Below are 72089 nucleotides of genomic sequence, written 5' to 3'. Positions count from 1 at the left end.
ATATGCATGACAAGCTAACTATAAAGCTAAATCAATATTTTATTTGGCTAATTATATATAGTGCCCTAAATAAATTGATTGATTCCACTACACACTTTAGGGTCAAACTAAGTTCATGAACCTAATTTCGATTAGTTAAAGCAGATTCCTAATAATGCCAAGTTGCTTAAACTGCCATGAATCAGCCTAGACTACGATAATAAAGACCCGGTTGTCCTCCTCACATGGGCAATACCAACCACTAGCAAGATGGATAGTAACTAAACATTTATATGCCATTATCTTGTATAAATTGACCTTTCCTCACATGGGGCAAGGCCAAATCTATTTCATTATTTTTATCTTGTATTAATTATCAAAAAGAATTTCATTTTTTATCAATTTAATTTTGATCTTGTAGGCTTCATTTGGGATAGCTTTCATGATCAATATATTTTTTGTGCTAGAAAACTACCATACAAAATATAAAAAAATTGGTCCCAAATGATCGAAATCTCAAAGTACTCTTAGCATATGAGATTTTGTCTCAATATTTTGACAGATGTTGATAGATATTTATAATGGGTTGTGCAAGCTAGCCAGTAGTTTTGGCGTATGTAATAAACTCTTAGCTGCAAGGCACCATAAATCAAACGACAATTATCTCTTCTACCTCTACTGAAACGTTGGTGCTATGCTTTCCAAGAATAAGAAGTGTGAAAACTCCAAGCAAAGCTTGATATATACTCAAAAATTAATCATGATTGACTCGAATCTCGAAACAAAATCAAGTTGAAAACTTCCAAAATTAAACCTGGGACCATCGAAACTCTGACTTCAGCATACTTATAGTCAAACTGAATGTCTTGAAAAGATGAACCCAACGACACCAAATTCGACTCAATCCGAGCCTGAATGGGTCCGAATCGAAGACCCGATAGAAGTGCCTATAGAAGGTTCAAACTATAAATTTGATAACCAAGCTGTTTTCAAATGTGACATGATTATAGTAGAATTGAACGGATTGAAGAGACAAATCCAACGATCCCAAGATAATTGATTTCTAACATCATTAAGGCATTCAAATGCTCAATAAATGGTCAATAATCAAGGGGATCAACATTGCAAGTTCATTTAAATCACTCCCAACTTACTCTTGATCTCCCTCCTATTTAATGGTCATGCCACTCTCGAAAAATTATAAATAGACCCTTCATACTTCATTGAATTCAATGATCTTGGACTCGTTGGATTCATTTCGTCGTGCCACTCGATTCGACTATAAGCATGTAGCATTTGGAAATCATTTGGTCATCCAATTTATGAGTTGAACATTCTAAATGCATTTTGGGTCTTCCATGTGGACTAAAATTTTGTTCTAACTGCTGTTGTATTATAGTAATGTAGCGGTTTTAATCGCTACGAAATTCAAAAAGTGCAGCGGCTAAAACCGCTGCTAAGATTCATATCTGAATTGGTTTATAAACTGCTGTAGAAGTTCCTCATAATGAATATAAACACAGTGGATTACTTCACAGCAATTATTAAACGGTTACAATGAATTTTGTAGAGTTTTAAACCGTTAGAGTTGGTAAAAAATAGCGCTGATAAAACCCTATTTATTAATAGTGATGAAAAGAGCAGCAAAAAAACTATATAATGAATGACCAAAAATAGGATAGCTGTAGCTTTATCCTCACCATTTGATTTGAAGAACATTAATATGTAATAATTTTGATTCTCAAGACATTGAATCCTTTATTCCTCAAGACCAACATATTTAACACACATTTACTTTGCATTACAAGAACAAATTAGAAAATATTATTCTTCTATATCAACATATTTAATGCATAACATCTACTTAGCATAAAAGAAATTTAGAAAATATTAGCTTTTTTTGGGGTATTTAGATCAATTAGCGCAAATCCGCACGCACAACACATATCTGAACTCAAAATTTCTTGATTAGTAGTCGAACCTCCCAACCAATAGATCAAAGTGAGCTGCACATAGGGGTGTCAATATTTGACACGACACGAAAACCCGACCCGGACCCGACCTGAAAAATCCGGATTGGACCCGAACCGATTTCAAAACGGGTTGGGTTCGTGTTCCAGAAATCGACACGTTTGAAAAATGGATCGGGTTCGGGTTGAACCGACGGGTTGCCAGCTCAACTCACGAACTCGTTTAAAATCAACTGCCCGCACTGCCCCTGCTGCTCGCGACGCTTGTCCGCCTGCCCACGATGCTGCCCCGCTCGCCCGCGCGCACTCGAGCTGGCCCGCGCACTCGCCTGCACCCGCCTTCCCGCGACGCTGTGCCTCTCGCCCTGTTGCCCCGCGCCTGCACCCGCTGCCTGCTTGCGCTCTTACGCGTGCCCGCTGGCACTCGCCTACGCGTCCGCTCGCGCTCCCCCGCGCGACAACTATTGCGCAACCCGTTTCGGGTCAACCCGTGTCGGGTCGGGTCACCCGCAACCCACCTGGTCGGGTCCGGGTTCGGATATCCGACACGTTTACCTACCCGAGTCGGGTTAGGGTTGACCCATTTGAACCCGTGTCAATTCCAGGTTTAACCCGAACCCGACCACCCGTGACCCGAAATTGACACCCCTAGTTGCACATAAAAATAAAAAATATATATTAACTTCCTCATTCAAAGTGGGGTATCATGGGCACGTGCCCTCACTTACTTGGGCCTATCTCATTTATTCGCTTAATTGAAGAACTAGCACTCGGTCTACATCTCTATCTTCTTTTTACTTATCCTTACAATCAAAATATTTTTAAGAAATAGAAATAATTGATCTTTTATTTAGATTAAAAATATATATATATATAAACACATATGTGTCACAATCACAATCTTAAAGAGGACATAAAAAACATTATTAACTCATCGTCTATCTTATACAATAAGCTTAAATAATAAAACTTTCATAAGACGCAACTGCAAAACCAAAAATAAAAAAAGGAAAAATCTTGGATTAAACGGGCCAGATTTCTCCAACAGACATTTTAGATAAAAGGCAGCTATCAATAATAAGAATAGAAAAGCCAGAAAACTAACGAATAGTCAAAAAGCAGCCCTTTCAGAGGATGTTTTTTTTTTTTTTTTTATTGGCATTATTTTGGTTAAACTGAACAAAATGTTTTTATTTTATTTTCTTTTATTTTATAATAAGCTTTCAAAAATCTAAATTTTAACTGATTTGACCTAAATCATGGATTGATTGAATTCTACCTATAGATTGAATTCTACCAATAGATCTAGACTTTAAATATTTGGTAAAAAAATAAAACTTATTAAGGGTTTTTTTGGGCTTTGAGAAAATATTTTGTGCGGACGCCGAACGTAGTTTACCGTCTCGAGACCAATCAAAATGTGTCACATCAATAGTATCGAGCCGGATACCGAGTGGTACCGAGCAGGGCACCGAACAAGGGGTGACGTGGCGCATTCTGGTTGGTCTTTGGACAACGTTCGACGTCCTCACAGAATAATTTCTACATTTTTAGACCCCCAATCATAATTTTATTTGGCTATTGCTCTCACTGCTTTCTGGTTGCTTCTAAGAAAATTTTGTAATACAAAGTTGCTTTTTATAGCAGCTTTTAAGAAAATTAATTTCTTCAAAACATTTCTCGTTTGCCAAAAGCTGTAGGTCTTCCCAAATACATCCTAAATTATTCACCCTTAAATCCTATTCGATACCAAATAGCCACATAGGGTGAGTTGAGATTCTTGAGATGCCAGCTAAATTATTTAAGAACCTTGAGCCTGAAGGTTCAATTTAATCTCAAAGGATTTCGCCATGAGCAGGAGGATTATTGTGTGGACATTTAACTAGGAGGGAGTCTCTTTTGGAGTTAGTGCGCTCTTTTATTCTAGCTTATGTAAGAAACAAAAGTTAAAAGGATAATGAAAAAAAATGTGTTATGTGGAGAGCTTTAGAGTTTTCTGTCTTCATCCGTGTTTCGTGGCCGTCATATGAGTAATCTCTTCGTAGTTTCACTCGGTTTTCTTGCATTTTTTCTTCCTCGTTCATTTTTTTGGTGGTTATGGATGTTAATCGGTTCATTGATCCCAATTTTCTGGATATCTGATGACGAGATTTTGGCCTTGGTTGCTCCGTTTGAGTTTGCATTGATTGGGAAATTTTTTTATCGACGTCCGGAGCTAGATTCAATTCGTAAATTTTTTTTCCAACTTAAGTTGAACGGAGATTTTTCTGTTACGGTTCTTAACTCGAAGAATATTTTGATTAAGCTCATGAACGACCTAAATTATTGTCGCATTTTTTCGCACCAATCTTACTTCGTTAACAATTGTTATATAAAATTGTTTAAGTGGTCTCCCCATTTTGATATCAATGTCGAATCCCCAGTTATCACTATCTGGGTCTCTTTCCCTAACTTGCGTTCGCACCTTTTATCCTCTCGTGTGCTTATGGTCTCGATACCTTGTTCGGTCGGCCTCTGCATACTGATAATTTCACATCAACTGGGACAAGGCCTTCGGTCGCCCACATTCTGGTGGAGTTAGATGTTACCATGTGTTATTCAGACCATGTGTGGCTTGGTTCTGAGAAAATGGGATATATTCAACAGGTGGTTATGGAAGATTTTCCATTTTATTGTTCTGGTTATGGAAGATTTTCCATTTTATTGATCCATTGCTAAGCTTTGGGTCACTCTAATGCTGGTTGCCTGATTTTACATCCCCATTTAGCTGTTAATCATGCGGTTACTATAGATGTCTTTGGTTGTTTCTATAGGTAATTTGTCTATTCCTGAGGTTAATTTGCCTGAGAATGTTCCTCCTGTTTGTGATGCATTGTTGCCTGTTGAGCCGGTTGCCCTGTCTCCTGATGTGGTTGTCCCTTTGATCGGTAATGATGTTTCTAACTTAGTTTGTTTGGGTGCTCCTAAGGCCTTAAATGAGGGTGGTTTTCGTACCATTCGTTCCCCTACGTTTGTTTTAACCCCTTTGGTCGTGGCCAGTTCGAAGGGAGAGGATTTTGTTGCATGTGAGTTAAATCGAGTTGTTGCCCAGGAGTCTTCTGGCTCGGATCATTCTGTCTCTCACTGAAACTCTGATGGTTTGGTTGTGTCTGTTCACCCTACCGATGAGGTTTCTGCTCGTGTTGTAGTTCCTTCAGTTCTTACCCCGGTGACGCCTATTGTTCAATTATATGGCCGTCTTGTTGAGGTTCTTGTTAATGTAATTTCACCTGAGGCTTTGGTTTCACATGTGGGTGTCAGCTCGGGGGAGAGTGTTAGGATGCAAATAGATTGACTCGAATGCTCGTCCGCTTCCTTTTCGGAGGTTGATGAAATTGAATGTTTTTTATTAGCAGGATGTGCGATTTGGAAATGGGTTTGGTGAACATAGAAAGCAGAAATCCAAGAAATAGCTTGTTTGTTGTTTTTGTTTTTCTGTGTGTCTCTTGTTGGCTTATTATCTGTTGTTGGCTCGATTTTATATGTTCTATTTGGGCGATGATGTGGCTGGGGCTCACCACTCTGGATTCGTGGTTCGTTGGCAACATTTGGTGGTGTTTTTTGGATCTCTTCATGCTGGTGGTGATTTGGCTTGTTGACGGTGTTATGCTCTTTCCCTCCTCTGGATGGTCCGTACCTGGTTTTGGAGTGGTTGGAAGTTTTTGCCAATTATTGAGCATGTTGGCCTTTGCTGCATGGTTTAGCCTTTTGTCCTTTTTAATTGTTATCTCTCACTGTATCGAGCTTTTATTTCTCTCTGTCAATGATTGTAATCGTCCTTTTTTGTTGGAATAAAAGTTTATTTTCAAAAAAAAAAAAAAGTTAAAATGATGATTTTAAATTAAAAAATGCTCATCTTAGAGTTATATATATTTATATTTGATCTCAACCACTTAGCCAATTAAGTGTAATTTAGCTTTCATGATCAACATCTTATATCATCTCCAAACAAACTGTATACGATGGTATGTCGTCTGTCATTTGTTATATTTGAACGCTAAGTTGCAAGTCAAAATTCGGTAGGTGAACAGTGTGACACCAACTGTTCACCTACGCCAATTTTTTATGTTACGGTATTTGTCGAAGAAACGCGCAAAAAAGGAGGAAGATAGTTACCTTCGCAGCGAGATGAAGAAGCACGCAAAAGTGGAGAAAAAAAATGGAATTTGATTGAAGATTAATTACTACATTTTTGGAATGGAAAACGAGTTTTTCGGTTGGAGATGCCCTTAGAGGAGCTATATCTCTTTAGGCCTTTTAGATGTTGCAAGCCCCACGATCATTTTATCAATTAATTGTATATATTTTAGGAAATAGAATAAGCCCTACAATATGATAGCATTACAATGCGTCATCATTATCTCAAGAAACTTAATTGTGATTTAAATCAATGACTCATGAGCCCCACATTTGATTGAGAATCCTGATGCACTATCTGGTTGTACCTCATAAGATTCATTTCATGTTGAGTTAACACTCAAAGTGGTCTTTAATGACTAATTATTTTTTCAACGTTAAAAGAATCAATCCACACTCTTTCTCAATGCCATCAATAAAGCATTTTGATACACCCACCGAGGCTTAGGGTGGTTAGTAGGCGAGCATGGTTGGAAACCTCCCATCCTTGGTTCGAATCCTCTCTACTACTGTCTCGTCTTTTCAGTGTGGCAAAGCAAGTGTTAGCCCGATATCGGTGAGTGGCCTTGCTATGTTCCACTGATGAATTAGTTACACTATCACGTACTACGTTTGAAATAACAGTGGATAGATACCGCGTTTTGAAAGAGAAAAAAAAAAAAACATTTTGATACAAAGACTCAAATTTTATTGCGTCTCAATCATCTTTGTGTGTCCCCCTGTCCTCAAAAAAGATATGGTGTCATATCAAGAATGATATCAAACAAATTAAATATCTCTCTTTTACACCTACCATTTAAGATTACTCTAGAAAAGAGTTGATGGTCATCCATATCTATGTATAATATATTTTTCTATGCTTAAGCATTCCTTGAAGTAAACGGCGGTGGAAATTTAATATCTAATATATGAAATAATTCTAAAATTTCAATTATTTTAATCTATTCAATGCATAAATAAATTATAATAAAAATTGTTTTAAATCTTATAATTATTCAAAATAATTGAATGAACTTTAGTAAAGTTAATCTCACACGATATATCGATAGGTCGATTATTTGGTCAATTACGAGTGTTAATATTTGACACAATCCGAAAATTCGACTCGAACTCGTCACAAAAATTTCTGATTTGGATGGACCCGGATCCGAAACCGGTCGAGTTAGGGTTCAACAAACTAACATGTTTTAAAAATTGGGCCAGGTTCGAATTGACCGGGAAATCCAAGAATGACCGGGAAAAATGTGTTTGCCCACTATGATCGCCCCTGTCAGCGTCTGCCTGCATCGTTGCACAAGTCGCCTGCTCACTGTCGTGTCTGCCGGTCTGCTTGATGCCGCGTCGTCGCCTGCCTGCTACCGCTGCCATGCCAGCTGCCGCTGCTGGACGATCAGACAGGTGAAGCTATTGGATTTTGCTCAATAATTGTCTGAGTTACGGGAATGAGGTTTAAGATGTACAGGTCAAGTTGGGTTGATCCGAACCCGAAGTGTGTCAGGTTCGGGTAGAAAAAATTGACCCGTTTTCATATACGGGTCGGGTTAGAAAAATTGACCCGTTTTCATATACGGGTCGGGTTAGAGTTGACCCGAATATTGTCGGTCATTTTCGAGTCTGATCTGAACTCATCTCGTGTCTCGATTTTGACAGCCCTAGTTATAATCAGCTAAATAAAATCAAATTATGAATATGTAAGTATACTTGCGAGCTTAGCTTTTTCTTAGATTTTTTTTTTTTTCATCTCATGTAAATCAAAAAGCTATCAACTACATAACATTACAATACGTTCAACGCATTATATAACATCAATTCGAATGCATTCAAACATATACAAAATTATAAACACATAATCATAACATAATTTTGAATTATCAAATTAAATGTAATCCAAAATTCCAAAAATATATATAATTTTTTACTTAAAAAGGTGTCCCCATCAAAAGGGTCATATTATGATTATTATCAAATATAATTGTCCCCTTCGCCTTCTAAATTATTGAATGAGTTCCGTGATCAGATAAATGTTCATGGGCATTTTAAATCATATCACCCACTCCACCTGCATTAATTATCATCGTGGTATTGGTGGGTGGTGGAATTGAGATTACTCTCATTCTCATACTTTTCAATGCTGAGCGACATAATAATTCACTTGTACCTGATGGAAGATTAATGTTTTATTTAAGATAATTTTTTTAATATTTTAAAAGCATTTTTCAAACAAAACCTAAGCTCGTTTGGGATGACTTTCTTACTACTGTTTAAATCAATTTTTTAGTACACAAATTTAAATTTTTATACAAAAAAGTTGTATTAAAAAATAATAAGAAAGACGTCCCGAACAAAACCTAAATCTATATTTATACTATTTTTATCTGCAGTACAGTAGAATCAGATTGGCTAGTCATAACATATCAACAAGTGATGAAAAAGAAGGATTTACTGTCACGCCTCTCTCATCCCATCAAGCAATTCTTGTAAGACGGTGGCTCTAGCTAGGCCGGTATGATTCATCAAGCTATCATCATGATCGAGATTCAGGGTGTCAATATTTGACACGACTCGAAAATCCGACCTAAAAATTTCGTATTATGGTGAATGCATTTGAGAAACGGGTCGAGGTCGAGTTCAGGATTCCGACTTGTTTGTAAAATCAGGCCGGTTTCGAGTTTCGAGTGACCTGAAAATCCGAAACTAACTCGGTTGACTCGGGAACTTCACGTGTGACTTTGTCTCTTTGGCGTCATCGCGTGAGTGTGTGATCGTGTATGACGCCTCGTCGACGTCGAACTCGCCAAGTTGACCTCATCTCATCGCGTGTGACCATCTGCGCTGGCCTGCCAATGTCGCCATGCCATCGACGTCTCCCAACTCCTGCCAGGGATGGCGAGGTCAGTGGCGGGAACGTCGTCCCGTGCAGTCGTTCGTCCACGCTGGCAGACCCGTCTCGTGCCGTCGCCCGTCAACATCGTCCCGTCCCATTGGACCTGTCTATCTGTCCGGTGGTGCGTGCGAATGTGCGTGATCCTAACCAGTGCGGGTCCAATCAGGTCAACCCGGTAACCCGCACAAGTCGGGTCCGGGTTGACAATCCTAACATGTTTGTAAAACCGGGTTGAGTTAGGGTCAACTCGTTTGGACTCGGGTCAACTCGGTTTGGTCCCGAATTTGACCAGTCGACTCTTTTTACCCCTTATTGAGATGCAAGTGGCCATATATTTATGATCATGCTCGATGCAAGCACCTAAGATTGCCTTTGTTGCTCATTTGATGCATGATAGTATACTCATCTGATTTAAAATCTGTACGTGTAATGTTATAGCATTCTGTTTCACTGCATCTAACCCATCGGTCTCATCGGATCGAACTAGATATGATGTCAATGCAATTTTAAATTTAAAAAAACTAATAATTTGATTACAGAATATATAACTAATACCATTATGAAAACTATCACACTCACCGCACCCTAATGTACTCTCCTATTCTCTTCTTCTCATCTAATGAATCTCCCTCCATGCGTCCATTAAGCCAACTGATCTGCAAGCCATTCTTTCATATGCAGAACCTGCTCCAGCACCTCTTCACCACACCACCTCACCCTGACCCGACAGGCGACAACAATTCCATTCTTTCATATGCAAATATATCTCTTGCTGAAATCAGTCTGTAGTATTCTACCTTCTCTTCTAGTCATTATTCTGTTGCAATGGCATTGTCTTCATCCTAACCATGAACGCTAATTCTTTTTTTTTTTTTTTTTTTGAAAACGGGGTACCGACCCGCCACCACCACCTCAACTTGTAAGACACTTGGCGGCATCACTAGTCCCTGGGCTGACCTAGAGATGGTACCCACACCCATGAACCACCTGACCCAGTGACCAGCGCTTAAGAGGTCCACACCTAATGGGCGCTGCCGGCTACCGCCCGAGGGAATCGAGCATGGGGTAGCTAGGAAGCTCCCAACCTCACTCGCCTACCAACCGAGCTAAACATTGATAGAATTTTTTTTTTCTTTTCTTATAATATACTTCAACATTGGTGTGGGTGGCAGTTGACATTTGTATTTCACTCTTTATGAGACTCAGAAGAATTTCATGTGAATAGGTATAGTACATAGTAATCATCACAATATAAATCTTAAAAAAAAAAATTGAAGTTAGTGCATGCATACAATAACATTTTTTTATGAGAATAAAAAATTATTTCAGATATTTTAATTAACAAGAAAACAAGTAGAAAAGTCAATTACAATTTTGTTCCATGTGATCAGAAATATATTTCATTAAAAAAAAACGTTTTATTTCACAACTGTGCTCAGATCTCAAATAAAAATATTTGCCATAATCTTAGCCAAAAATTCTCCAATAAGATATGCAGTACCATATAATCATATTATTTTGACTCGTTTTGTCTGTAGAGTTCCTCCATAAAAATACACGTTTAATATAATTAATGCATCCGACAAGTAGTTGGGAATGTACATGCGAAAATTTAAGGCACCTCTCTCCCATTTCGTCAGGTTTGAGAGCTTGAATTTTCATTATCTTCCATCTCGATCAGATTGAAATATTTAATTATTAATTGGCGATGTAGTTATGATTGTTGAAAAATTTAAGATCAGATCCAGTAAAACTCCTCAATTTATGGAAGCCCATAACATCATCTCATGTGATGTTGAAGAGGAGGAGGTGTCTTACTTTAAATTTTATCAAACTTTTAGGTTGTTAGATGTTATGGCACAAGTGTCAAGAGGAGATGTGCCTTGTCATGCATTCATTAATTTCTTCATCTTCGTAAAATAGAGAATCACTTATGTATTAGAAATAGGGGTGTAAATTTGATGAAATTATTTTATGCGGAGTCCGGACGGAAATAACTGTCTGAATTATGAATGTACACACCGTGTACAAAAAGTTAATACACACTGTATACAAATTTGTACACAATGTGTACACTTACATGTCCGAACAGTTCTTCTCCTCCGGATTGGACTCCACACGGAAAAATTTCTCGTAAATTTGAGATGAGAAAAATTAAGTAGAAGAAGAGCTTTTTTGCTTAAGAATTTTAGTGATAATTTTAGGCTTCATTTGAGATGATTTTCTTATTGATTTTTAGTATTTTTTTTTTAAATAGAAAAAAAAAAAACACAGTGGCCAAACGCTATCCAAAATGAAGTCTTAATCATTGTAGATAAAGATTTTTAAATCAATTAATGCTATCTTCTAGAAAGCCTTTTGCAATTATTTTCCAACCGTTAGTGAAATTATTTGAAAGCATTTTCTTTGTTATAAGGGTGTTGTTTATACAATCCATTAAAACACCTTTTTATAATGGTTTTTTTACAACTAGTAAAGAGAGTTCATAGCATATTTTTGCAGCGGTTCAAATTGTTGCGATAAGTACCAGTAGTTCAAACTATTGCAAATGCAAAGCTCATTTAATTCATTAATTCGAATGAGATTCAAACTTCATTTAAGCATGGTTTGATCCTCATTCTTGGCATTCAAACTTTATTCAAACATTGCTCGAAACCTACTTACACATCTAATGATTGATTCTTAAGTTTTAAATAGGTGTTTAATCTTTATTAGAACAAGAGTCGAATATTGAATATAGTATTCAAATCTTATTTGTTTTTTAACCTAAGATTCTCCAACTATATCCTTCATATTATAAATTGTCTGACAACAGGCTTTCCGATCTTCATTGACCACCGACTACGATCCTTCTGACCTATATCGCCATATAACAGTCTTTACGACCTCTGTCGCCCGCCGACTATAGTCCTTCCGACCTCCATTGCATAACATCGGTCTTTCTGAACTCCATCGCCCGTCGACTATTGTACGTCCTTCTGACCACCGTCATCCAAATACGATCCTTCCGACCACCGTCGCCAGCAGAATATGATCCTATCAACCAAACGAACTTATTATTTTAAATTCTTCCCATTTCAACCATTTTTTTTTCTTCCCATTTCAATCATGTAATGCATCATGTATGGTGTATATATGTTACATCAAATCAAGGTCTTCCCCCATGTAAGGGCCTCATTTGTAATCAATAACAAATATTAGTATATTCATTCAAATTGGACCAGGTCACGTAGTTTTTCCACTTTTCAAGGTTTTCCATATAAAAATTATGATATCTTATAAATGTTGCACCCTCTACTTATTTGATTGTGTTCTAGTAGTTCGTACAAAACTAAAACGTTAAATTATATATTTCTCTATTGCTGCAAATATTTCAAGAAGCAACACATTATTTCTCCAATCAATTAAATATAAAAGTTCTTATTTGACCAAATTACATAAATTATAAGGCTTCTAAAGACAAATTTCTCATATAAAATCACTTGAAATTTGTAACTTTTCTTTTATTTTTTTTAATATAAATAAGAGAATATTTTTTTTTAGAATTTTGCGCTCTCTCTCTCTCTCTTTACTATTTTTAGTACTATTGTATAGTAATTTTATTCTTTATTCTTCATTGGCAAGTAAATGCTAACTCCCTTCAACAGTTTCAAAAAAAATTGCTGGCCCAACCAACTCAGGAGGTTGTAGTATGCTGCCGACGGGACTGTAAGATTCCCCCGACCTCTGTTCCTCTATTAACTAGGGGTGAATTTTCTAAAGAGTCATCCTTTATACTTAAATTAGAAAAAAGATCATAAAAAAATAAAATTTTAAAAGGATCATACATGCAATCAGAAATTACGTTTTTATATGAGACTCAATTATTAATTGCTTTTTCTGTTAACATCCATTTTGTTATTGCGTTTTTCATTAAAACACATTTCAAAATTGCGCTTTATATGCAAAGGAATTTTTTTTGTTTTATTATCGACGATAAAGAGAGAGACGGGAAGATAAGGTGAATATGAAAGTGAGAGATAAAGAGATAAAAGAGAGAAAAGATGGAATAGAGAGGCGGGAAAGAGAGAAGAGGGGAGAGATGTGAAATTATTATGTGCGAACGTTGTCCGGAGATCAACCAAAATGTGCTATGTCACCCTCAACTTGGTACCTGGCTCAATATAGCTGGGGTAACGTATTTTGGTTAGTCTCCAGACAGTGAATTGCGTTCGGCATCCGCATAGAATAATCTCTCACGAGAGACCATAGGGAGAGAAAAATTGGAGAGAGATGGGAATCAATCATTTAAATTTAAATACTATAAAATTATATTTTTATATTTAATCTAATTTTCATTAATTTTAAATTTTTTAAATAACTTTTAAATTATATTTTAAATTTTTAATTAAATTAATTTGAAATATTATAACTATTATATTTATTTTAAGACATAATTCTAGTGAACTTAAATATAAATATAATTTAAAATAAATTTATTAATTAAATATTTAAATTAATAGTATAATATAAAAATTTCAAAATTTAAAGTATAAAAAATACATATTAAACATTTTTCATTATAAATTATAATTATTAAATTAAAAATTTGATATTATAATTAATAATTATAATTATTAAATTTATTATTTATTTATAACTTTAAAAGTTGAAAAAAACTGAATATATATATATATTTTTGTAATTTCAAAATTTTGAAAATTTAAAAGTCAAATGTTATAATTATTAAATTTAAATATTATTATTTGATTAATAAACTAATTTTAAATTATATTTTGTTTAAGTTAACTAAAATTAAAATAAATTCATAGTTATAATATTTCAATCAATTTATCAAATATTTAAAATATAATTAAAAAGTTACTTAAACTTTTAAAATAATTAATAATTAAAATTAGATTAAATATAAAATAATTAATTAATTATACAGATATCTAAAGTTAAATGATTGAATTAATTCCCCTTGCTCTCCCGTCTCTCTTTCGGTCTTTCCCATCTCTCTCTACTACCTTTTATCTCTCTCTTATTTCTCTTTCTCCACTTTCTATTTTCACTTCTCTCAGGTAATAAAAAAAAAAATCATTTGCATATAAGACGCAATTTTGAAATACGTTTTGATGAAAAAATAATCTTAATTGCGTTTTATATAAAAACGTAATTTCTTATTGCATGTTATAATCCTTTTTAAATTTGATCCTTCTCGAAAAATTTCATATATGATCATTTTTAAATTTTATTTTAGATGATGATTCTCCTTTTAAAAATTTGTCTATTAACTACTGTGCAACAAAATAATCAGTAGTGCCGAAATCTAAGCCCATTATCAGTTTATCACTGACCCCTCATAAATATTCTTTTTCAAATGATAGGACACAAAGGACAAATAAGTTTTTTTTTTTTAGAGCGGGTATCGGCCCGTTGCCACGTCAGCTTTGACGCACTTGGCATGTCAACTAATCCCTCTGTGAGTCTACCAGCAACCAACCCACAGGTGCAGGACCGACAGTTATTTTCTCCCCACTTAAGGGGTCGTGTCGTATGAGAAGGGATTCGAACTTGGATGGGGTTCCCAACCAAGCACTCGCACCAACCCACCTAAGCCGGTGGGTACAAATAAGTTTCAAGTAATCAAATCTCAAAAAGTTTTTGGTGTTGTTTTATAATTAACTAAATTTGCCCTATTAACAAATAATTATTTATAACTGTTTTTGTTTTCTTAGAAAAATAATTATTATAACTGTTTTTTTTTTGTTTAAAAATATTTAGATTTCTTTACAAACGAAATAATGCATTCCTATCTTCTGAACATATAGAAATTTAAATTGAAAAAGAATCCAATGAAAAACAGAACGGTCAAATTTTTCTATTTATTTAATAATATTCAAATATCTTTTACAAAATATGATTAGTTTATTTAAAATAAACTATAATGTTTTTCATGTAAATTAGATGCTAAAAGATAGTATATAATATATATATATATAATATATATATATATATATATATATATATATATATATTATAATATATATATATATATAATTGTTGCGTCCTGGTGTATTCGCGGCGGTAGAGAAATATATAGTTTAACATCTTAGCATTGTACGAAGATCCAACACACAATCAGATAAGTGAGAGGGTGTAGCATTCATAAGAGATACCAGAGTTTTTACATGGAAACCTCTGAAAAGGAAAATAAACCACGGGGCCTAGCCCAGTTTGAATGAATCCACTAGTATTTGTAGCCGATTACAAATGAGGCCCTTCCTTGGGAGAAGGCCTTGGCTTGATGTCATCAATGTACATCATATAGAGTGCATTACATAGTGAGAGTTACAATAATCAACATAGATGTGTTTGTTTTGTCGGCACGACCATAGTCGATAGGATGAAGGTCAGAAAGACCGTTGTCCAGTGATGGAGGTCGGAAGGATCATAGTAGGCGACTAAGTTCAGAAGGATCGTAGTCGGCATGAGACCGGGGTCAGAAAGACCGTTGTCTGTTGATGGAGGTCGGAAGGACCATAGTAGGCGACAAAGGTTTGAAGGACCGTAGTCGGCAGGAGACTGAGGTCTGAAAGACCGCTATCTGGTGATGGAGGTTGGAAGGACCATAGTAGACGACGATGGTCTGAAGGACCTTAGTCGACATGAGACTGTGGTCAGAAAGACCGTTGTTTGTTGATGGAGGTCGGAAGAACCATAGTAGGCGACGAAGGTCTGAAGGATCGTAGTCGGCAAGAGATTGAGGTCTGAAAGATCGTTGTCTTATGATGAAGGTCAGCAGTATTCTGAGAGAACTATGGGCATCAAGTGGTGGCCTGGTGGAGCTCAATGCCTCAAGTAGTGGTCCGGCGGAAGTCTGGGCCTCAAGTGATGTTCTGGTGGAGCACACGGCCTCAAGTGGTAGTCCGACGGAGGTGATGGCATCAAGTGGTGGTCCGGCGGAGCAATGACGTCAAGCGGTGGTCCGGTGGAGGTGAGGGCCTCAAGTGGTGGTCCCACGGAGCAACGGCGTCAGGCGGTGGTCCGGGGGAGGTAAGGGCCTCTGACGAAGGTGAGGGCCTCTGGCGAAGGTGAGGGCCTCTAGCGAAGGTGAGGGCCTCTAACGAAGGTGAGGGCCTCTAGCGAAGGTGAGAGCCTTTAACGAATGTGAGGGCCTCTAGCGAAGGTGAAGGCCTCTAGCGAAGGTGAGGGCCTCTGGTGAAGGTGAGGGCCTCTAGCGAAGGTGAGGGCCTCTGACGAAGGTGAGGGCCTCTGGCGAAGGTGAGGGCCTCTGGCGAAGGTGAGGGCCTCTAATGAAGGTGATTTCCTCTAGCGAAGGTGAGGGCATTTGACGAAGGTGAGGGCCTCTAGCGAAGGTGAGGGCCTCTGGCGAAGGTAAGGGCCTATGGCAAAGGTGAGGGCCTCTAGAGAATGTGAGGGCCTCTCGCGAAGTTGAGGGCCTCTAGCGAAGGTGAGAGCCTCAGGTGGTGGTCCGGCGAAGCTCCGGCGGTGGTCCGACGAGGATCCGGTGGTGGTCCGGCGAGGATGAAGGCCTCAGGTGGTGGTCCGGCGAGGCTCCTGCGGTGGTCCGACGAGGTTCCGGCGCTGGTCGAGGAGGAGCTTCTTCCTTCTCTTCTTCCCTCTCTTCTCTTCTTCTCTTCTTGCTTGGATCCCTTTTCTAGAGGAATGAGGGGTCTATTTATAGATTTTCTAGAGTGGCATGGCCTATAAATAGGTGAGAGATCAAGGGTAAATGAGGAGTGGTTGGATGGACGGCCGATATTGAATCCCTTGGTCATGCACCGTTCGTCAGACATTTGAAGGACTTAATGATGTCGGAATTCGGCGATCTTGGGCTCGTTGGATGTGTCTCGTCGAGTCGCTCTATTCGACTAGAAGCAAGTAATTTTTGGAAATCGTTTGGTAACCTAAATTGTGTTTTGAACCTTCCAACAGCGCTTCGGGTCCTTGATTTTGGCTCATTTGGGCTCGGATTGAGTCGAATTTGGTGTCGTTGGGTTCGTATTTCCGAGGCGCTCAGCTCGACTATAAGTTTGCTGAAATCGGAGTTCGAATGCTCCCAATTTTAATTTCGTAAGTTTCCAATTTAATTTTGCATCGAGATTCATGCCCTATCAAGATAATTTTTGGAGGACGTATCAATAATGATATAAGTATTATATATGCAAATGTAAATATACTCGTAACCAAAAATAAAAGTGATCACAAGGAAACCCTAATTAAGAAGCTTAAAAGCTTTTTCTTATCCTCTATGCTATTTTTGGCAATAGATTCATTTGAAATATTCTCCTCCTATAATTTCCGTTTAGACCCTCTAAATAGTTGTAATTTGCACAAACTGTGACAATGAAAACAACATATGACCTAAAGATCATTGCTCTCATTCCATAACTTCCTGTCTGAAATAATGAAAATAAATTATGATCAAGATATAAAAGGCTTAAATACATCAAATAAATACTGAAAATTATTAAATTTATAAATAGAAATAAAAATTAATATCGTCAATTAATTTTGTCTTACAAAAAAATTTCAATAGATTTTATTACTTTCTCTTTTATTTTGGAGTGGAATTTTTATTAAGAAATCAATGCAAATATATTTGGGTTTGAGTCTAGATTTTTCTCTTTTAAATCTAATGTAATTTGTTGTTATTGAGTTGTGAAAGTCTTTAAAAGTCCGGCATTTCAATATATGATTGCGGCCTTATGGGGCTCCACTGCACACACAAGCCATTCATTCTATAGCCTTTAAGGCTTTGTTTGGGACAACTTTCATATTGATTTTAAATTTTTGAAAAAGAAAATTTTTGTATTAAAAAGCTGCTTTAGAAAACAGTAAGAAAGATATCTCAAACGAAAATATCCGTAATGTTAGGAGGCTATATTGATTTCAATCGAAACTGATAATAAACTCATTAATAGAGATTTAACAAATTTATTACGCCTCATAACTTTAATGAAAATTAAATCATTCTATTTATTATGCCTCATAAGCTAAATCAATCTATTTAGTTTTTTTTTTTTCGGGTGTCTATTTAGTTGTGAAGTTGATGTGAAGAAAATAATTTTGTCATTATAATTGCAGAAAAATACTTTTTGCTGTAATAGTTTTTTAAAAAATTATGAAAAATCAGAAAAAAAAATAGTAGCGAAATAAATTTCTAGTTTTAAAAATTATGAGAGAACAACAAAAAATTTTAAAAAATTATGAGAAATCAACAATAAAGAATATTAAAACCTTAAGCTGGAGCAGTGCTTTGGAAAACAAGCTAATCTCTTTCATTGCACTCTCCTCTGCTCTTTTTCTGCAACTTTAGGCCTACCATTAAAGAGATCATTAAATAGGAAGACCAAACTGAATGAGGAATAATGCTATACTATTCCAGTCATAGTACGAAAAAAAATTTTCTTGTTTTTTTTTTTTTTTTTAATGTATTTGCTTGCTTGCTTGGCCAATTATTTCAGAATAATTTGGAAACAATGATTTGTGTGTCGTTGCCTCGAGATGCATGCTAATTTCACCATATGATCTTAATTGAACAAATTAATAGTCATTTTTAGGTATTGACGACACTCCGAACACAACCACTAAATTCCTTTTGCGATCGGATGTCGTTTAGGTCATGCCACTCATCAATTTCGGATGTCGGTCGTCCCTTTGGACCAAATTTTTTCTGATTTGACTGCGATGGGCTCCTCTTGGCGGATTCAACATCCTGATTGCAACGGTGTAGTCCACTAGTCCGTTTGTCAATCGTAGGTCATTTGACCTTTCAAGTATTTTTGCATATAGGGGTCAACAACTTTCAGATTCTTTGGAAGTAGCAAACTAACTGTAAAATAAGGCTTCGTTTAGGACGGCTTTTTTATCGCTTTTTAAAGCAGTTTTCTAATAAGAAATTTTTGTTAAAAAAAATTATTTAAGAAAGCAAAAAAAAAAAAAACAATCCCAAGCAAAGCCTAAGCATTAACTTTCGAAAATATGTATCATGTTTTCTTATAATGGAATTAAAAATATATTTTTAAGCATCTTTTAGACCTATGCTTCTCAAGCTTACTAAAAAAGTGAAATTTTTATCAGAATATGAGGATGTAAAATATATCAAAATAAACTTTATATTTTTTTTTAGTCTACAGTGAAATCTTACTGATAATGTATATGATATTTAAAATCATACTTGTTGCGTGCTAGAAAATACGCGGCGGTAGAGTTTGTAAATTCGTGTCCAAGCGTTGTACAGAGATTCAGCACACAAATAGAAAAGAGAATGAACACCAGAGTTTTTACGTGGAAAACCCAAAAAGGGAAAAAACCACGGGGCCTCGCCCAGCTGAAAAGTCCCAATAGTGTTTTTATAAATTACAAAAAACTGATTCGTCCCACAAATCGGGACGATCATATTACAACTTGAAAAAAAATTACAAAGTTTTGCAGAATCCCGTCGTTTCTCGAAAATCCGGCAGAGTTCCGGCGTATTCAGGCGGCGGGAAGAGCTCCGGCGGTGGTCGAGGAGGAGAGCATTCTCCTTTTCTCCATTCTCTTCTTCTGCTCTCTCTTCACTTTAGTCCCCTTTGTGAAGAATGAGGGCTCTATTTATAGTTTTATGGAGTGGCATAGCTCGTAAATAGTTGTGAGATCAGGGGCAAATAGGGAGTGGTCGAATGGACGGCCGATATTGAATTCTACAATCATGTATCGTTCGTTGGACATTTGAAGGCCTTAGTGATGTCGGAATTTGGTGATCTTGAGCTCGTTGGATTCGGCTCATCAAGCCGCTCGATTAGAGTATAAGCTCGTTAAAATCGGAGACCGTTTGGTAACTCAAATTGTTGTTTGAACCTTCTAACAATGCTTCGGGTCCTTGATTTGGACCCATTTGGGCTTTCATTGCGTCGAATTTGGTGTCATTGGGTTCGTATTTCTGAGCGCTCAGTTTGACTATAAGCTTGCTGAAATCGGAGTTCGAATGCTCTTGATTTTGATTTTTGAAGTTTCCAATTAGATTTTGCCTCGAGATTCATGCCCGATTAAGATAAGTTTGTGATGACGTATCAATACTAATTTCAGTTTATAAATTTATTAATTATAATTAATGAGCACTTTCCAGAAATAATGTTGATAGATAAAGACCATTTGATCACCTTGAGCTACAAACGAACGACAATTCTCATAAATTATTAGAGAAATAAATAAAGTAGGTAGAAGATACAAAAGATAATTTACAATTAATCAAAATTCAAAAAAAAAAAACAATAATACTTCTATTAAAATAACACAAAATAAAAATCTTAAATTATAAATAAAATGGTGCTCCTTTCCCATATGATCGGCAACTCTCATAGAATTAGAACGAACAAATAACTCATGATGTGACACTCAACTGCATTCTTCCCACTTTATTTTATTCAAAACCAGGATTATAAATTGGCTAAGGCTTCCTCTAAGCTTTGGAAGACAGAAAGAAGAAGCGAAAATGGAGGGAATGGAAAGGATGGAACGGCCTTCTCCCCTAACTCCTGAACTCAACGAAGTATTTCTTCGACGGCTTAAGGAAACAAGGCAAAGGTATGCAGTCTTCTTCCCTCCATGATTTTTTTTTTCGAAGTCTGGAAAGTTGAGAGCCAATGAATCTCAGTTGTAATGGAAAAAATTTATATTTGAAAGCTGCTTTAAGAAGCAGTAAAAAATCCCTCCCAAACGAAGCCTTAAGAGTTTTAGATCTGATTTGAGACTATAAGTAAGGATTTTAGTGGTTTATGTTAATAAAAATTTATATCAGGATTTAGTAACTGTAAGAAGAATGAAGGGAGGAGAGCATAGAAGTGGATGCTATCAACAAATTTTTTGCCAAAGGAAAAAATAAATACAATCATTGAAACACAGAGCTGAAGACGAGGGAATTGCTACAAAAAGTTGGCTAAAAAGAACTCCAAATTTTGAGTTTCAGAGCCGTTTTTTTTTTTCTTTTGTTGAATGCGATAATATTAAAATTGATTGATTTTTCAATTTTAATATATTGTATTTATGACAATAAATTTAGTAATTTTGAGTTCTATTCTGATCAAAATTTGATCATAATAACGTAACACAGTTTTTTTTCCTATGAATATGAATATCAAAATTTAAATTTTCTTATAATTATATCTTCAACTATTAATTTTGAGCTTAATTCTTTTGTTGTCTCTCATTTCAAATAGTGATTAGAATAAATATTGTGTCAGAAATGAATATGCAGAGACAAATTGTATTTAGGAAGGATTAAAAATATTTGACTTTATTTTGAAGTTAAAGCGACGTACATTTTTTTAATGTACAACAGCAATCTCAAAAGAAAGTTAATAATTTTTAAGGCTTTTTCGTTGAGACGTCTTTTTTATTGATAATTAAAATATAATTTTAATTTTTTATTAAAATTCTATTTTAAAAAACAATAAAAAATCGTCCCAAACAAAACCTAAATCTATTGTGACGTAGGTTTTATTTGAGACAATTTTAAATCTTTTTTTTACTACTTCTAAAATTTTTTTTACTATAAACAAATTTTACAAAACAGTAAAAAAATAGTCTCAAATGAAGCCAAAATATGTAACAAAAATCTGCTGATATAATTTTTCAACTGATTAATTGTGATTTCTTTTCTTATATATGTTAGAAAATAAGCTTAGAAGAAGTCGCTAATTTTTTAGCTTTTTTTATATTGGAATTTATATTTATAGAGCAAATTTTATGCAGCTTGGGATTTGGAGATTCGAAGGTGGAGATTAGATTTGAGGGGCTAAACGTTGAAGCCGACGCGCAAGTCGGCCTGAGGACTCCTCCGACGCTCCTCAACGTCACCCTCAATACCATGCAGGTGCGTTGAGCTTTTTCTATACATGACTAGAAGAAATAACTGGTAGGGATTGTAATTTTTAATTTCCGAAAAAGAGTTCAAGCCATGCTTAGAGTAGGCTGTAGAGTAGGCTATCCCAAACAAGAGAAATTATTCTATGTGCGAAGACCGGACGGTCTGGAGACAATTCAGAATGCATCATGTGATCACCAGGTACACAGCAATACCAAGCAAAAAAGTGACGTGATGCATTCTGATTGGTCTCCGGACATTATCTGGTGTCCGCACAAAATTATTAAAGCCTAAGACTTCGGTTCGATAATTTTCTTAATATTTCTACTGTAGTTTTCTGGTAAAAATTTTTGAAGCTAGAGAAAAAATAGTCTCAAACCAAGCATAAATTATTTATGAATTGAAGTAGAAAAAAAAGATCTCTGAAATCCGATTTTGTGCCGCAAGGATTCATTTGTTATTGTTAATTCATTTTTACCATTAATTTGTAATGTATCTAAGTTTCTTTCTAACTTGAGTGGGGGAGTATTTGCCTTGAACAAAGAGATAGAGAGGATAAAACTAAAAATAAATGAAAAAGAAAATAAAAAACTCAAATGAAAAATAGTTTTGACCACTTGTTTGATTAGAAGAAATGGAGGGAAGATATTTATTTTGTTGATTAAGAGTGAGCATTTAAGTCTATTAACAAGCAACACTATTTTGGGCAATTTAGTCAATTCTTATCGAGTCCATTAATGACCAGTCTATTGAGCATCAAAATGATATTTTATATAAATAAACTAACAAGTAAATAAATATTTTAAAAAGGATAAATAAATAGTTTTCATAGACAAAAACAATCTAATACAAAAAATAACAAGTTCCTACATAATCATATATTCAATATATAATTTACTACCTTGTCTTAATATATATATTATGGCGATTGCGACTTTGGGCTATCAAGTCATTAATAAGAGTACACATTTTAGATATCTTGGACATATTGTTCAGAGTAATGGTGAAATATATGGGGATATTATCAGCAGAATTCAAGATGGATGGTTGAAGTGGAGGAATGCAGTGGGCTTGTTGTGTGATAGAAAAGTCCCCCTCAAAATTTAAGGGAACATTCTATAGGATAGTGATGAGACCTGCAATGCTTTATGATGCCGAATTTTGGCCATTAAAAGAGAACCTTAATACTAAGTTAAGTGTTGCAGAGATGAGGATGCTCGGGTGGATGAGTGGCTTGTAGAGTTAATTGATTTGATCTATGTAAAGAAAGGTATAGGTAGACCTAAAAATACTTGGTTAGAAAATATTAGAAATAACCTTTTTTTATTTTATTTAAACGAAAATTTAACTTTTAACATAATACAATAGAGAAAAAATATTCATGTAGCTAACCCACATAGTGGTACAAAGACTTAATTTTTTATTGTTGTTGTATAAATTGACTACTTAGTCTTAGACTAACATTTTATCGAGCTCTAATCAAACTTCTTAATTAAAAATTTTAAATAATATGATTCATGATTATAAACGAATCAAACATTAAGCTATTCAAAATAACTTAATTATAAATTAAATATTTATGAAAGTATTTGATCTTATTCAAATTTTTAAAATTAATAAACATTTCACTATCTCATTCTGTATAAATAATAACTCCAAATTTTTAAAGCAAACGCAATATATATCTACTCCAATAGCCAACACGCATAAGCTGCTACATTTTTATTTTTTCAAGAAAGCTTCTCTAAATATTCGGAACTCTTTATTAATTAACGAAATTATCATTATTGAAGCAATCACTAAATATTTTTTTAACCTCTAAAATATTTATTTTCATTCATTTGATCATTCAATTTGCTGCCTTTTAAGTTGAGACTAATAAAAAAATATTTAACACCTTAAGAAAAACTTTTAACAAATCTGCTGTGGTAACTAATAAAAAAACAACAAGCTTGTAATATAAGTAGTTAATCATGGCCAATCAATTACAACTTTTTTACTTTCTGGATCAACAAAAATTAATTCTTTATTGGCATTACATCCAAAAAAAACTACACCCTTCAATCATAATTAACATTTTGCAAATATTGAATAAAATTTCTTCTCTTGAGGCTCCATCTAAGGATGTAAGAAATATTTTGACCCAAAAAAATTCTAATTCAGATTGACCCATTTAATAAACATATCAAATTTAGGTTAAACATTTCAACCCATTTATTAAACGGTTTTTGTTGATCCGTCAACTCATTTTTGATAAAAAGTGATCTATTTTATTATTCTTTTTTTTTAATTCTTTTATTTATTATAGAATAATCTTTTTATTTTTTATCAATTAACATAAAAATTGTGATTAATAAGTTAATACAAATATTTTTTAAATTAAAACGAAATTTTAGGTCGAATTCAAGTTCAATTTTTTAACTCATTTATTAAATGGGTCCAATCAATTTCAGATTAAATCCAAAAAATTGACTTGTTTTGACACCCCTAACTCCATCACAACTTTTAAATGAATACACTTATCATCACAATTCATAAAATAGATCAAGATATTATCTATGAATACAAAAACAAATTGTTCTGAATTGGATTTGAAAATTACATATAATCTAGCCTCTCTAAAGACTGATGCAGAAGCTCCATATGACTGTTGCATAAAAAAACCAAAGGAAAAGAGAAAAAAAGCGTAATATCACGTAAGAACAATGAAAAAGATACTATCAGGATATGCGATGCATGATATAAATGAAATATCATGTTCTTAAAATTTCTGTCTACTGCTATTGGTCGAAGACATCTAGTTAAATAAAATCAACTATTAATACGTTGGGTGAGAGATGAGGATGAGTAAACACCACAATGGCGAAACAACCAAGAAAGTAAAAGCAGCGGAGAAGTAGAGAACACCGGGATTTAACGTGGAAAAACCTAAAATAAGAAAAAAAAAAAATACGGAGCCACACCACAGTAAGAAATTTACTATGAAAATTGGGAGAAACAAGTATAGATATCTACTCTCTCTCTCTCATTCTCTTCTCACATGCACCGTTATTAACATCTACATACTCAGAAAATATAAGAAAAAATAAGTTATAACTCCCAAGGGATGCAACCATTAAGAAAAACGAGAAAAAATAACTGTTTAGTCCGTCTTTTAGCATTGCGGCACCAATTTGGGGCGCTGCGGCACCCAAGTCTGTAAATTGACCCGCTGTGGCACCATATCTTTCGTTGCGGTGCTCTTCTCTTTGTCATTTAAGGAACACGGCGCCAGGGCGCTCGGGTATGCAGTGCCGGGGCTGGGGCATTGCACGGAAGAGGAAAAGTTTTCGGGTGGTGAACTCCCCGCACCCCTCAATGTACACGACAAGCTTTGATGTCTGAGACAATAGAACCCGATTGATCAACACAATCAGATTCCACACATAACATAATATGGTAGGAATTAACCAATTTAAAGTCCAACGCATGCTCGTCTTTCACTTAGATTTCGTAAGCCTGCTTTGTTAGTGTTATGTTAAATAATCATTGTTCTAAAAAATGAGAACAAATTATTCTGTAAATGTTTTGCCATACGCATTTTATTCTGAAATAAAGTTATGATATATTAATTTCAAATGAAAAAAAAAAGCTGGTCGGATTGACTATTCTAATTTAGCTGAAGCAAAAGAGAAATAAACAAACTCTTTTCGAATTATAAGTATACATCTACCAAAAAAAAACTGTATTCATCTCCCCCAAAAAAATTTTCTTCCTTTCATTTTTCATATCAGTAAGACGTCCGATAAACAAACATAGAGAAAACGATTATGATTTACACCTTTAAAATAATCTAATGTCTACAATTTGTAATCTTTACTCGATTCAATTTAATCTCAAACCAGATTTGTAAAGATTTTATTTGCTGGGCTAACATCTACATTGAAACTTTGAAGACTGTTAGTCATGTAATTTACCAGGGATTGTTCTTTAAATCTGCTTCTAACACACAATGCATGAACAGGAGCTGACGGAATTACTACGTCCAAGTTCTACCAACAAAAAACCCATCAGAATTCTCAATGGACTAACGGGAGTAATAAAGCCATCCAGGTGAGTAGTTGTGCTTGTATACAGAACTTATAAATTGATTCCATTTTAAGCTAACAAACAAAATTAGACAAAGAATACTAATTATGTTTGTAACAGTTCAAAATTTTACCAGGAGATATAAAAAATGTTATTTTCAATAGTAAATAAACTACCTCAACAACATTCTTCAGAAAAAAAAAACTATACGGATATCCAATATTTCATAATTTCGAAAAAAGAATGATGAGAAAGTATAAATAGATGAAAAACCATAATTAACACAATTGAGCATAAGCTGCAAGGAAACAATCGAAGGCTATTATGCCCAAGTAGTTGCGATAAGGCTATACAGATGATGAAGAAGATATACAATAGAGGGGTTTATAACCTGTTGCGTAAATGTCAACTTTCAGAGAGCAAAAACATTTCCATGTTGGAGTTAAAGATTTGAAGTGATAGCAATCATACATGTGCTCACCCGTTATTTCACCGCTCAACCACTTGGCTTTATAACACTCATACCATTCCTTCATCTCTCATTTGATATCTACAACGCCATCACTGCCACTTCACACTCGCCTGTTTATAGGTAAGATGATCATTATTTCACCATCTAATGCGTCATCTCCACACATGCTTTGCCTGAAACCTCGACGATACTTTTCCTATGGTGTGTTCATCTAATTGCAAGCAATTGTTGTGTCCTCATATACCATCCTCTAAACTGACTTTGAAAGGGTTGGTGTGGAGTCCCTCACTACCATTCAACCAAACTAGTGCCTGAATCAACATTTGCGACCATTCACTTTCACTTTATACTCCTCTCTCTTGCCACTCCAATTCTATCATTACCAACTTTCCTCATCTTAATAATATGAATCCCACTTAGATTCTCCACACATCTTCTATCATGGTTTCGTGGCCTCTTCACCTAGTCTTCTTGAGTGAAAACCCCTTGACTATTGGTAACACCAATAAATTTATTAGAGTCAACTTTTGGGGTCACGAACTTTCTAAATTCTTGTTGGTTTTCATTACAAACTTCGCATCTTAATGTCTCTCCCAACTCACAATAACAGCATTGAATTCTCTAAATGGCAGGCATCTGGTTTTGTTGTACTCACTAGGTTATTCAATAGTCTTGAATCGCCTCTCACTTCAAGTATCATGTTCCAAGAAACTACGAAGAAAGTGTCGGACTTCCTTCCATCTACTTCTAGAAAAATAATATTTCTCATATCTATAACTTATATTTGGAGATTCTCTCTGCAACAAAATGATCTGCCTCTTCAAGAATACAATAAATCATAAGAGAAAAGAGAGATGAACTTCTCCAATGGAAGTCATTTATCTCCAATGGAAGTCATTTATCATAGATCCAACTATTTGATAAAGGCAAAATAAGATATTTCTTTTTGCAAATTCCTCTCAAGGATTCATCATTCCCTCCAATACTTTCAATGACACATGACGGCCAACTATACTACTCCTAACATTGCCAATGTTCTCGATTGATTTCTTCATGTTACTAAGCTCTAGCATTATTTTGAGTCAATTTCTAACCAATTTGCTCTTGCTTCTTGGCATCATGTTGATTATAATCAATGGTCCAATTGATGGTAACAATGGTTGTCGGGGAAACTTTTTCCACCCTACCCTCATTTCAGTTGAATAATCATCCCTAAAAATGATGTTGGGCCAAATTTGGTTATCTCTAGTTAACATAAAGCTCTTCTCTACCAACCAGTAGAACTTCCACTTCAAAAAATATTTTTGGATCCATTCTTTATCTTGTGATGATTATAATAGTCTGGCTCAGTACTCTTTGACATATGTCGCAAGCTTTTGTGTTATTTAATCTTTTGGTTTTGCTACATCTGCTTCCTCTAGTGCATCCTGAATTCAAAACTATGATGCAGTTTCTTATATGATAGGTAATCACCACTTATTTTCCTCCTTTGAAAAGTTCTCTCACACACATCCTCGTTGTTAATAGCTCAACCTCCCTTATGTCTGGAAAATACTTTGTATCTCCATTTAATAGCCTATACCTCTTTGAAGTATTATAAGTTCCCAAATATCTTGTAAGTTTTCTTTCAATCCATTATCTTTCTCATAATCAACATTATTCTTAACCCTTATGCCCTTCTCATTGTGTTTTCAATGATATGATTATGAAGAAGACAAGCTGTAGAATTTGATGAAATCTACAACATTCTCTTCCACCACTCCATATCAATGGCATTGTCAGTTTGAATGTAATGCTTGTGAGCTTGGTAAACATCATTAGGTTTCCTTCCATATCACATCTTAGAGGTGTCCCTTTTGAGTTAGTACATTCGGACATTGTGGCATGCGTCCTATCCTAACCCAAGTAAGTTTAAATATTTTTTTACCTTTACTGTTGATTATTCTTATGTTAGCTATATCTATTTACCCAAATGTCAATTTAATATTATGTCTATATATTGAACTTTCTATAAAAAAAATTATAGTTTTCTACTATGACTAAGACCCTTCAAGCTCATAAGTCCTAAGAATTTATACAATCTATATTTCAATTATTTTGTACTAACCACGAGATCACTAATTAGATCTCATGTTCATACATCCCAACATAATCAGTTTGTTGGCCTAAAACATTGATGTTTAATATGAATGTTCCATAACAACTATAGGGTGACTTTGTATTAAAAAAAAATAAAAAAGAAAAAAAAGGGTGACTTTGTATTAATTGCTAGCCATCTTATTAATCGGTCGAGTGTTCTTGATAGTTTTGCGGCTTTTGTCCCCTTCTTTATCACAAATCTTGGGTGGTCCTTTCGTCCTGAAGCTTTTAGCTTTCTTTGCTTTCTCAATTCCTTTTGCACAGGTGATAAGCTCTCTTTGAATTATTTGATGCATCTTTCTAAGCGACACTCATTCTCAAAAAGGTTATCATTATTATGACACTATTAGTCATCATATTCATACTTATGCAAATGCCACATTGCATGAATCCACTCACTATTTAATGCCTCCTTCTCATTGATCATTTTCAGTTGTCCATCTTCATTCTAAAGCCATTATACACATTTCTCCTTTTCTCCAAGTATGCACGTGCTAACCTCGCCGTCCATCTACAATAATACCTCCATCTACATTGTTTGATTCGACTAAGCATACCCCTCCTATAGAGTCTTTTGATCTCCATATGATAATTGCCCTTCATAAAGTTGAACACCACATTATTACATACTATTCAGCCCTATATAACTTTTTACCATGTTACTATTAACTTTCAACACTTTGCCATGTAATTGTCATCAAATTCTATTCCCACGACAAATCAAGAGATCTTACAAAACATTTAATGATAAATAGCTATTGATATTGAAATATATAACTTGTTTAATCAACAAAGTTGGAATCTAGTGACTCGTCCTCTTGGTATCAAACCTTCCACATGTCAATGGGCCTACACCATCGGGTTTCATTAGGGCTTCATTGATTGATATAGGGGCCATCTCATTACCAAAGGCATTACTTAAGTCTATGGGATCAATTAGTTTGCTAAGTTTCACTTGTTGCCACCTCAATTATGTTAGAACCTTTTAATTTACGCCATAAATCAAGTTTGGCATTTTCTTAAAAGGATGTCAGTCATGCCTTCACTAATAATAATTGCATTGAAACTACATGCATAAAGAAAGCATCTGGGCACGCTACTCAGAGGGAAAACAAAATATGCAAACTCAAAAAAGTCATAAATAGACTTAAGCAAAGCTCACATACTTGGATAGATGAATTCTACATGAATTTATCAAAGGTTAGCCTCAAACAAATTAGATCGATCATCTTTTTTCTACCATAATTCATCTAGTTCTAATATCTGGTAGTCTATGTTGATGGCATCCTTATTAGAAGTGATCAAAATGGGGTTACTAAAGGCACTAACTATAAAATTGTTTTCTAACTAAAGGTCTTGGGCAACCCAAATACTTATTGGATGTTAATTTGTCTACAACGAAAGAGTTTTTGTCTTAAAAGAAATATGCAATTAATCGGCCTGAAGAATCAGTCTTCTAGGTTTTAAATATTATAACACTATTATTGACATGCAAAAGATTACACATATGGAAGAAATCATTTGAAGATGTCTCATGTTAGGCTGCTAACAATAATTGGTTAAAAATTTAATCATATTCACTATACTAGATATTTTCTTAGTCATTGGAGTTGTGGATCGAGAGGTTATCCTATGTCTTCAAATACATCGAAAGTCCACCAAGAAAAGGAATTCTATATAGTAGTATAAACATCTTAATATTGAACCTTTCTCTGAAAGCGATTATATGTTTGGATTTGTTGATGATAGACAATTCATGTATGAATATTGTACCTTTTGTTGGGACGTAATCTGGTCACATGGAAGAAAAAGAAATAAACAGTAGTGGCGAGATCAAGAATAAAGTCATGGCATAACTACAAATATGAGATGATGTTGCTTAAAACCTTCTTTGAGGAAATTGATATTAAAATTATTCAACTTATGGCTCCAAACTATGATAATTGAGTTGATATCTACATTGTCAGCAATCCTATTTTTTCATGAAAGGATAAAACACATTGAAGTTGATTATCATTTTGTTCAAGATGTAGTACTATCATACTCCATTTTGACCCCTCTCATTCAAGCACGAGGCATGGCAGAGGTGGGCAACTCAACCATACATGTCCCTCCAATGCTCACCTCATCTTTTACCAAATAAAGCTGAATGGGTAGAAAATGTCAGTCTAGACAAACACAAAACATAAAATCCTTTTCATAATTATCAAATAGATCAATCACAACTATTTATGCAAAAGAATATAACAACAACAACCCTTTATCTCACTATATGAGTCAGCTACATAAATCATTTTTTCTCCATTGTGTCCTATTAAGAGTCAAGTTTTCATTTAAATCTAATCTAAAAAAAAAAATGCAATACTTTATAATCAAGTCTTTTTAAGTTTGCCTCTATCTTTCTAAACATATTGCGGATTTATTACAGTAATTCTCCTAACAGGGTCATCGGGAGGCCGATGTTTTAAGTGACTAAACCATCTAAGACGACTCTCTCTAATCTTATCTGCCACTAGAGTACTCCAACCTTTTCACACATATACTTGTTTCGTATGTTATCTATAAGTGTAAAGCCACTCATCCACCTGAGCGTACTCATCTCTACAACACTTAATTTTATGCTTCTTTTTTAATGGCCAACATTTTGCGTCATAAAACATTACAGGTCTCACCACCATCTTATAAAATTTTCCTTCGAACAATTGATCCAAAATATCTCCATCTATTTCACCATCGCTTTGAACAATATATCCAACATATCTAGAACATGCACGCTTTTTAATAACTAGATCACCCAATATCACAATCTCACTATTAGATCTATTACTATTATCCCCTCAAATGAAACTCCCTCTCTAGTTTTATCAGCAAGAAGAATATCATCAGCAAAGTACACCAAGGCACATCCTCCTGCAAATGTCTAATAAGAATATCAATGACTAAAGCAAAAAGATATGGGCTTAAAGCTTATCCTTGATTTAGTCCACTTGAAATAGAAAATTACTTGATCAAACCACCTTGTGTTTGAACACTAGTAACAGCTCTTGTATACATATCCTTAATGATATGAATATAAGCATTATTAACTATTTTCTTTTCTAAAACTCTCAAGAGCACTTCTCTAGGAACTTTATCATATGCTTTCACTAAATTAATAAATATCATAAGTAGATCCTTCTTACTCTCTTTGTACTTCTCCATCAAAACTCTCAACAATTGTATAGCTTCCATAGAACCAAACTGATTTTTTAGAAACATTAGTATCACATCATAATCTATGCTTAATTATACTCTCCCATAATTTTAATTATGACACAAGCTTAATTCCTCCAAATTTGTAAACTTTTGTGCATCATCTTTATTCTTAAAAATAAGAATCAACACACTCTTTCTCTACCCATCTGACATCTTTTTAGTCTTCAAAATAATATTAAAGAGTTTATTAAACCAAGAAATTCTATGATCTCCTGAGCATTTTTACACTTCTATTGTAATATCATCGAGCCTATTGCTTTTCCACACTTTATTTTCTTTATCATCGGGTTTACTAATACAACAATAAAAATAAAAATCTTTATTTTCATTTAGGGAGCTAAGGTCACTAAAGTCAATCATTCTCACAATCATTATTAAAAAGTTCATCGAAACATCTCATCCACTGGTATTTATGAAGAAAAATATGTAAGTAAATTCATTTATAATGAATTAAAAAGCTTCTAATCAACATTATATATAATTAACACTTACCAATTCTCTTTAATAGGCATCATAAACATGCTGGTTCTTATTACATTAAAATTGTATAACAAGAACACTAAAATGAATGATAAAACTTAATCGCCTCACTTTGGCCCAACCTACTCTTTCCTTTTACCTGAAATAATAATCATATAGTAATATCCAGCGAGCTATAAAGCCCAGTGTAACAAGCAAGTCTAATATAGAGTAACATATATGGGAATGAAAGCAATATGTATAGCATGCTGATCTTTTGAACTAACAAGGGTAACAACATCCATAGATAAAACTAGCTCGGTGGAATTAACTTACCATGCGTTTAAGCTAACCCATAAACAGTTTAGCTTAAGTCAAGAAAGCATAAGATGGTTTCTAAAAAAATCATTTAGGGGTTGGGTATAATTAAGCTAGTCTTAAGTGCCAACCAAATAGCCCCTAACTTAATCCCCTCTTCCTAATCCCACTTCCTATCCTTCAATCACTCATAAATAAGTAATAGGAATTAGGAAACTATCTATTTCTCCTGTCCCTCCATGCCATTCTTTTTCCTTCTTCGTAATTTTTTGTTGATGCAGGCAATTTTGCAAGCAATACTTTATAGTGTTATTATGTTTAAGCAATGTCCAATACTATAAAAACCGTTCATTTAATTTCTATGCAGTGAAGTATGCCGGAAAGGGGGTACCAATTACCAAAAAATTGTTCGGTAGATACACTTTATACACTAAACTAACTTGAGCTTTTCCCTCACTCCAATTCCCTGTGCCCTGCTATGCTCCAGAATTTAATTTATTAGTGTACACGGAAAGACTGGGAGACCTTATAATGCTATATAAAATAAAAATAATATTATTAATATTAATTTTAAAAAGGTTTTATGAAAAGGAGAAACTTCATCATATTGCTTGATTATCCCTGAAAGATTTTTCCATTGTAGAAACTGTCCATTTGTTCTGGCTAGAGCATATATATATATATATATATATATATAGAAACTATACATGCAAATTAAAAGTCCTAATTTAACAAAAAATATAAGCTACTAACTAAATACTAGCAGCGCAAAAGTTGAGAAAGAAAAAAAGAAAACGTATTCAAGAAACACATCAAAGAACAGATATCTTGTTACCAAATCCAAACGCCACAAAAACTTCATAACCCTGCTAAGAAGAAAAATTAGAATAAACTTTTGGCAAATGAGCAGCATTCCAGAACTATTTAAAAGAGAAGTTTCGTAAGATGAATAGTAGATCATTTCTAGTTCTTAACAGACTTGACGAAATATTTACATGTAAGCTTTAACTCATTTGGCAGGATGACACTAATCCTCGGACCACCAGGTTCAGGAAAATCAACTTTCTTGCGGGCCTTGTCAAAAAAATTAGATCCGGCATTCAAAGTAAGAGACATGTACCCCTGAGCTCTTTTCTAGCACAGTTTCCATCTATGCATCTATTGACAAAACCATTAAAGTATTTTTTAATGCTAAAAGAGGTAGTTCTTGCTTGTTTCATAAATTAGGTTTCAAATCTAAAAGAGTTAACTTTCTTTAGATATTGGACAATCAGAAACTGTCATTTGACAAGTAATTCAATAGAATTTTGCATCCTGGAAGGTATCTTGTTCTTCATTTCATGATGCGAATAATTTTTTTGATTTCAACATACTCATTCATGTAATCATACACTTGTGCATCATTTCATTCGTATGGTTTAAGCACTTAGACCATCCCCAAAAGGAGGTGAATTTTTTGGATTAATAAAGCTAATCCCAATAGTTTGGATAAGATTATTGAAGTTGATGACAATGATCAAACTTAGGCATCGTTTACAATTTTTTGTGAGCACGTGATTTTTTTTTTGTCCTTCAAGTAATTTTCACCACTTTAGGAAGAATATCCATTTATGCTCATCTTGATGTTCCTTGATCAGACCTTTCATAATGATATTTTAAATCCAAGGAACACTAGATGCAACATAGAGATCTTCAATTTCATGCATAATTATAATTTTGATAATGTTTGAAGTCAAATCATCAAATATTGGACTGATTTTTCGCACATAATATCTAACTTTAACTCTTCTGTTGTAGTTTTACTAATTCAGTTGTCCCTTCTTTTTCTAACTCCCAAAAACATGTTCATGGAATGGAAATAGATCAGTGGAAAGGTTACATTCAATGAACAAGAGCTTAAACCTTCTACCTCAGAACAGCTATGCATGTACGTTAGCCAGCATGATCTTCACCATGCAGAGATGACTGTGCGTGATACATTAAATTTCTCCAGCCACATGTTCGGAACTAATAAAGCATTTGGTGAGTGAATTGATCAAGTCTTAATTTTAAAAGTTTTAAGAATCGGTGTTGATTTGACTTGTAATCTGATGTTTTCTTGCTTACATACAAAAGGAAAAAAACAAAGAAAAGAAAATTTAAATCATTTATTCCCTTACAAAAGATGTGGAAAAATATCAAATAAGCAAATAATGATTATTAAATGTTTGTCTTATTCATATAGAGCACAATAAATTGATTTGTTTCATAGCTTTTGCACAATAGCTTTGAGTCGAAGATTTGATCCTGAAACCAAACTCAATCTGAATGGTGGTATGTTGCAGTAGTTTCCCCAAATCAATAAGGAAATGCTAAATTATTGTCAAGAAACCCTAGTTATCTATCATTCTCCTTGACTTCACCAAACTCAATCTTGAGTTTCAAGAAAATGATTGAAGCAATCATACATGGACTTGAATTCAGCAATCATGTCCACATAAGAAAAAGCATGTTCTGACATAACCCTTCACAATTTCAAAAAACAAAAGCCTCTTGATAGAGGCATTTTAAATTTCTAGACGATGCCAATCTTCACCTTGACATCCTTTTCATGACATTTGATCATTTTCTTTTTATAAGTAAAAAAATATTGGAATTTTTTTAATTCAAGTAAAAAAACAATGGTTTGGATTAGTTTGATTCGGTTTAGGGTGGTCTTTTCAATTATGTTTGGTTCAATTTAACACATATTGATGTTAGAAAACAGATTTTCTAGGTTATAAATTTAAGACACTATTTTTTTACTAATGAATCATGATACTTCATTTAAAAATATACTTCAGTTCAGTTTGATTTTATTTGGTTTTTCTATCGATTTATGGAAAACTACTAACCCATATCAAACCATACAGAAGGATCAATTGTTCTGATTTTCGTCAGTTTTTTTGCTGTCTTTTTTTTTTCTTTTCTTTTCTTTTTTGGCCAACCCTAGCATACAGCCAATTCTTACATTTTGGCATATTTGAGCATAGAAACATAGACATGTAAAAAAAGACACCTACATATATATAAGGCACCCACACTAAACAAGTACACGTACACACAGACATGCAGATTGGTATATCAACATGCATATACAAAAAAAGATACACGCAATTAGAGCACACATACAGTCATACATATACATAGCAACATTTTAACATAGGTTATATAATGGAGAGAGAACAAAGGGAGGGAGAGAAAGAGAGAGAATTAGGCTACTCAAATGCATGCTTGTTTCTCATTCCATTTGATTCTAGCTATGAAGATATAAACTAAAATTTTTAAACTCATTGATCATGTATTCACTACTACAACAATAACAACAAGTCAAACAAAATTTTTTATCCCACTGTAGGGCCAGCTACATGATCATGAAATTCACAATTCAAATAAAATTTTTTATATTTACAATAATTTGGTTAGATATCAAACTTATTATAGAAACTAATGTTTATGAAAAAAGAAACAAACAAGAAAATTGTAATGATTAAAGTCAATCATCAAAGCTAAACAATGCAGTTAGTCGCACACAAAAAAATCTGTCCAAATGGACAGTCTAAAAGCCCATTATTATTTTTTCACATCCACTTCACTTCTTAAATCGTATTATGCATGATAGATGGACCATCAAATGATCCAGGAGTTCCCAGAGCTAGATCTCTTTCCAAAATTAGGAAATAATAACAACAGTGTTAGATTGTACTTTGAGATAAAAAAATAACTTTATTCCGGAAGGAAAATTATCAGGATGACACACAATCCAATTAAGTATCCAGAAAATTAACGTCAAACACAAATATACATTATTAAGTAAATAATATAATTATGAGCCTCTATTTCCATTTAATAATTTTGAATGTGTATGAGGTGTTACTTATATCTTTTGCAAATTTTTTACACAATTCCAAGCAATGTTTAGTTTACCAGGTTTTCTCCTTAATGTTTTAACATTAATTCTATCTACTCATCTAACCGGTGCACTCCTATCTTCCATTATCAATACTCTAACCACCTTAGTCCATCTTCGATTATTTTTATTTTTGCTTCAACATGTTTTACTCCCACCATATCTTTAATAAAATCATTTTTTTTATTTATTCATTCTAATTTTAGCATACATCCATCTGAATATTATCAGTTTTGTCAAAATGCCTATGAAATTCATATTTCACAACACTCAAACTCATATAACGTTGCTAGTGACTAGTCTAATAGAAAATTGTAAAAGCTACCTTTAAATCTCAATGAAAATATTGATCACCTTCGAATCTAAAGTATCTTCATTATAATCACTCAGCATCAACTCTCAAAATTTTTTCCACATCTATGTCCCTATATTTTGATAACATATACAATGTAATTAAAATCTCACATTTAGGTGTTACTTGATAATCAAGCTATTTTTACTGAGAATTAATATTTTCATAGTTGGATATAATATTATACTCCAATTATGATCACTAATCCTAAGCCCTTTATCTTCTAAGAAAATGAGATAACATAATAAAGTTTCACAATTTTTCTAAAGTTTTATCTTCTTTACTCACACTCCAAAAGCATCTATGAATATCTTTTACATTGACAAAGTTGAGCCACTATGAAAATCTTTTGTAAGGATCTATAAAAAAGAGAAAGATACTAAGTTAACGTTGACCCTTAATGTAATTCCGCTGTGATACAAAATTACATTTAAAAAGTTGACCCACCATGAATATCTTTTGTATGCATCTATAGAAAAGGTATAGAAAGATCCTAAGTGAATGTTAACCCTTAATGTAATTCAACTATGATACAAAAATAACTAGTCACTCTGCAAATTACATTTACAAAGTTGACCACTATGAATATCTTTTGTAAGCATCTATAGAAAAGGTATAGGATACTAAGTTAACGTTAAACCTAATGTAATTTCACAGTGATACAAAAAATAATTAGTCACTCTACAACTACTGATATGATCAATATTTTATCATATGCACATTTCATCATTAATGCCCACCAATTCAATTCATGTGATATATATATATATATATATATATAAAGAGAGAGAGAGAGAGAGAGAGTCTAAACTTCATTTATTCCTTCATAAATCATCTTAATCATAGATCTTCTAACAACAATATCATCATAATCATCAAATTTTTATCCCACTATATAAGGTAAGCTACATGAATCATTTTCTCTTTAGTGTGTCCTATTAAGAGTCAAATTGTCATTTAAATCTAATAAACAAAAATCATTTCTAATGCTTTCTAACCAAGTTTTTTTGGGTCTACCACTACCTTTCTTAATATAGATCAGATCCAATACATCTACTCTCCTAACAAGATACTCAGAAGACTGGTGCTTTATGTGACTAAACCACCTAAAGCAACTCTCTCTAATCTTATCAGCCACTGGAGCTACTCTAACCTTTTCACGTATATACACATTTTGCATTCTATCTCTAAGTGTAAAGGTACTCATCCACCTAAGCGTCCTCATTTCTGTAACACTTAACTTTATTTTATGCTTCTCTTTTAATGACCCACATTCTGTAACATAAAGCATTGCAGGTCTTACCACCATCTTATAAAATTTTCCCTAAAGTTTTAGGGCACTTTTCTATCACACAACAAGCCCGGTGCATTCCTCCACTTTAACCATTCAACTTGAATTCTACTAGTAATATCCATATCTATTTCACAACCGCTTTTAACAAAAGACCTGAGATATTTAAAATGATAACTCTTTTTAATGACTTGATCACCCAAAGTCACAATCTCACCATTAAATATATTACACTCCATGTATTTAGTTTTAGATATACTCAAATGAAAACCTTTAGACTCTATGGTTGACCTCCATTATTCAAGTTTTCCTTCTACTCCCTCTCTAGTCTTATCAGCAAGAAGAATATCATCAGCAAAAAGCATACATCAGGGCACATCCTCCTGGAAATGTCTAATAAGAACATCCATGACTAGAGCAAAAACAATGAGCTTAAAACTGATCCTTGATGTAGTCCACTTGAAATAGAAAAATACTTGGTCAAACAACCTTGTGTTTGAACACAAGTAACTGCTCTTGCATACATATCCTTAATGAATTGAATATAAGCACTATTAACTTCTTCTTTTTTTCTATAACTCTCCATAACACTTCTCTTGAAACTTTATCATATGCTTTATCTAAATCAATAAATATCATATGCATACCCACTTACTCTCTCTATACTTCACCATTAAACCTCTCAGCAAATGTATAGCTTCCACGGTAGACTTACCCAGCATGAATCCAAACTGATTTGAGAAATCTTAGTATCACATCGCAACATTTACTCAATTACTCTCTCCCATAATTTTAATGAACGACGCATTAACTTAATTCTTCTATAATTTGCAAACTCTTGTGCATCAATTTTATTCTTAAAAAAAGGAACCAACACACTCCTCCACTTATCGGGCCTCTTTTTAGTCTTCAAAATAATATTAAAAAGTTTAGTAAGCCTTTCTAACTTCAATTTTTGGTTTCATCTCCTAAGCATTTTCACACATCTATTGAATATCATCAATTCCAACTGCTTTTCCACACTTCATTTTCTTTAAAGCATTTCTAACTTCAATTTTACTAATACGATGATAAAAAAAAATCTTTATTTTCATTGCAATGTTTCATTAATTCATAGTATGATCCATGAGCTTCAATCCTTTAAAATTATCAAATTCATGCAAATCTTCATATCCTTGTAAAATAGTATTAAAAAGAATTCTTCTCCACTCATTTCAATTCCTTAAAATCTTCGAAATTTCATCAAAAGAAATGTTAACTCTCTCCTATAGTACCCAAATCTCAATGGTTATTTCATCTCAACCCAAAATTTTGACTTCATGCATTTTCTTCAAAGCCACTTCTTCACTTATTTGAATTAATCAATAGTATACTTAATAAATCTGTTCATTTATCTTTTCTAAGAAGATCAACTTCTTAAAACTCTAATTTATTAATTTAAAATAGTTATTACGAAACATGAGAAAGTGTTAAGGTGCATGTCTGTGCGCAAACATCTGAAATAAGTGTGTTTTTTATTTTGTGTAGCAGTTTGCATAGCATTAGCTAGTACAATTTGTACCATGCAGGATAGTTCAAATTCTCTTAAGCTGGTATAACGAGCAAATGGAAGGTGTACATAAATGGTTATTTGAAAGGTCTAGCTGGACGAGAAAAGACACGAGGTAATCTAAAAGTTAGGGATCATTTAACAATGTTCTTAGGTGTCAGTTTCCAAAAGCTATAAGTGCTTGGAAAATTTGTAAATTTATTTTGCAGTCTTCTTGTTTGACATAGCATTGACAACTAAGGAGTATGGTTACTTAAAGAGTTGCTACTACATTATTTAAAAGAAGTCATTTATTTTATTTTGGAGAAAATGATTAAAATGATCCCTTGACTCTTTATGAAAGACCAAAATGGTCCCCAACTATATTAAATGACCATTTTGTTCCCTCAATTCTTTAAAAGAGAAACCTATTTTAGATCTTTTTTAAGGATTTAAGGGACCTAAATGGTCCTTTAATATAATTGGAAATTATTTTGGTCCATAAAAAATTAAAGAACCATTTTGATAATTTTCCCTTCTATTTCGTATAGAGTGATACACCACAAAAAAGGTTGCAATAAAGGTACTAAAGCATAAAAGAGAATATTCATAAAGATCTGTCCAGACTCCAGATTAGTCTTTATTACTTTTACACAACAAAGTACCTCTAACATATATGGCACATTCAGTACGAAAATCTGTAAAATAATCTATTCAAGATATGCTCAAGGAAAAGCTTGAATATAACATAGATCAGCTACCTTAAGTTTCATCTGAAGTTTCATCTCTATACGTGGTAACTAAAATTTGCATCATTTATAGAAATCATTCTTTGCAGAAGTTTTATTTCTCTACATGATAACTAAAATTGACATCATTTACAGAATCATTCTATGTACTAAGCTCTCACAGTCCCAACCTGATTAAAATATTGCATTTATCCAGAGATTTTGAGTGGCGTACCAGGGACAGAAAGGGCATCAACCAATAAATTAGCCCCAGAGATAGATGAACTTCTTGAGGTGGTAACTCGATCAATTTAACTGCTCAGAGTTTAGACTGTTTGACAATTATGCTACTATTGTTCAGGCTACCTCCTGTGGAGAAGGAAGCAACTTGACTACAAATTACATTTTGAAGGTTTCAGCTCCTTATTCTTATTCTAACTACCGAGCACTCACATAGCCAAAAAGTTTTGAAAAAAGTAACAAGTAATTTGTATTGTTTAGTTAAATAAAAAAATCATTAAAGATCATAAAAGACTAAATTGTTTAGTTAAATAAGGAAAGTGGGGAAAACTATCAAACACAATTTGACTGTAGTAATTTGGAATATCTGGTCTTACATGGAACTTTACTATTTTTCCTATCACCAGCTGCTTGGCTTAGAGGACTGTGCCAATATTATTGTAGGAGATGAAATGAGAAGAGGCATTTCAGGAGGACAGAAGAAACGAGTTACCATCGGTAAGTATCTCTTATCTCACTCAATCTTTTACTGCAAATTGATAACTAGAACTAATAAGAACATTCTTGTCTTCTAATCTCAGTAGGCTAAAATTGTAGCACAACTAGAACATTCATACAACTTAGACAATATAATGATACCAGTACTTTCTAGCCCTGAGCATAAGAAAAAATTTGATCATGCAAAGGCACTGCGTGCTAAACTTAACATTCAAACTAGCTTATCATATTATGATCCATAGTTAAAGTTTGTAAGAGATAGAAGCAGCTCATGCAAAGAAAATAAACAAAGAAAAAACATCTTGCTTGAATTAAGAAAAAAATTTAAACCAAGCTTTTGTAGGTTTCACGACAGGAACCATCTCACCTCATTTTGCTTAAGCGAAATATGTGAAATTTTGCAGGAGAAATGCTAATCAGTCTTGCGAGAAGTTTCTTCATGGATGACATATCAACTGGTCTGGATAGCTCCACCACCTACATGATTGTGAAGTTTCTCAGGCAAATAGCACATATAATGGATACCACCATGGTTATTTCCTTAATCCAGCCATCAGCTGAGACGTTTGAGCTATTTGATGACATAATTCTACTATGCAAGGGGCAAATTGTTTATCAAGGTCGTCGAGAGAATATACTTGAGTTTTTTGAGTACATGGGATTTAAATGTCCCGATAGAAAGAACATTGCTGACTTCCTTCAAGAGGTATTCCATAAACTGTATAAACAACCAATTTTACTAAAATCGATGAGAATATCCAAGGCTTCTGTTACAATGATTTTAAGTATGTACTAAAAATGGTACTTTATTTACTGTTAACAGTACCTAAAACCAGAAACATATATTAACCTTCTGAGATTAATAAAATAGCATCTTATTGATAACCTTAACAAGAATTTATTTGACAAATTCAGATTTAGTTTTCCCTTCTTAGACGTGGTTTGACAGTTTGATTAGTAGACGGACTCAGTCAGCCAAATCTTACCACACTAAATGTAGGCATTAATGATACGACCAAGAGAAAGAAAAAAAAAAAGAAGATTAATAGAACGAAAACCATAATTCCCATGACTCCATTCTGCCTTGGGCCTTCAAACCATATGAGTGTGTTGTCTATGCTACCTTCTTCTAAATGACTACCAAGATCTAATAATAGTAGGATTCGGTTGTTTCGTTTTAGAAACAGGTTCCAATTATGTTCTTTTAACTGCTGACCTCAATCTCCTTTTCCATTTTTTAACATTTCTCACTGCACAGAAATACAGTTCTTGAAGTAACTTATACAATGGATATAAGGAACGGCGTGTGGAGCTGGTGGGCTATGTGAAAATTTTCTCTTTTCCCTCCCCACTTCCCCCACTTAGATTCTCCTTTGATTTCTTCCAATGATCCATCATTTGAAAGCTCAACCCATATCAATGCCAGCTTAAGGTTTCCTCACAAAAATACGTGTTGTCCTTAAGTAATTATTATCACTTGCCAAAAGTGCATTTATGACACGTAAGTGTAGATTAACCAAGTTCCCAAACCAGATGCACTCACAAAATTTTAAATAAGCAATTTCCATGCACTAGAAGGTAGACAGAGCGACAGACTAAAGGGTCATAATATATGCATTTTCCTCAAAGATTTATTTCCATCCATTTTACTTGAGTTTCCATATTCGAGTTATTTGTTGCTTGATAAATTTTAAGGGTGTCTGAGAACTCACAGTAATTCTTCACTAGAAGAGTTGATGCTCCATTTAAATCTCATGCGTTCTCATTGTTAGTGACAATTCAAGATAAGATTATGATCTAGCCTTTCTTTAAGCCCAAAGCCTGATCCATACAACAGACTTCAACTGGTTCGATACAAATAATCTAAATGCCACAACAGTTGTCAAGAAAATCATAGTTTCAAGCATATGCTTATAGAAAATAGCTTCCACCTGTTATATCAAATGCCAAATTATCATAAGAAAAGACTCATCAACTTACTCTGAGAAACGAAACTTGAAGTTTCAAGGAGACCATTTGATGAACATCCCAGTTCAAATATTCACATGCACAATAATAGTTTCTTGAAAAGCTCAAATCAACTAAAATTGACAACAAAAAACTTAATTAATTGAACTAACACTTATGAAAATAATTTTTATGAACCTTCATGCAGGTGACCTCAAAAATGGATCAAGAACAGTATTGGAAAGATAACCAAAGGGAATACCAGTATGTTTCGGTTGAAAAATTTGCAGAATCCTTTTGTTGCTATTATCTGGATCAGCACCTTGAAGATAAACAGCATATAATCGGAGGCTACACCAAGAGCGTGAGAACAATTGCAACCAGTGAAAACTACAGAATCTCAAACTGGAAGGTATTTAAAGCATGCTTCTCTAGGGAAGTGTTACTATTGAAAATGAACTCCCCAGTGCATATATTCAAGAGCATACAGATAATGATATTGGCTTTGGTGACCATGACACTTTTTCTTCGAACAAATATGGACCATCACTCAATTGCAGGTGGAAATAAATTCATAGGAGCTATCTTTACTGGCGTAGTGATAGTGAACTTCAATGGAATGACTGAGCTGGCAATGATAGTAAAGAGATTACCTGTCTTCTACAAGCAGAGGGAGCTCATGCTTTTGCCAGGATGGGCTCTTCTTTTTTCAATATATATACTAAGCATTCCATTGACATTGATTGAAACAGGCATATGGACTTCCCTAACATATTTTGTCATTGGTTATGCCCCTTCTGCAACCAGGTATAATATTTGAACATGTAGCCACTACAGTAGCCATTATTGCCGCAAACTAACAAGAGCCTATACATATGGATCCCATCTTTGGTTTTGGCAGGTTTTTTCAACAGTACCTGGCCTTTCTCTCCGTGCACCAAATGTCAATGGGCCTTTTTCGTTTGATTGCTGCTATTGGGAAAACGCAGATGATGGCTAACACACTAGGCACTGCAGCACTTATTTCAATTTACATCCTGGCAGGATTTGTGTTATCCAGAGGTCAGATGATTATGATTTTTCAAGATACAATTGAGCTTGCGTACACATAATCCAGTAAGACATAAAATTGATATGCTGGTTTCTTTTCTAACACTGCTGTAACTAGATGACATCCAACCATGGCTGAAGTGGGGTTATTGGTCATCTCCTCTAACATATGGTCAGAATGCAGTAGCACTAAATGAATTTTTAGATGAAAGGTGGAACAAGGTAAAACTACTCTCTAGATGTTTGCCAAGAATAACAGAATTCTTGTGAAAAATGATCTACGATATGTTGATCATTGAAACTCAAACTTATCTAAAGCCTAAAAATGGCAAGGCAACACTAACAGGTTCCATTCATTTTTATCTTTTTTCGACAGAAAATGTATGACAACAGCAATGAAACTATCGGTGAGGTTTTTCTCAGATCAAGAGGGCTTCTCACGCAGTGGCACTGGTATTGGATTTCTATAGGCGCACTAGCTGGCTTCTCATTAATCTTTAACATTCTTACAATCTTTGCCTTGGAATATAGCAACAGTGAGTAATCACTCAACATTATGTAAAAGCATCACAAGGATTTTGAAGAAACGTCATCCAAGAAATGAACTAACTATTAATCTTCTGAACAACAGACCCGTACAAGCATAAAGTTACTGCTAGTACTGAAGTTGCGGATCTGCAGCTTAACGGGAAAGATAATGAACAACAAGGAGATGGAAGAGTATCAACTCCTTTGCCTTTTCAGCCACTGAACCTTGTATTCCAACACATCAGCTATTATGTAGACATGCCAAAAGTAAATAATCTACACTTAGAAATTTTATTTCAGTGGGTTACTGATATATATCCTAGTAGTAGAACTATCTTCAAAATCAAGCTAAGATTTAAGTTCTAACAAACTTTGTGTCATATTAATGGCAGGAAACCTGATGGTAGAGATAGGCTATTAATAGGATTTCATATCAGTTACTAACTGATAATTTCCCCTTCCAGTTTAATACCATTAAACAAAAAATCTGTCCTTCAATCTAAATAAATACTCAAAAGAAGCGTCTCAAGCAATGCATTTAATATGTTATGATCAGGGAATGAAGAAAGATGGGAATGGCAAAAGGCTTCAACTTCTAAGGGACGTCAGTGGCGCTTTCAGGCCAGGCATTCTAACAGCACTAATGGGGATCACAGGTGCAGGGAAAACAACATTGCTAGATGTTTTGGCCGGAAGAAAAACTGGGGGATACATTGAAGGAAATATTAGCATATCTGGTTACCCGAAAAAACAAGAGGCATTTGCTCGGATCTCGGGTTACTGTGAACAGACGGATATTCACTCGCCATTTCTCACAGTTCATGAATCTCTACACTTGTCTGCATGGCTGCGACTACCTTCTCATGTTGAACAGCATGACAGAAATGTAAGACGTCATACTCTCCTTTATCCTACCTTTCTAAGAACATCAATTGTTAATCACGTACTAGTGAAACAAATACGCTCAACCAGCTGCCATGTTTTCTTCTCCTTAGATGTTTGTGGAAGAAGTCATGTGCTTGGTTGAACTACTGCCTCTGAAGAAAGCCATTGTAGGCCTTCCTGGAGCCCATGGTCTATCAGCTGAACAGAGGAAAAGGCTTTCAATTGCGGTGGAGTTGGTTGCCAGTCCTTCCATTATTTTCATGGATGAGCCCACAACAGGTTTGGATGCTCGGGCCGCAGCAATTGTCATGAGGACTGTCAGAAAAACAGTAGACACTGGACGAACTGTTGTCTGCACTATCCACCAACCAAGCATAGAAATATTTGAAGCTTTTGATGAGGTATGCATGAAAATCATCATCTCTAGGCAAAAGTAGCAAAATACATACACAAGACTTAGTAAATATGATAAGATGAATTTAAAAGAAGGTTTAAAAACTTGGAAATATCACCAGAACATTCACCATCCATAAAAATTTCCAATAAGAATATGTTCATCTCTTACAAAAAAAGTTTTTGAGAAGTTTTACGAGAAATAAACGATGAATTCTGCAACTAGATAGAATGTCTCTGTCCTTTATTATGCTATATCAATTCCATGATAAAAAAATTCAGCCAAAACAAAGGGCACCTCCCATTAAAATGGAATATACGTTGGTAGGTGACAAAACACTACCAGTTTATAATTTATCTTGGTTTGTTGGCTTTTTCAAATTAGTTGAAACAATGTTTCCTTTATCCTACGGAAGAGTTCAGATAAAAATATAAGACGATAGTTAAATTTATAAGAAGTTTTTTGGAAGAGGTACATTTTGACATTTTCTTCAACTAGCAGGACAAAGGTTTAAATCAGCCTTGCCAACTCCTATTTTCTTATATTTAAGAATGCCATGATGAAAAAAAAAACTATTTCTAGCTATTAAACTAAACTTTGTGCAGTGTTCACAATTTATTAACTAAACTCTCAAAAGAAGATTGAGAATTCTTTGAACTTCCCGAATACGAGATAAATGTCTGGAGGATGGTTGAAGCAAAACACTATTTTATATCATAAATTTCATCATGCAGTTACTGCTAATGAAAAGCGGTGGGCAGCTTATATACAGTGGACCCCTTGGTCCATTTTCTCAGACAATGATCAACTACTTCGAGGTAAAATTCATCTTTTTCTTTGTTATTGCATATGATTAAACGTGATTAGTTAACGCTCATTCTGAGGCAGGCCATCCCAGGAGTAGCCAAGATCAGAAAAGATCAAAATCCAGCAACATGGATGTTAGATATCACATCAACAATCATTGAATATAATCAACGCATAGACTATGCAGGCATCTACCGTAACTCTTCTCTATACAGGTAAGTCGATGACAAAAGAATCCTCAACAACTAAAGATTTAAAACAATAGCAAATCTCCTGCTTAATTAATTTGATGATAAATCAATATATCAGAGACAACATGGAGATGGTTGAGGATTTGAGTAAAAGGCGACCAAATCTTGAGGAACCACATTTCCTCACAACTTGTCGATTGAGCTTCAAAGTACAGTGTTTAGCATGCTTGTGGAAACAAAATAGATCATATTGGAAAAATCCAGAACACAATATTGTGCGTTTCGCTACCACTGTCACAACTTCATTACTTTTTGGTGTAGTCTTTTGGCAGATAGGCTCAAAAATGTGAGTTCACAAATTTGTTATACATCACTATATTTGTGATGTTATTTTCTCATAGTCCTGAGCATTAAATAACAGGACAAAGGAACAAGATATCTTCAACGTTCTAGGAATCATGTATGGGTCAGCATTATTTTTAGGCTTCGCAAATGCCAGTATAGTGCAGCCTGTTGTGGGAACAGAAAGAACTGTACTATATCGAGAAAGAGCAGCTGGAATGTATTCAACTCTGCCTTCTGCAATTGCTCAGGTAGTTTCCTCTTACTCTTAAAATATATTTTCAGCAATTCTGGACAATTATTGACAGCAAATTAATCAAGAGAAGAAAAGGTTTCTTTCATATGCAACTAATGCTTTCAGCAAGTGACAGATTATTAACCCATTTCAAGAATTAAAATTTTCAGTACATCGACTAATTTGCCAATTTTCCAGACAAACTTTTTCAGATTTATGAGTAAGCTGAAGAACGATCTATGTATTTAAACCCAGTATATACAAGTAGACTCCTAAAATGGATCTTACTAAATTGGTTAGATGACACTGATTTAAGTTTCAAAATAATAGAAAATGAAGGTAGGAAACGCAATTCAATATATTTAAATTTAAGCCATACATGGAGAAGGTTTTCCTCAGCAAACATGCAATGTGTATGCCATCCTAGGTACGCCATGATCAAACTAGGATTGCATGCACAAAATGTTCTTCTTTTCCTTTTTTTCGGTATGGGAGAGTAGAAAGCTGTTCCATTTTTCATCACAAATGAAATAAAAGAAACAGCCAAAGCAAGTCCTACGTAACCAAAAACACAGTTGACTTTAAAATCCCATATTTCCACTTTCTAGAAAGTTACAATGAACCAACAACCTTCTTTTGTATCACACTTTTTGTTTATTCACCAATCTCTTATACCTTTTAGGCTGAATTTGGGTGAGGGAATTGCCGTGGGGGTTGGGAGGGAGTGGCGTTTAAGAGTAGGAGACAATGAGTGGGGAAAGTAAAGGTCAGAGCAGAGTTCATAGGGACATTTGTAGAAGCATTTTCCCTTACGAACTGAACTTGCCATTGCAATAGGAAACAACTTTTCTTTCTAACAGTTGCATTTTGGTGATTACAATTTGTTTAGCTTGACTCTATTCTATCATACAAACTTTCACTGACAACATGGAAAAATTCAACTTTTGCATATTTTATGATGCAGAATAAAAAGAACTAAACTACCTTAACCAAATAGGAATCCACGTAAATTTAGACGTACTTATCTCATGACAAAAACACTCAGGAAATTATAATTTATTAAAAAGAGATGAAAGTTTAAGATTCGTTCGTCATAAATCATAGGAGAATTTAGCAAACAAGCAAAATTTTGGAGAAAGATAATTACTAAAGTACAAGCATCTGACCAAATTTATCAAATATACAAGTTTAGCAAGCTAATACTTTTTTATAAGACTAAAACAAGTACGTGATGAATAGGGCAGGGGAAGCAGAAAGTAGGTACTTATAAACTGGAAATCAACTTCACCAACAGAACTGTCATGATTTTGACTCTCCAAACACAAGGAAATCCTTCACCTTGCTATGTGAAAAACAAAAGCACGAGCAGAGCACAATTACTTTCTTTCATTTAACATGCTTTCAAATTACGAAATAAACTATTATTTATAGGCTTAGAAAGCAAATACAAGCAATCACAAAACTTAAATGAAAAGGAGAGGGAAAGGAGCGGGGTTCAAGGGAGGGGATTCTAGGTTTTGCTTTAAATGGCAATGGAAGCCCCTAAGGTTTCTTAAATGGAGGAAGAAGAGGACCAAAATGGTTCATTGACTGTTTATGAAAGACCAAAATAATCCCCAACTATATTAAAGGACCATTTTGATTCCTCAACTCTTTAAAGAGGAATCAAAATAATCCCACCATGACACTATTTTGATTGCTTTTCAAAAACTTGAGAGATCAAAATAGTCATTTATTATAGTTGAGGATTATTTTAGTCCTTCATAAAGAGTCAAGAGATCATTTTGGTTCTTTTCTCTAAATGATGGTGGAATAGGCTTTGTTTTGTACAATTTAAGCTTTTTTATTTTTGTTTTTAAAAGCTTCTTTCTCAGCCACAGTTTCAAAAATGTGTTTCTAAAAATAGTTTTTAAAGGCAAAAGTTTGAAATAGTAATGAAAAAAGTTATCTTCCAAACACATTATATTTTACTGACTGTTTTTTTGTTTACCACAAAAGAAATTGAAAATCTAACACTGCCGTTGTCAAGTCCCAAGTCCCAGATGAGAAAAGTGGAAGGTTGCGTTAGGTAGTTGACAGCCAGCGTAAAACTTGTCGAATATTAATGACATGAATCCTTTAAGAAATTGTGTTAATGCTAGGGCGTTCCTGGAAGCGACGCGCTGTATGGCCTGAATACAGTGATAAGTGTGCAAGGGCTGCTGCACCGGCGCCCCGGTGCAGTGTTAAATAGGCAAGGGTTCCCACATCAAGGACGAATGTGGGCAAAGAAGCTAGTCCATGATACTAAAAAATATGAAATTAAAATTAGGATAGAAACTTGGAATATAGGTTTCCTTACAGGAAAATTAATGAAATTAATAGATATTATGATTCATAAGAAATTAAATATTTTGTGCATTCAGGAAACTAAATGGGTTGGAGAGAAGGCTAAAGAAATTGATAGTTTAGGATTTAAACTTTGGTATTCGGGAAAGAGTCGTACTAGAAATGGTGTAGGTGTTATTATAGATAAGAATTTGAAAGATAATGTTATAAAAATTAATAGGATTGGATATAGAATTATAGTTTTAAAGATTATTGTTGATGCTAAGATTGTTAATATTATAAGTGCTTATGGTCCTCAAGTAGGTTTGGGTATGAGTTCTGAATTAAATTTTTGGAATGACTTAGAAGAATTAATACAAAAGATACATCTTGAAAAAAGAGTTTTTATTAGAGGAGATTTAAATGGACATGTTGGTAGAGAGGTAGATGATTTTAAAAGCATTCATGGTGGTCATGGGTTTGAAACGACAAATGAATGTGGCAAGATCATATTAGATTTTTGTTTAGCTTATAATTTTGAATTGTTAATATTTTTTTAAGAAAAAGAAGGAGCATCTCATCACTTATAAAAATGGATATAGTACAACTCAAATTCACTATTTTCCTATAAGAAAATTAGATCGTTTAAATTGCAAAGATTGTAAAGTTATTCATAGTGAAAATTTATGTACCCAACATCGATTATTAGTTTTGGACTTTAAGATAAAAGGACAGAAAATAAAAAATAAAGTAAAACGATATTCTAGGATTAGATTGGGGCATTTAAAGAATATTAACAAAAATATTTTTGTAAGTAAGATTTTAGATCTTAAGATTTTGTGTGCGAATGAGGATACTAATATTTTGTGAGAAAAAGTGACTAGTGATATTAAGAATATTGCAAAAGATGTGCTTGGAGTATCAATGGGAAAAGCTCATAATAATAAAAATAATTGGTGGTAGAATCCAAATGTGCAAAAAAAGATTAAAAATAATAAAATTTATTATAAAAATTAGTTTAATTCTAAAAATTTTGATAATTGGGAAAGATATAAAGAGGCTCATAAGGAATCTAAGAAAGCAATATGCGATGCAAAGACCTAAGCTTTTAGTGATTTATACAATAGATTAGATACTAAGGAGGGAGAAAGATATATGTATAAATTAGCCAAACAAAGAGATAGGAATAGCAAGGATTTAGTTCAAGTGAAGTGCATTAAGGATGAAGATCAAAAAATACTTTTCTTAGAAGATGATATTCAACAAAGGTAGATGAGTATTTTGCTAAATTTTTTAATGAAGATTGTGAAAATAAAATTAACTGTAGTGACTTTAGCACCCTAAATAACAATAAAGATTTCTATTTTTATTTGTATATTAGTAAAATCGAAGTTAGAGAGGCTTTAAAGAAAATAAAGGGTGAAAAAGCAATTGGACCTGATGATATTCCAATAGAGGTGTGGAAATGCTTAGGAGATGAAGGAATTTCTTGGATTACTAAATTTTTTAATACTATTTTGAAGGCTAAAAAGATCCCAGATGAGTGGAGAATGAGTGTGTTAATTCCTATTTTTAAGATAAAGGTGTTGCACAAGGTTGTATGAATTATAGAGAAATTAAGTTAATATGTCATACTATAAAACTTGGATGTTCTCACTAGACATTTGCAAGAGGATGTACCTTGGTGCATGCTTTTTGTTGATGATATTCTTCTTGTTGATAAGACTATAGAGGGACTTGAAGGTAAACTTGAATTATGGAAGTCAACCTTAGAGTCTAAAGGTTTTCGCTTGAGTAGATCTAAAACAAAATAAATTGAGTATAATTTTAGTAGTAATAGACCTAGTATGGGGATTGTGACTTTGGGTGATCAAGTCATTAATAAGAGTACACATTTAGATATCTTGAATCTATTGTTTAGAGTGATGGTGAAATAGAGGGTGATATTATCAGCAGAATTCAAGTTGGATGGTTGAAGTGGAGGAATGCATCGGGCATGTTGTGTGATAGAAAAGTACCCCTCAAACTTAAGGGAAAATTCTATAAGATGGTGGTGAGGCCTGCAATGCTTTATGGTGCCAAATGTTGGCCATTAAAAGAGAAGCATAATACTAAGTTAAGTGTGGCAGAGATGAGGATGCTCAGGTGGATGAGTGGCTTTACCCTTAAAGATTGGATATGAAATGAGCATATATGTGATAAGATTGGAGTAGCTCCAGTAGAAGATAAGATTAAAGAGAGTCGCCTTAGATGGTTTGGTCACATAAAACGGCGGCATTCCGATGACCCGATTAGGAGAGTAGAGGTATTAGATTTGACTTATGTTAAGAAAGGTAGATGCAGACCTAAAAAGACTTGGTTAGAAAATATTATGAATGACCTTTCTTTATTATATTTAAACGAAAAATTTGACTTTTAATATAACACAATGGAGGAAAAGGATTCATGTAGCCAACCCCACGTAGTGGGATAAAGGCTTGATGTTATTGTTGTTGTTGTTGAAAAGAAATAAAAAATCTAATCCAAACACATTATTTTTTCCAGACAACCTTGCATGTGGAGGTGGCAAACATCTAATAACAACAACCCATAACCCAACCAAACATGTGACCCATCATTACAAAATAATTCATATCTAATTTTGACACTAACACAAACATAAAATCCTCATTATACATTATAAAAATTCTCAAATACATAAAGGTGGTCTTAACTATAACAAATCTAGATAAGACTCAATGACACAATGTGTCACGACTCGGCACGGATACTCAAACTAATGAGGCGGAAACTGACGATCGGACGGTTAAGGCAATTACTATTCTTACTTATAATAATAAATTCTAACATTTCACAATCACTGAAGAGCCACTAATAAAATTTTTCACAAATACTTAACATTTGCATAAATCATAAATTACCTACTTGCATTTGTACGCCTTCTTCTGCATATGTATTCCTCTTCTCTTTTAGTCATTTCTATTTCTCTGGAGACTTAGCTGAAAGTTTAGTTGAATAGGTTGAACTTACAAAGTAAATTCAGTGAGTAATCTTTCTATATATAATACTTAAACATATATAAAAATACAATGCATGATCTCTTTCTCATTTCTTATACAAGATTAAAACATATATAACATTTGATATATGTATATTTAAATACATATATTTTTTATATCATTTTCCATTTCATTCACACATTTCTTCGTACCTTTCACATATATTTCAACATTTATTCCTTTTCTAATTCATTTAGTACATGAGCACCTTCTAAATGTACCAATAAAGGTACAACCATTTCCATTTCTATTTAATGTGCATGGGTACATTATTTCCTCGTCCAGTATCATACGGGGGTGACTCATGTAATTTGCATGCATATCATTTTTCCTTTTTCATTTATTCTCATTTATTCATTTATGCTTTTAGTTATAATTTATATCATTTTCTTTTCTCATTCTTTACTTGAATTATATATATATATATATATATATATGCACATTAATATTGTGGACTCGGATAGTAGCCTACAACATGTAAATAACGATGAAATTATATCCCCCACTTTTCATCAGTAATATCAATATTTCCTTATAGTTATCCTCTTCTCCTTCTAAATTGTGGGAAATATGCTCTTTTGCTCCATCTTACAGTATATATACCTTCTCACCATCAATCATCCTCAATAATTGCATCAGTGGCCTAGTTTTTGTCGTAGCATATAGTGCACTCTCTCAGTCTCTCAGAATCTATCATTCAGAATAATTTTCTTAACCTCTTTTCTCTCAGCTTTTTTTGCCCAAGCACAACTCAACCACTTGGTCAAAGTAAACATAGCATCTAAAGATTATTTTGCCTCGAACATACTCTACAATGTCAGATAAGTTGTGACAAATCATGTTGAACCACACCTTATGATTTGTACGTTTGAGAACTTTCTCATCAATGTCAAAACTTAAGAATGATTATATATAAATTTGTTGATATTTTAACTTAGTACATTCTCATGTTGTGTCAACTCTCCAAATTTCTCAAGAATCAAATCTATATAATGTGTGGCACATAGTATCCAATATAAGTGCCTCCTCTTCTCATTAATTTTGTATTTGCCTCCCTATAAGCACTGGTATTCTTTATCACTACTTGAACCACTAAGTGCTCCCCTATCTCTTCAACAATGTCAAATAATTAAAAAAGATACTCAATATCCTTTACTTGGTCAGATGACACAATAAACTTTAAGAAAATTGTCATATGATTATTTATTAGCATATTAATAAAAATTATGTTTCTTATATCTGACTATCCTCAAACATGATAGTAACATCAGTATGGCTTCATGCCCTCTTAATTTCTTCAATGATTTTTTTAGAGTTGGTCGGGTCCTTCAAAACCCATATTATCAAATCATACATTAATGGGGATTTCAAGCTTCGCCAATAAGCACCAATGGAACGGATTTTGTTATAATAGGAGGTGGAGGTTGCAACATTAAATGGGATAGCACTCTTATAAGAGAATCAGCCTATATTCATACATAGACATGTGTGTGTTTTCCTAGCAATCTCCAGGGATAACTTCTACGAAACAAAAGGTCTATCACCCTGTCTATCATTTTCTATAATGATCCATGGCATAGCACCTCTACTAGACATGGGTGGCAATGAGGATAATGAATCCCGACCACAACACTTGCTCCCATAATGCGAGCCAATATCAACTACCAATCAAAATGTCGTTGTGCTAGATGCTTCGGCATCATTGAATTAGTCAAGTATAATCTGATTTCTTCCTTAACTGTTTCTGACAATGTAGCACATAGTGCCACATTCTTATGAGAGCCGGATAGGTGTTCCTTCATTATTGTTACCCCACCTTATCACAATAATTGCATTTTAAATATACATAAGTTTTTCCATTGTCTCCCACATCAACTTGTATTTTAGGTTTCCAGAACGAATCTTTCCTATGACCCGACGTGAAGTTTTCCTTGCTTCTAATCATTCTCCACGAAACCCTAGAATTGAACAATTGATTCAAGCTTGAGAGCAATACAACTTTGAAAAAATTAAACTACCAAACTCATCCATTTAATTAAATTTAAGTAATTCAAATAAAAAAAATCATGAAAATTTTTTAAATTGGAAGAATACATGGAGAACAAATAAACTTGGTTAACGGAAGAGAAGGAGGTGGTCGCAGCGCTTGGCTCGCACGGGCTTGCAGATGTCAGCGGGGGGGTACTTCGGTTGCTTGAAGGCACGGCTTGCACCAGACGGAATATGCATGCTTTTGTGAGGTAACGGTTTCTAAAGTTGACTCTCGAAAGTGTGCGTTCAACAATTAGAATAGGGTAAATATTTTATATTTAATAAAAAAAATTAAACACATGAAGCATATGTCTCACGCCAAAGAGGCAAGTCATGTCTTGAGGCACACCTCATAAGGATGACTCGAGGCATTTTTTAGCATAATTGCATTAAGGAGCCTCTAGTATTGCACAATTTTAAATATTGATCACTGCAAAATGTTATAGAATACTCACTCACACAACAACCAAAGCCCCAACAACAACAAAGGCCCAAAATAGTAACTAACGACCAAACAATAAATAACAAATAACTGGTAAAGAATCATCTCACACTACGATATCTATAACCAACAAACAAAACCAGAAATCAAACTATTGGAAACCAAAAACGTGACAACAACACAACTAGGAGCAAAATCATGAAAACATAACACTTCATGTCACTGCCCAACAATAGGATCATTGTCCCCAAAAGTCACAACAAAGAACATAACTTTAAAGCCTAGCTAGATGCCAAGCCCCAATCAACAATAATCAAATTAAAGGCTCAAATAGAAAACCATAGAGAACCACAATTAAATTAAGGAACAAGCATCTAAACCAACGCAAGGAATTGAACCAATACAAGCATGACTTATTTTTTATAAGGATCATCATAAGCATATTTACACTAGCATATAGAAAAACCAATAAAATGAAATGAACTATAGTAACATCAAAACTTACATTGCCCATTTACATCATTGCGCCCTCATATGCGTTATATAATCTTTGATAATTCTTACTTACGGAATAATATGTATTTTAGAAAAAAAATAAAAAAAATGTGAATATGCAAAAAAAAGTGAAAGTAATATGTAATCCATAAGTAAACTACACCGCCAACAATAAGAGTGCATGTCAGGGATTCATAAACTTATTCATTTAAGTGACTACAAAAACACCAATCATTCTAACACGAGCCAAGCAACAAAAGAAAAATAAGGGCACAAAGAGATTCCATCATTAATAAATGACAACTCCAACTTACAACAAACCTCATGCTTAGCATAACAAGACCAACAAAAAAGAAAGAAAGAAAGAAACAACCTCTTGGAGACCAACAAACAAGAAAGAAAGAAAGAAACAACCTCTTGGAGAAAAGAAAGATGAGAATGACTAACTATTCAGCAAAAGTAAGTTTTTCTCCCAAGAAGCATCATTTTTTTACGCTAACCCATGTTTCAAAGCATCTAGACCTTTCGCCATATGGAGGACTAATAGCCAACTACTAAGATCAAGTTGAAGAGAGAGATGCCCCACATCTTTAACTTGGTTTTTTGGAGCAAACAATATAAAAGTGGAGTAATGATTAGGAGGCCTTTCCTTTATTAGGTCAAGCTAGTACTCAGCAGGCTATTGATGAATTAGTGGATGGTTCACTACAATTGCTTTAACCAAAATCAAGTAAGTGAGCTATAAACACTTTGCAGATTCAGATTAGTCCACATTAAATCAAAAAGAACCTAATTAAGCAAAAAGGCTAGATCCTCAAGCTATAAGCCACAAAACAAAGAATGAACCACCAGTCCACCACTTGTCAATTCATGACACGAGGTGGCCAAAATTCCCTTTTATTTCCTATGTCAGCCAAATCTAGGAGAGATATAAAATTAGGCATCTTAACACTCGTCCTTATCCTTTTTGCTTGGTTCCTCCTAAATAATTGTATTATAATCTTTTAGAATTTTTTTTTATTATACTTCAAATAAATCCTTTATTTAAAAGCTAGGATAAGGACCATATTATCAAGAAATAGAGATCATTAGGATGTAATCTTCACAGCATGGAATTAAGTTGCAAATACATTTTGATAATTTTAGCAACCAACCACACAATGCAAGGAACAATCACGAGAAACCAATGAAAAAACAAGAGTTTAAGCAATTGCAAGTGGAGATTCATCATCAAAAGTAAGTTTTTAGCATAAATGATTACTTTAGAATCATTTTATCCATTTCATGTTCATCTTCATTTGGCACAATTGCATTAATCAGAGTATTTAGTAACATAACAAAAGACTTTCAAGAAACTCCTTCATTATGCAAGTAAAAAAACCATGCTCAATGATTTCACAAAGCTTAACTCCACCTTCAAGTTATCTGCAATCCAACATATCATGTGATGGTTTGAATCAAGAGTTGTGGTTCATCCATGCTCTTAGATTTATGAATCAAATTGGGTGTCAGAACATCAATTCCTTAGCAATCTAGATTAGGAGGTGGCCTATCAATAACCTTCCTCTCAATCTAAGATTATCTTCTTGCCAAAAAAAACAAATAATTTTACTATGCAAATGAAAGCTGGCTTCCTTAACTTAATTCTCATCTACAACTTCATATATATCATCATGATTGTACTTCGCCAAGTATGTCATTGGCCAAATATCTCTTATTAGATCTAATGTATTTTTTACTGGTACAATCTATTATAACGAACTTTTGTTTGCATATACAAATTCAAATCTTAGCAAATCTAATGTTATTTAATGTAGGCCGTCCAACGGAAAATTTCAACCAACCAAATCCTAGAAGAAGTATATCACATGCTTCTCCTTAAACCCTTCTAAGTTGAACTAAATAGGTCAATTAAAACCCCGACCAAATTTTTAAAAATAAGATAAAATCCAATTCCAATCTAATCATAAATTGAGACTTCAAAGCACTAATCATTACATCTCACCAAAAATTGATAAAGCTCATAAGAAATCAACAACTAACTAAGGAGAGAGAACTAGACCATATACCTTGGAAATGCTAGTTTATGTGGCACTTGAATGGAGGGGAATGAAAATTCCAAAAGTATAGTGGTGGTGGTGGTCTAAGGCCAAAAATAACAACATCATCAAACCTTTATCCCACTACATGGGGTCGGCTAGGGCGAAAGAAGGCTTAATTATTGGACATCTAAGGAAATAACATCACATTCATGATGATGCTTGTCCACTTTGCACTACCTAAGGAGTTGCATCTAAACTTAGTTACAGTTGTCACTTAGATCTTGTCATTAAAAAGGACAGTGACCACATGGACTATCGCCAAACTATTGTTGTCAAAAGGAGAATCAAGTTTCAAGCTTTAAAAAAAAATTGACATGTAAGATTATAGGATAGCATGAATTTAAACTAAAAAGAAATAAGAATTAAGGAGAAAATAAAAACTAAAGATGTACTTTCATCTTCCAATAGAAATAATAACAATTTTCATTGTTTTTTTTAGGTAAGTATGTACAAAGTAGCTCATTAAGCCCTTTTCTGTCGAAATGGCAGTAAGCTAATACAATCAAATGTTTTATTATTTGATCAGATCATGTTCTAATAAATTTCTATTGAAATTGAACCAATTTAAGTAAGTTTCGTTGGTCTTTATTGGGATTGAACTTGAACTAACATGCTAACAATAATTGACATTTATAAATGCCAATCATACGAGACATAGAACACGAGATCAAAGTAGAGCTTCTAATAATATGGAGATTTGGAATGAGTAATTTGGAGGGAAGGAATATATGAGGAACATAAAGAGTTTGTCTTTCCAATAAATAAGAAGCAAGGACATCGTAGCATAGGAATCGAACAACAGCTTGTAGTACTTTCAAACTCACTTACATGTCCTTAAAATCCAATACTCATGCATCTTAGATGGCCCAAACATCATAGGGAAGTTTCAGCTGTAAATAATTCTATTCGATCTAACTTAGTTGTCCAAAATTTTTCCCAACTCTTTAATTTACACTAATATGAGAGAGAGACTTGTATTTTCTATGACTTTATAGATATGCAATTATAGCCTTGGTGTTAAATTGAATTCATTCTAACATATTCTAAGCATGCCTTGATTTCAAAAAAAAAAAAAAATATTTTGTTATTGTTAGATATCCCATTATGATGTAAAAAGGGGAGGATTGAATTTTAACTTATTTGTACTCGAATAAAAATATTGTGATTTTTTAAATAATATTAATAAAGTTGGCCCAACAAATTTTAAAACATATAAACAGAATACTAAAGTTTGTTTTGACAACAAAATTAATAACATTATAATTGTTTAGATCCTTTTTTTTATTTACATTTTTTTATTTATTATAAGAAATTAATTCATAAGTGACATTTCGAGAAAAATATCTAAACCACCTTTTATTAAAATATCTATTTCTTATCGTATAACTCAGGCAAAAGTCATTGATGGATCTAAAGATTCAAAGCCCATGATAGAAGATAGCAAATAGAAAGCTACGGTTTCTCTATGTTCCCCGAATAGATCTTGAACACAATGCTTGTCAGCAAGCCATTTTTTCAATCAGCAAACTAACAATGCTCTGAGGGATATGAGCTGGGCTACAAATTACTTCACATCAAAAATCTTCCTTGAAGTCCTACTTTCAACCATAAACAAATATGAAAGCACTCGAAAAGTAATTATTCTTGAAAGCATTTGCCACTGCAATGCTCTAATAGCATCCTTCCACAACAATTAACTGACAAATTTAATGTCCAAAAGTTGTTCTCACATACATAGTGCATTAATATAACGTGAAGAATGCTCAACTATCAACTAGTATATCAAATATTCCAAGTATATGTACAAATACATCAAAATTAAATTTTACATCTTGCACTTCATGATTTAATCAATATGAAATGTTGCACAAAATTTTTTTGGTAACAAGAATGGCTCCAAATATATATTACTATTGAAATTTTATTTGCAATAAAAACGTGCCTTTGTCTTTAGAGCATTGAAAATGAATTAACAAAATAAGACTATATTTACTCATGCAGGTGGCAATTGAAATACCTTATATAATAGTGCAAGTGCTCATCTTTTCAAGTACAGTATACACAATGGCAGGATTTCAGCTGGTTGTCTCTAAATTTTTATGGTTTGTGCTATTTATGTTGTTAAGTTTCTTCTACTTCACACTTTTCGGGATGATGGCTGTGGCACTTACACCAATACAAGATGTAGCAGCTCTATTGTCCTTCCTAATCTTTATCTTATGGAATCTCTTCTCAGGTTTCATGCTTCCTAGAAAGGTTACAAATCTCTAACCACAATATCATTTACGGGCTCAAATACATCTAATAGTCACTGACATTATTCTCATAATGATACAGCTGATACCGACTTGGTGGAGATGGTATTACTGGGCTAACCCTGCAGCATGGACAATCTACGGTCTACTATTTTCCCAACTGGGGGACCGAGTTGAATTAATCCAAATCCCGGGAGGAACAGATCAAACTATAAAAGAGTTCCTTGAGGATTACCTCGGTGTAGAAAGCACTTACTTCCCTATTATAGTAACCCTCCACTTCGGAATTATTGTTCTTTTTTTTATTTTGTTTGTTGTTGGAATAAAACATCTAAACTTTCAAAAAAAATGATGAAACAAAGAACAACTACATAGGGTATTCCAAGTATATGTACTCTAGCAGAAAAAACTATGTAGTGAAAAATGTATTTAACAATTTAGTTATGTCAAAGAGTGCAATCCTCTTCTTTGGCATTTCTTGGTTAATAATATTTGGCAAATAAAAATATAGCGACTTTTTCAATACATTGGACTGCCACCACAACAAGGCCATCTTTGTTGAATGAAGTCTCACCATACAATCACTCTAATGATAGATGTAAAGCCTGAAGTGTTGGAGAAAAGTATAACCCAGAGCAATGATGAACACGATAATGAGGATAAAATATGCAATCAGAACACCCAAAAAAAAATATTAGAGTTTATGTGGTTCCATGAGATCCACTTACATCTATGGCTACACACTGAAATAAATATCCACAGGTCTAAAGACAAAGCTAAGATAAATATTAGCCTCACATATTTTTTTAATCTTATCTCGGTATAATTTTTCCTTCCCTGTCTTATTCCATCTCAATACCAGAGTGTAATTCCTCCATTAAATATGCTCACCAAAGATAGAGGACAACATGAAGCTTCTTGTCAAATGACCTCATTGGTTGAACCCCTGTGTCTTGAGAAGGCATATAACTTCCAATTATCACCTATGACTTACGTGCTTGTTAACTAGACAACGGAGTGATCATTGTTGCACTCCTTCAAGTTATATAGCTTATGCATATGGTCCATCACGCAATTATGGAGGAAGGCAATATCCTTCTCCATTGCAATTGCCCTATTTCTAGCCACCTCCAGTCTTTTGTACTCATCATACTAGTCAGTTCACGGGCTTAGAAGTTTATCTCCATCTCAATCATCCTTGTCTACAAAACATACTAGAAAGAAACCATTGCAACTAGACCTTGCACATTCTACGGTGATTGCTCCATAAACTTGTGCTCCACCCAAGCCCTAAAAGACAAATTCTTAGACCTCACCCTCCTCTGACATCACAACTGCCCGCAGCTCTATTATCATTTTCTCCGCCTCACCCTCATTAGTACCTTCAACAATAGTACCAGGAGCAGAGGTCATTGCCACCCTGACCTTCACTGCTCTAGTTCTTTCTCTCTACCCTCATCATCAACCTCTTGATTTGACTCTCCTTCAGCTTCACCACGAAGGCACCAACATTCTCTTTTTTATTCTCTCCCTCCGTTAGAAGGGTCATATCAACCTACTCCTGCCTAATAAATTCTTCCTCAACCAGATCCTCCTAACCATTGGTGTTTAAATCAATAAACATTGTCATCGAAAACCCTGTGAATGAGCAACCTCCTATGTATCAATAGCCTCAATTGTTCCACCAGCATCTCCTCCCCTTCACCATAGTTTTTTATTTTCTCTATGCTTTTTACCTCAACGTTGAGATCCAAGAGTATTGAGCCAAAAGCCATGATGGGAGCAAGTTCACTGGTAACTTTGCGGCAATTGCTGCCATTATGGTGGCAAGATCTTGTTTCTCCCCTCATTCTTTAACTTACCATATTGAGAAAGAGTTGGCTTGGAATGTTTTATGCTATCAGAGTTATAATTTTTTTATGATATAAATGAAGGTGTGCAAGCTTGAAGATGTATAATCGCATTTCAAAGCCCTATTGACCATGCTTATTGAACTTCAAAATCAAGGGAAAGTGTAAATTCAAAAGCTTTTCTAAAGATTTAAAGCAATATTCATTGATCGAATGTCAATTGTAATAATGACATAAATGACCCAACACTGAACCAATGCCATGTTCATAGATCCCTCATTTTAAATAGCATATCCCAGATGAACCTCTTGGGAGTGTCTCTTGGGAATTCCTCTCAAGAACTATCTTAGCAAATCCTCTGGATAGTCCACATGTTCATGTTGACAATCCAGCTACTCCACTTAATCTATCTGTCAGAACTATGAATTCTCTCTAATACATCTTTGGCAAGGCTTTCAACAACATGTATGGCAAATCCAATAAACTACAACATAATTCATTGCTAGCAAAGAAAGCCCATTTAATGCAAAGCACCACTACTAGAGCCATTCCGTTAATCATACAACACATCTATTGTTGTTGAAAGGAAAATCATTGTCGACTCATCGCTCCTAAAGGCCCGAAGATGTTAAACGTTTGCGTATATTGATCGTATTCTTTCTTGCCTTATCAATTAATTTTTTGCCCCAATCAACTTCACATGATACGTAGAACCTACTTTAATCCTGAATTTGACGTCTTATTGTGCAACAATGAACATTGTGGCCATTCAACCCCCATTAAATCATCCTAGGGTATATCCTCCAACATCACTACAGCTATGCTAGTGTGCCATCATTACAATGAACTAAATTTTAGCTTTCATTATAGCTCTAGAAACCTCTATTAGCACACTTTTTGGTGGCTCATAATAAAGGTCAATCGGTCAACTAACAATAGCTCAGAATGGTGTCACTATCCAATTATTCCTCATCTAGCACAGAGTCTTATGTAAGGAAGATGACCGACACTATCAATCCAGAATGCACTTATAAATGGATCAGGCTAAGCTACCCTGCCTTCAACATAAGCTTTCCTAATTCAGCGAGTTCAAATTTAAGCTCAATTAAATGAGTTTGGGGCAACTTACAAGTTGGCTCATCTTCATATGAATGAGAGAAAATGAAACAATCTTGAGTTGTAACAATTCGACAAGAAACAGATTAAGAAGTTCAAATATAATTAATAAGAAATTAGGAGAGAAAAAAGTAGAATAAAATGTTTAAGTTTTTTTCATAACTTTATGATTAAAACCCTGCTGTGTATTATTTTTAATTATAGCCTATAACAATATTTTAAACACAATCCAGCTCACCAGCATACGAGTCAAGGCTAGCTCAATCAGGAGAATGGCTTATTTGCACCTCAAGACCAATTTGGACTAATCAGGGACTTGTTCGGGCCTATTTGGGACCTAATTGAGCTGGTTTAGGCATGCATGGTACTCTACATGACCCGTTTTGAGCATGTTCAAGCACGCGCTCTACCAATCTGAGACAAAGTAGACTCTAATTTAGTCTTTAGTAGGCACTTCAAGATCCATGCTTGTGCGTCAAAATTATGTTTGATTATACTGAGAATTTTACAATCCCAAAAACACAAATGTTTGTTCTTTTTTATATACTATTGCACAACGCGTAAAACTTGAAATATTCAAGCAACAAACAGGGAATGAATTGAATAAAACCACATTGGCAACCAAAACTAAACAAGCAACAACTTCATACGACTAAAATCACAAAGAACATGACCAAACATAAATAGCAAGTAAAAGGTACCAGACACTTCGAGAAAACCCAAAGAAAATAAATGATTCTACTTACGTTCTTTGAATAGATAAAGCACTTTGGAGAAGAGAAGCTAATAACTAGCCATGAAAGAAAATCCAAAGCCGTGTTGTCAGGCTAGGGTTTAGGAGTACCAGAATATAGCTAAACCGGCGGATGAAAGAAATATGGGAAATATTAGGAAATAAAAACGGGTTGGAAGGGATTTGGCTGAAACAAGAAGAGCCACGTGCGATTGGCTATTAGGCGAAATGTTAGCGCCATTTATGTGAATCAATTTGCAGTGTCCACTCGCCGGTAAGTCAGTACGCGGGGATGCAGAAGATGTTGGGAGCAGCGTGGGCCATCGCCGATCGATGACAGCGCCAGTCACGGCCTGGTGAGATCCAGCGTGAGGCGTATCTCCTCGTTGAGAGAGACAAAGAAACCAGAGAGATACTGTTGAACGTAGAACTTAGGGCTGTATCAACTAAACAAATAATTTAATTTTAGTAAGATTTCCTAAATTAGACTGGGCAAGATAATTGTTAAATTTTGCTAAATTTTGTGAAATTATTTAACAATGTAATTCAAGATTTTTGATTATTGATTCATTTAAAAATTAAATTTAATGTATTTTAAATGTAATTTATATTTTAAATATAATTACTAATTAATTTCACTTTAATTATTACAACGAACCTATAATAATAAATAATATAATTAGAAGTTTGATTAGTTATCAAATAATTTAATTAATAGTTTAATTGCTATTTATAGTACTAATTATCAAAATATTTATTAAGATTTAAATTAATAAGTATTTTATATCTAATTATATTAATAATTGCCTAATTAATTAAATATTTTTTAAAATAGCTATTTATGAAACTAGTACCCTACTAATGATTTTATTAATTATTTAAGTATTATTTAATTTGATTAAATTATTAATTAACTCATTAAGAACTTAAATATTATACTGCAAATTAATTATATAATTATTATTTACAATATTAATTACATAATTAAATATTCAATTTCAAATTCTAAACCCTAAGCTAATTATATTAAATTTTTATTATTAATTATTTAATTAAGATTAATTAAATTTATTTGATTACACTATTAATTATGTAATTAATTCTATGAAATATTAATATATTAAATTAAATTAATTATGCTAAATTAGATTAATTGGATGGAGGCCTTCTAGGGTTTGCTTTTCATTTTCATTTCTTCATTATTGTTAAGCTTTTCCTCATCGTCATTACTCGTTGCTGCTTCGACCATGCGTACTTAACGTAAAGAGCTTACTCGCTCACTACTGGAGAACTTCACAAATCTATAATTCCCACTTAAATCCACCGAACAACGGGATTTGGTAAATCCCGAATTTAAATTGTAAATCCATAAATCCAAAATTATGGTCGATTCGGATTAACTACACACTCTCAAACCTTTTGACCGGATTTACAACAAAATCGAAGTAAATCCTTCTTAAAATCCTACTACCAAACAGCCCCATAGAGATCATTTGCATGTGGGATTAAAATTATGGATTTAGTAAATCTGGTAAATCATGATTTGGGAGTTGTTTAGATACGAGTAGGATTTAACTTTAGTATTATGTAGTAACTAAAATACTACTGGATTTATTAAATTCTACTAAAGTTTAAAAGTGAAAATTATTTTGCAAGATAGTTATTAAATCTTATTAAATTTTGTGATACTGTTTGGCAAAGTAATCCATAATTTAAATCGGTTAGTTTATTAAATTGCTAGTGGAAGCATTAATCTAGAACACGAGTTACTTTTTAATTCTAATTTTAATTAATGTTAAATCTTGTAATAATCATCAAATACAATTAGTTAATTATTAATTACAAAATGAATTATTTAATTACATTAGTAATTATTTAAATTATTATTCAATTATTATTTTATATAAATTTGTATTTAATTAATGCTCATGTTACTAATAATTTAAGTGCTATTTTAATAAAATTTAATTATTAATAAACTATTAATTATCTAAAAAATCATTTAAAATTTTTATAACTAACTAGTTATTAAATTATTTTTATATAGCTAATTATCTAATTAATTATGAATATTTTAAATTAAATTTGATAAATATATGTAAGATTTGTGTTTTTGCTTCATTTCTTCATCGTTTGACCTAGTTAGGGTTTGCTTTTCCTTGTTGCTAATTTAACTTCTTGTGCTTCTCATAAAGTAGTACCTAAGGTAGTGACAAATTTGTCACAACCCAACCTAATCTAGACAGGTCTTATCGTGTTGAGCTATGACAGGCAAATCTCCTAATTTTAGAATTATTTCAAAATTTTTGTCAATATTCATCGAAATAAACTACATACTACAGAACTACTAAAATATTCAAATATTAAAAATAAACTCATCCATCATGTTTCTTTCATTTCATCAAATTAAATATTTACACTACAATACATAGCTATAGGCAAGAGCTACATAACTAAAAATTTAACTTGTTATGACTGTACAAAAATCAAAATAGAAAAATACCTATAATCTATGATCTGATTATGAATTGCTAATCCACAATCTCCTTCCTCTTCCTAGATCCTAAAAACTAGAAGCAAAATCACAATGAGCTACAACAATTTAGCGAGCCACACAATCATATCTAAAATTTCAAATTCTTTTATTAATTATTTTTCTTGATATTTAAAAGCAGTTAAATATAATCCAATAAATCATTTTACTAAGAAATATGATAATAGTATTACATTTATCCAACTCTTTAAATAATAATACTAAACATATATATAAATTGCAATGCATATCATATAGTAATTTATATCACATTTCTCAGACCTATACATAATCTAAAAAAAATCTGGCCCTTAATGACTCCATTTTGTGCTTATATCACCAGAACATTCTAATAAGCACTAGAATATGACTTATACGGACCAGAATATGCCTGATAGGCACCAAAATATTATCTGACAAATTAAGATAGAATCTTAAGGGATTATAGCCCCTTATGACCCCAACAGATACAATTTAAACACATATGCATATATATCATCACATTATAACAATTAAAGAATAATTGATTTTATATCAAAATTGCATTATTTTATATAACGATATGTAAATGAAAATATTACTAGGCAAAAATGTACATTTTCAAAAAATTATCAAATTATCAGAGATTGTGTAAAATGATATTTTAAGACTTTTATTATACTACACAATTATTTTTCAACATATAGATAATTTTCTTTTCAATAAAAAACCCCAAAAATTTCAAAGCCCATATTGTAAAATTTTCAGAAAATATACAAAATGTGCATAATCTTAATCTGTATAATATATAAAAAGTTACACGATAAAAGTTTTACTAATTCGAAGTTATTCGTATTTTTCGCTAACGAACATAAAATGTTAATAGAAAACTTTACAAAAAATTATATATTTTTAAAATTGAGATGGACATATAATGACTACCTCGAGGCGAACAAGTTTCATAATTGGGCCGACAGACAAAAATAGCTCTAAGACCTCCAAAATCGAATTTCAATTTCTCTCTCCTTTATTTTTCTCTCATTTTTCCTTATTCGTTCTCTGTTTGGGGAAAAAAATGAAAAAGGCAAAGCTTATCATATTATATATAGTGGATTAGGATTTTTATAATAAAACACTAAATAATTATTATAATTATTTAGTATTAAAATATTAATTTTATCAAAATTATTTTATATCATTAAATCCAAAAATTATTTAAAAAAAATATTCATAAATTAGCTAATCATATCTGAAACATTTTGGTAAAATTAATTTGTAAAACGGATACCTGAAGATCACAAAAATCTCACTTGTACCGACACGTGTCAATTTCTTAAGAAATTTCACAAGTTCCCAAAAAATTATGAAAAAATCAGGGTAATTAAAACACTAGACTATAAATGCTCTAGCAAAAATGGTTTGTGATTTGAACTTATTAGGCCTCCTGAAATAATTTTTGACTTTTCTAGGTCAAAAAATTTTTTAAAAAAATTTAGGATTCGCAATTTTAGGGAGATTCCAACATACCATGTCACTCTAGACTATGGTTTAAGTGTGGGCCATGAAGGTGCAATACATTATGTGCTCTTTGGCAATGTCAGAATGATAGTAAGGGCTATGGTAGAGTATAAATGTGTCAGGTCGGTGTTGAGGATGGTTGTTCATCAAGGATTGAGGCTACCTAATGTGTCATACAACTTACAAGAATGAGGGGGACAACTGATGCCTCCCCTCCTCAAGTTGTCCTTTAAAATGAATGGCTAAAGGTATGCGTCAAACTATGATTGATCGAACATATACCATGAGTATGGGCATCAATAAATGACCCAATATGAAAATCCAATCCAAACTCAACCCAAAAAAAATGTGGGTTTAGATTGACCTGTTTAAAAAACAGGTCGAGTTTCAGTCAAAATTTTTCACATGTTTAATTGGCGGGTCAGGTTCGAGTTTGTAACAATCACTACTATAAAAACAAGTCCATCTGAACTAACTTGATAAGAATTTTATCTTTGCTCTCATAAATGCTAAATGTTTGTGAAATGTTCAAATATTCAATGTTTATTTAAGCCTAAAAGAGCCTAGGATTGGATTGAAAAAGTAGGACATGTTAAGTAAAAAGGGCTCCTTGGAAGCACTATTGCAATGTACATATAGCATTGAGATGTTGTGGTCTCTATTTGGAGAAAAGACGCTTAAGGGCACAACATCATTGAAAGTAGGCGCTGCGGCGCTGCGGCGCTGAGCTCTTTGTATAGAGCATCCAGAATATTTGGGCGGAGGCACACAACATTGTGATGCTAGGATTTGTTTTTAATATTTTTATATAAATATCTAAAGCATTAACCATTCCACCATGTAATCGTCCTTTTTTTTTACCATTTAATCATCCTAGTTATTAGAAACATTAAGAGAAGGCTAGAGAAGAAAGAAGGGAAAGAATAGAGACAATAGAAAAACCTATGGTTTAGTGGGCAAAGAGTCGAATCCATCTGTTAGGCTAGTTAAAAGAATAGCTCGTATCAAGGTAAACTCTCAATACCTTATTTCAGTATTTCTTATTTCAATTTCGACATTTATTTGGATATTTTTTAGGTTTTAATTGATTTTATGTAATAAATCTTAAATTTTAAAAGAGTTGTTTTAGCCTATAAAAGTAAAAAATTATTTTAAGAGTCATTATTACTCCAAATTATAAACCTTCTTCTCCATGACATAAATATTTTTGTATTTTAGTTTCAATAATATTTTCAATTTTTTTTGGTTTTAGTGCAATTCCTTAAGAAATTGACACATGTAGGTACAAGTGTGTTTTTTTGGAAACACTAAAAGAGTAAAAGAGAGATAGAAAATAAAAGCCACATTATGGAGGTCATAGAACTGTTTTTGTCTTTCAGCCTAGTTCATAAATTTATTGTTCTCGAGGTAGGTCACATTGTGCCTATTTGAGTTTTCAAAAATTCAAAATTTTTATTAAATTTTTAGCTTAAATTTCTTTTTTCATTACCAAAAATGGTAATAAGTTTGCGCTAGTAAGACTTTCACCGCGTTATTTTTTATATGCTATAAAGAATGAGATTTTGAACATTTGGAATATTTTATAAAAAATTTATATCAGTAATGTATACATTTTTTATCGAATAAAAATTAATTTAGACTCTGAAAAGTAATGTTGTAGTACAAATAAAATCTTTAAACAATGTTTTGCACGATCTCTAATAATTTGATTATTTACTAAAAATATGCATTATTGCTTGGTAGGATTTTTCGTTACCGGTAGTTATAGAAAGTTGTGCAATTCTGAAATGTGCTAAACTATTTCTAATTTCTTGCACGAGATGAAATATGTGTTTATATGACCAATGTGATTGAGTTATGAAAATTTTGATATGTAAATATCTGCTCGGAGATATAAGGGGTTAAAATCTTTTGAGATTCTATTTGTAATTGAGAATTTGAGTCTTAAAATGTCTGAAAGAATATTTATTAGGAGTTATAAGAGGTTAAAATCTTAGATTCTGTCTAAAAGAGAGAGAAATTATGTTGGGAGTTAATAGGGGTCATAATATTGGATTCTATTAGAAAGAGCGGGAAATATGTTATGAATTGTTTTATGATATGAATTTAATAGCTAGTTAATTTTATTTAAAGTTTTGGATAACTGTTATGCTTTAATTATTATGCTCACTCAGCATAGTGATTTATTATACTTTATTTAACTGCTTTTAAAATATACTTAAAATGTTTAATAAAAAGAAATATTTAGAATTTTAGATCGGTGTAAGTGGCCTATTGAAATATTGTAGCTCACTATGGTTTTGCATTCTATTTTTAGGATCTAGGAAAGAGAAAGAGCATGTTGATAAGTAGTTTAGGATCTACTCAGAGTTGATAAATAATTCTTTGTTGATTTTTGTAACGTCGTGATTAGTTTATTATTCAATTATGTAGTTTTTATTTGTAGTCATATACTGTAGTGTAGATATATATATGTTCATGAAAATGAAAGAAATCTTATAGATGAATATATTTACAGTACTCTGGATATTCTTAGTAGTTATATTGTCTGTTTAAATGCTTTAAAATTTTGATTTGAAGAAGAAATGTGAAGCATTTTCAAAAATAGATCTTGAGATTTATCTGTCATAACCCCCAACATGATAGGAATCCTTTTGAATTGGGTTGAGACATTTTGTGAGGTTTAAGAAACTTTTCACCATGTAATTTTTTATATGTCATAGAATAAATAATTCTGAGCATTTTGAATAGTAAACTCAAATTTTATTTGTTAGTTTTGAATATGTAGATTTTAACGTGTCTTATTACTTATGTTTATTTTATTAGAAAGTATGGTAGAATGATATTATAAATGTTCCATGTAAATGATTTTTTGAAATTAATACTACTAATGAATGTGTGTATATGTTTTACCCTAGGTTATCCGAATTATCATACATATGTCACATTTATGCATTTATGTATTATGTTAAATGTCATATATATATATATCCACTAAAATGTGAAAAAGCAAAATCCATTTCATCCCAAACCCAGTGGGCTAGAGAAAGGAATAAAGAATTTTTAGAGAGAGAAAGTTCAATTCAGGTAGCTCCAAACCATTTTTATTCAGTGGGCAAGTTCCATAAATTGTTTGGATCGAGCTGGGTTACATTTATCCTATCTTAATTTTTAATAATTCAAAGTTTTTAAGATATTCTAATTTAAATTCTAAAATTTAACACAAAAATGGGTATATATCGACATTTGATAAAATTTCACTGCATAACTTTTGGTATGTTATAGATTATAATATTCAACATATTTTGATATATTATTTCTGAATTTTCACCTAGATATTTAGATTTTATGTTTATTGAAGTATTTTGAAAAATATTCTGACACCGAAAAATAGTATTGTAGTATAATAAAAGTATTTCTATAAACAATGTGATTTGGTTTTGATTTGAAAATACAAAAATTTATGTGCATATTTACTCTGAAATTATGTATATGCTACTATAGTATGGCTTTATGTGAAATTATGCAATAAATCTGATACTATTTACTATATTTGAAGAATGTGATTGATTTTATTTTTTTCATATTTGAACCATGTGAATTATAGAAGTTTTGATGATTGATTGAAAGTATTGATGTAGAATGTACTAGAGCTATAAGGGCCTAATTTTGAATATGATGTCTATATGGGATTTATAAGGAGCTGAAATTCTAAATATCTATGGTGTTAAATACTAGGAGTCATAAGGGCTTGTTTTCTGATCTGTTAGCACATGGAGTCATGATGGTCTAAATTTAGAATTCTATATATTGGGTGGTATAAGGCTTTTAGGAGAATAAATGTGAATTATTCTGAGTAGTTGATCTAGTGTGCTTACATTTTTGTTATTTATGATTCGTTGTGATATGCTTACTATTTCTGTTTCAATTATATATGAAACATATGTATTTTAATTATTTTGAGCCAAACCAACACCAAATCTGAAAAAATATATATCTATATGTCTGAGATACTATGGATAAGGGTATTATTGGAATAATCTACTTAAAGTTGTGTAAGGATAGTTTGCTTTATTGTTTCTATTTATGCATTATTATTTGTGTATTATTAAAAATTCGAGTTTATCCAGTGTAGCCTTCAATTCTAAGTCA

At 33.2% G+C, this 72089-nt stretch overlaps 1 protein-coding gene and 1 long non-coding RNA gene across 7 annotated transcripts; one reads left to right on the top strand and one right to left on the bottom strand.

The window, feature by feature from the left end:
- Positions 1–20433: 20433 nt before the first annotated feature.
- LOC110106102 (ABC transporter G family member 45) lies at positions 20434–60733 on the top strand. Of its 4 annotated transcripts, XM_020835858.2 has the most exons (22): positions 20434–20583; positions 21751–21871; positions 25866–25954; positions 33594–33678; positions 34436–34595; positions 40618–40694; positions 40762–40812; positions 41048–41138; positions 41543–41844; positions 43294–43892; positions 43987–44147; positions 44254–44357; positions 44512–44671; positions 44767–44930; positions 45220–45549; positions 45659–45949; positions 46677–46760; positions 46831–46964; positions 47059–47286; positions 47362–47533; positions 59955–60209; positions 60291–60733. In XM_020835858.2, the coding sequence occupies exons 1-22, from the start codon at positions 20492–20494 to the stop codon at positions 60558–60560; spliced, it is 4020 nt and encodes a 1339-aa protein (XP_020691517.1). In that variant the 5' UTR covers positions 20434–20491; the 3' UTR covers positions 60561–60733. The 4 variants fall into 4 exon arrangements, 3 of the variants coding, with proteins under 3 accessions (XP_020691517.1, XP_020691518.1, XP_020691519.1); XM_020835859.2 differs by lacking the exons at positions 59955–60209; positions 60291–60733 and adding an exon at positions 59345–59545; XR_003701521.1 differs by lacking the exons at positions 47362–47533; positions 59955–60209; positions 60291–60733 and having other exon boundaries at positions 46841–46964; positions 47059–47076.
- LOC110106104 lies at positions 25249–64358 on the bottom strand. 3 transcript variants are annotated; one of them, XR_003701522.1, is made up of 4 exons: positions 63921–64358; positions 41777–41856; positions 41506–41615; positions 25249–25360 (listed from the first exon to the last, which is right to left on the bottom strand). It is a non-coding gene; the product is annotated as an uncharacterized LOC110106104 (long non-coding RNA). The 3 variants fall into 3 exon arrangements; XR_002304198.2 differs by lacking the exon at positions 63921–64358 and adding an exon at positions 43348–43486; XR_003701523.1 differs by lacking the exon at positions 25249–25360 and adding an exon at positions 25590–25893.
- Positions 64359–72089: the final 7731 nt, after the last annotated feature.

This window comes from Dendrobium catenatum, unplaced genomic scaffold (assembly GCF_001605985.2).
Source record: "Dendrobium catenatum unplaced genomic scaffold, ASM160598v2 fragScaff_scaffold_853, whole genome shotgun sequence".
Lineage (NCBI taxonomy): Eukaryota > Viridiplantae > Streptophyta > Magnoliopsida > Asparagales > Orchidaceae > Dendrobium > Dendrobium catenatum.
The sequence above is the reverse complement of the archived record's forward strand: the minus strand, read 5'-3'. Positions and strand labels throughout refer to the sequence as shown.

Bases quoted from the DNA above. Each gene is read 5' to 3' on its own strand.
- LOC110106102 (XM_020835858.2), top strand. From the start codon at position 20,492: ATGGAGGGAATGGAAAGGATGGAACGGCCTTCTCCCCTAACTCCTGAA. The intron at 20,584-21,750 runs GTATGCAGTCTT...AATTTTATGCAG, and splicing joins CTTAAGGAAACAAGGCAAAG to CTTGGGATTTGGAGATTCGA. The intron at 45,550-45,658 runs GTAAGACGTCAT...TCTTCTCCTTAG, and splicing joins TTGAACAGCATGACAGAAAT to ATGTTTGTGGAAGAAGTCAT.